The sequence below is a fragment of the Mobula hypostoma genome, chromosome 26 (genome assembly GCF_963921235.1).
Source record: "Mobula hypostoma chromosome 26, sMobHyp1.1, whole genome shotgun sequence".
Taxonomy (NCBI): domain Eukaryota; kingdom Metazoa; phylum Chordata; class Chondrichthyes; order Myliobatiformes; family Myliobatidae; genus Mobula; species Mobula hypostoma.
In genome coordinates this window covers 34,699,965-34,772,053 of record NC_086122.1, presented here as the reverse complement: position 1 = coordinate 34,772,053, position 72,089 = coordinate 34,699,965, and the positions used below count along the sequence as shown (strand labels likewise).

Below are 72,089 nucleotides of genomic sequence, written 5' to 3'. Positions count from 1 at the left end.
GGAGGGTCAGACACCCTGAGCCAATAGGCTGGTCCTGGACTTATTTTCCATCTGGCATAGTTTGTATTTTGGTGTTTGATTGTTGGGGTTTTTTGTATTGCTATATTTATACTCTATTCTTGGTTGGTGCGGCTGTAACGAAACCAAATTTCCCTCGGGATTAATGAAGTATATCTATCTATCTATGACCTGGGTGAGGAGGGTCCTTAATGATGGATGCCACTTTCTGAAATTGGGAAGGTGCTGGAATCCATTATTAAGGAGGTAAAACAATCAAGCGCTGGTTTTTATGAAAGGAAATTCACATTGCACCCATTTTATGGAGTTCTTCGAGGGTATGACAAGTAGATGGACGAAAGAGAACTAGCTGATGGGTTGTATTTGATTTTATAGAAGGTGTCTAACAGACTGCCGTGTAAAATGTTACTGCACTAGTTAAAAGGCCTTCAGAGGACCACAACCTTGTCGTAAAGTTTGGAGACTTGCGTGTCTCAGTAACTAGAGAGCTGTGTTGTCTAGAGTCAGGGCCTTGTGCTTAGGTTCTTGATAGGGTCACCCATCCCAAACAGGTCAACGGGTAGAGGCTCAAAGAGTGGTTCACCAGACATCCAGGTTTTGGGGGTTCAGCTCAGGGCCAACAACCCTGGCCGCCAGCTGAGCAATGAGCAGAAAGTAAGTAAGATGGATAAAAATGCTTGGAAATATTTTTTAATCTGCAGGTGCTGGAACTTTGAAATAAAAAAAAGCAAGAATATTCAGAAGGTCAGAAAGCATCTTTGGAAAGGGAAACAATTAAAGTTTCACTACTGGGAAACTTCATCAGACTGAGAAAGAGAGAAACATGTTAGCCCTGGTAGCAGGGAGGTGGGGGAGAGCAATGGTTCTAACAAGAGGAACCATTGATACTTCATGGATGTACAATCTCTCTATTCCTCATTCCACCCTCAGAAGGGTTTGAGACTTTCTTCATTATTTCGGACTTCAATTCCTGATATTTGTTGGCTGGATAAACTGAAGAACACAACTTCACTATTTTTGTCCTTGTAAATAAAATCACATCACAACCTGGAGGATAATGGGCACTACTCTCTTAACACTACATTTGTAGAATGCGAAAACTATTTAATCTTCACAAGTGTATTAAATGAGGATTCTCATCTGAGTACCAGTTGTCTGCATGTTACCCAAGTGTGGAAGCCCTGTGTCTTCTTAATCCTGAAGACATTCCAAGTGGTATCTTGGCAAGGCCACAGTAATTGAACACTTGACCTTGGTGACTAATGTGAATCAACAACCAGTGTTTGAGTAATTACCTTTTGTTCGTTCATTATGTGTTATGATCTGTGACATGGGCAATCATGGTCTTTCCATGACCATGAATGTTCTTGGCAAATTTTCCTACAGAAGTGGTTTTCCATTGCCTTCTCCTGCGCAGTGTCTTTACAAGATGGGTGACCCCAGCCATTATCAATACTCTTCAGAGACTGTCTACCGGGTGTCAGTGGTCGCATAACCAGGACTTGTGATGTGCACCAGCTGCTCAAATGACCATCAACCACCTGCTCCCATGGCTTCATGTGACCCTGATTGGGAGGCTAAGCAGGTTTAATATCTTGCTCAAGTGTGACCTTCAGGATAGTGGAGGGCAGGAGCACCTTAAACCTACTTTGGTAGAGACGTATCTCCACCCCACCACCCAAGTATTTTACTGATGAAGTCATCTCTATCACCTTCTGTTTTGATTGCTCAGAAACAGTAAGGAAATCCACTTGGATCTCTTGTAAGAACATTTCTTGGGCAGCACCGGGAGCCTGACTAGAGGAACAACAACAGCTGTAACTCATTCAGGGCTTGAAAGGAGGTGCTCAATGTCAAGACTTCATACATCTCGTTTTCCTGTAGTGTTGACAGCTACTAGAGCTCATTTGCCGTTGCTATCTTGTCTGCATTGATAGTATGAATGAGCTACTTAGTTGTCATGGGTCCAAGCCTAGTCATGCTTTCACTCAACATTCAGACATGGGCACCTGCCAATAAGGCTGCCAGTGCTGAGAATAAGCAGAAGCCAGCACTATTTTCCCTCTATGTAGGGTCCCACATTTGGTGAGTTGGTTGGGTGGGCCCTACTCAATTCTTTGCAGTGTCTGGATCACAGAAATACACGAATGAACAAAACCTTTGCCGGCCAGTGGTGCAGTGGCATCTGCACCGGGTTTCGAGGCGAGCGGTCGCAGGACCAAATCTGGCCAGCTCCTTGCGCGTTTTCCATCCGTGCTGGGTTGAGCGTCAAGCTGGCAACTTGGCCTCATTAAAAACACGGACAAATGCTAAAGAAACGGCAAGGTTGCCCCCCCAGTGCACCACGAGGCGCAGAAAGAAACTAACAAAAAACATTACAACAATCTCCGGTTCATCTCATTTTAGAGCAAAGGGGCAGTTCCATTTAAAGTATATCACACTCTTGTTTATGTACTTGTTTAGGTGTGTGGCAAAGGTTTGCAGACATTGACGCCATGCATTGACTAGCTGCTAGGCCAAAATAGTTAAAGGCAAGACCGAGACAGACAGACACTTGGCAGAGACGTAGAAAGTTATACTCATTTATAGAGTACTTTCCTCACCCCTTCCAAGACATTCCAAAGTTTGTAGCAAGCGATTAAGCATGGCTTAAATGTAGTGACTACTGTATTGTGAGAAACATGGTTCAAGGATCAAAGTACATTTACCATCTAAGTGTGTATACAGTATACAACCTTGAGATTCGTCTTCTTGGTGGCAGCCACAAAACAATGAAACACCATAGAACCTGTTTAAGGCAAAAGCCCCGCACATCAAGACCATCAAACACACTGAAAAAAAGAACAAATCATACAAAGTGAAGAAACAAAACACCAAACATTAAACATCAAACCGCAAAGCCCTGAAGAGTGTGTCCACAGCCACAAGCCAGTGAGGCGAGTGAAGCCGGTCGAGGAGCTGATGCCTGTGGCCACAGCCACCAAGGCAGCGCCGTGTCGATGGCTGCAGGCCACAGCGGCAAATCCATTTCCACGCCAAAGCACCACATTCAAATCGCACATCTTGCCATCTTGCTGGAACTAATTAGCACAAAGGAAGCTCCCACGAACATCAATGCAATAATGAGCAAGTAATTAGTTTTAATAATCTTGAGTGAGTGACGAATATTGGCCAGGATCCCATTGATAATTAATCCAATTTCTTCTGAAATAGTCCGCTTCAGAGAGGGACTCGGTTCACTGCCAGTACTGCACCTTGTGTATCAACTTGAATATGAAGTCAGGTCTCCTGGCAGAGGTTTAAACCACAGTTTGGTTTGGAGACAAGAACATTACGCTGAAGTTTTTTTTTAAACTGTAGGTGCTGGGAATCTCAAACAAGAATGCAGCAAGTGCTGGAAATATTCAGCAGGCCTTGTATACTATTCATACAGATCACATCATTATAGCGTGTATTGAGGTGGTTGTCCGGTCTGCTTCTGCTGACACCTCCCAGCCTGCACACGCAGGTACCTCCCAGTCTCCACTCAACTAATATGATTCGCCTGCCCCTTGTTCCATCACCTGCAGCCTATTTAACTCCACTTCTCATCCATAGTCCTCGTTTGAGTTCAGTTGAGAGGTAGACGCGAGACCTGGTCGGCTGGTTTGAAATGGGCACCCCGGAGGGTGTGATGCGTTGTTTAAAGTGAGTGGCAGAGACTGGGTGAATGACACGGGCTGTTGGCTAAAGCTGGCTTCCAACACATCAGGATATTCACTTGGAGTTTTAACCCTGCATTGTTTAACCTCTTCACTTGGATTCTCTTGATCCTGAGTTGCAGCAAATGACCCAGCCAGGAACTCGATCTTCCCTATTTCAGTGAGTCGTTTTGCCCTTATCAATGAATGCTGGAGTATTGTTGTCCCTCCGAGACTCCCCCACACCCACACTATTTTCTTCATCATGAAAAGGATTTGGAGTCCAGGTGCTAGCTAACTGGATGCCCCGTGATCCCCAAAGTAACTGCAGTTTGCACATGGGAGCGTGGTCCGTGAGTTCTAGAGGCTGGAGAGAAGGAGACAGCACTCCAGCCGTTGGTGTTCTCGGGCTGGCAAAGTTCTTGGAGCATTTAATGACACTGGATTCAATTTTATGTTTGGAAGATGCCATTAGGAAGGCTCAGTCCAGTTTGTGGGTAATGCATATGAGGAATGTTTGTCCGCTCTTGGACTGTATTCCTTGGAGTTTAGAAGAATGAGGGGAGACCTCATAGAAACATTTCGAATGTTAAAAGGCATGGACAGAGGGATGTGGCAAAGTTGTTTCCCATGATGGGGGAGTCTAGTACGAGAGGGCATGACTTAAGGATTGAAGGGCGCCCATTCAGAACAGAAATGCGAAGAAATTTTTTAGTCAGAGGGTGGTGAATCTATGGAATTTGTTGCCACGGGCAGCAGTGGAGGCCAAGTCATTGGGTGTATTTAAGGCAGAGATTGATAGGTATCTGAGTAGCCAGGGCATCAAAGGTTATGGTGAGAAGGCGGGGGAGTGGGACTAAATAGGAGAAAATGGATCAGCTCATGATAAAATGGCGGAGCAGACTCGATGGGCCGAATGGCCTACTTCTGCTCCTTTGTCTTATGGTCTTGTGGTCTAATGCACCTTTCAGTTGGACTGCCAACCGCCATCAACAGGCAGAAGAAGAACACTAATTGAGCCAGCTGCTCTCAACCAGTTGCTCCAAGCTTTTACTCTTCCTGCTTAAAGTTTACCTTGTTACCTGTTGTGATTAGTTTCTGTTCTCTCTTGCCCAGTGGCCCCTTGTGGCTTGTTACTTTGCGTTCGATTATTAAAGTTATCGTTTGCTGCTGAATCGTCTCCGCTGCTGTCCTTTTGGGTTGAGCCTGACAGTGGTACAAGGAAAAATAATAACAGAATGCAGAATAAAGTGTAACAGCTACAGAGAAAGTTGCAGCACAGTTACAGAGAAAGACGTGCGGTCATAACCGGGTAAATTGTGAGGTGAAGAGTCCATCTTATCATAATGGTGATTATCTGAAATAGCTGAATTTGATATTGGGTCTCAAAGGTTTCAATGTGCAAGATGGAAGTTAGGGTCTTGTTCTGTGAGCTTACACTGAGCTGCATCACCGTCTGGTAAAGTGGGGAGGGGGAGGCATTGCACAGGATTGAAATAAACTGCAGAAAGTTGTAAACTCAGCCAGCTCCAGCATGGGCACTTGCTCCCCAGCATCCCGGACACCTTCAAGGAACGATGCCTCAAAAAGGCAGCAACCATCATGAAGGACACCATCACCCAGGACGTGCCCTCTTCTCATCGCTACCATCAGGGAGGAGATACACACTCAGTGATTCAGGTACAGCTTCTTCCCCTCTGCCATCAGAACTTGGAATGGACATTGAACCCATGAACACTACATTCAGTACTTTTTTTTCTCTTTTTGCACTACTTATTTAATAAAATTAAAACATGCACACACACACGTGTGTGTGTGTGTGTATCTATTTACTGTAATTTACATTTTTTATTATTATGTATTGCTACAACAAAACAACAAATTTCATGACATGTGCCTGATATTAAACCTGATTCTGGAACATTATATGGCGGCATTTTATCGTAGTGTTTAGCACAATGCTTTACCGCACCAGCGACTGACCCGAGATCAATTCCCACCGCTGTCTGTAAGGAGTTTGCATGTTCTCCCCGTGACCGCGTTTGTTTCCGTCAGGTGCTGTGGTTTCCTACCGCGTTCCAAGGACGTACGGGTTAGTATGCTGTTTGGGCACATGGGTGTGAGTGGGCAGCGAAGGCTTGCTGGGCCAGAAGGCCCTGTTATACTTTACACTTTATTGTTGCCAAACAATTGATACTAGAACGTATAATCATCACAGCGATATTTGATTCTGCGCTTCCCGCTCCCTGGATTACAAATCGATAGTAAATATTAAAAATTTAAATTATAAATCATAAATAGAAAATAGAAAAATGGAAAGTAAGGTTGTGCAAAAAAACCAAGGGGCAGGTCCGGATATTTGGAGGGTACGGCCCGGATCCGGGTCAGGATCCGTTCAGCAGTCTTATCACAGTTGGAAAGAAGCTGTTCCCAAATCTGGCTGTACGAGTCTTCAAGCTCCTGAGCCTTCTCCCGGAGGGAAGAGGGACGGAAAGGTGGGTCGTGTCCTTGATTATCCTGGCAGCACTGCTCCGACAGCATGCGGTGTAAAGTGAGTCCAAGGATGGAAGATTGGTTTGTGTGATGTGCTGCGCCGCGTTCACGATCTTCTGCAGCTTCTTTTGGTCTTGGACAGGACTGTGTTACTGTGCTGAATTTCGAAATAACAAAAAGTCAAAGTACATTTTTAAAAAATGAGGCCAAAGACTGAGAGATCAGAGTGGGAGAGGTGTGGAGAATGGAGAATTGCAGGCGACCAACATCTCAGAGTTGCCCTTACGGACTGAACGGACGTGCATTTCACGGTGGTCACCCAATCTGTTTCCTTTGCTCCACTTACAGTAAATACAAGAAACACAATAGAATTAATGAAAGACTGCCCCCGACAGGATGGACAAACAACCAACATGCAAAGGACAACAAATCGTGCAGATACAAAAAGGAAAAGGTAGCATTAATAAATAACAAATAAAAATCGAGAATATGAGATGAGGAGCCCTTGAAAGTGAGATCATAGGCTGTGGGAATAGTTCAGTGAGTTTTGCCCATAAGTTAGAAAACTGAGAAAATCATTTGATATTATGACCATACTCCACCGTGTCATAACAAGTGGCATCAAAAACTCTTACAACTGATAAGAGGGAAAGAGAGAGAGAAGAAAAATCTAGTTCTGGTGTTCATATGGATAACCTTATGTAGATATAAGAGAATTTGAATTGAGTCTATTAGTCAGGTATTTGTAACCCACGGGGAGCCTGTAGTCTAGGCTGAAAATCAGAGGTTGTGCTAACTCACTGTTGAATATTAAGTATCACTTCCCTTCATTTGCAGCCTTAAGCATCAACTCAGTGAGCTCATTATTGGTTTTATTTAGAGATACAGTGTGGAATAGGTCCTTCCGAGCTTCTGAGCCCAGCAAACCCCAATCTAACTCTAACCTAATCACTGGACTATATACAATGACCAATTAACCTACTAACTGGTACACCTTTGGACTGTGGGAGGAAACTAGAGCACCCGGAGGAAACCCACGCATTCCACAGGGAGGACGTATCTGCTCCGAACTCCAATCCCTTGAGTTGTAATAGCTTTGCACTAACTACTACGCTACCGTGGCGCCCAAGTTAGTATCACGGCTCCCATGGCTCTATTTGAACAGAGTTCGCCCGGTAACTGAGGCAACTTTAGTCCCTAAACTGGTCAGAATCAGAATCAGGTTTAATCTCATTGGCGTATGTCGTGAAATTTGTTTTATTTTGGCAGCAGTACAATGCAATACATGATAATATAGGGGAAAATCTGTTAATTACAGTGTCTATATTTGTACATAAAATATTTAAATTGAATAAGTATTGCAAAAACATAAATAAGGAAGTAGTGAGGTAATGTTCATGGGTTCAATGTCCATTCGGGAATCTGATGACAGAGGGGAAGAAGCCGTTCCTGAATCACTGAGTGTGTGCCTTCAGGCTCCTGTACCTCCTTCCTGATGGTAGCAATGAGAAGAGGGCACATTCTGTGTGATGGGGGTCCTTAATGATGGACACCGTCTTTTTGAGGCAAAACTCCTTGAAGATGTCCTGGATACTACGGAGGCCAGTGCCCATGATGGAGCTGACTAAGTTTACAACTCTCTGCAGCTCACTTTGATCCTGTGCAGTAGCCCCCCACCCCCATACCAGACAGTGATGCAGCCCGTCTGAATGCTTTCCATAGTCCAAGGAGAAATTTTCGAATGCATTAGAAGTATAACCTCTGACTTGCCTTCTTTGTAGCTGTATCGATATGTTGGGACCAGGTTGGTTCCTCGGAGATATTGACACCCAGGAATTTGAAATTGATCACTCTCTCCTCTTCTACTCCCTCTATAAGGACTGGTGCATGTTCCCTCATCCTACCCTCTCAGTTTTGTCCTCTCTCACTCTTTTCCTGACATTTAGTGCAACATCGCTGTCCTCTTCAGGAAAATGCAATTGTCACTGAGGTAAAAATTAAATGGGGGCTCTCTCCATTTCCCACCTAACATTAACCAGAGATCTGTAACAATCATTTTTTCAGGGTGAATACGTCAAATAGCGTCACCAAAAACGAGGGAAAGTTTAAAGGATATTGACAAGGCATCTGTTTTTTTTTACAAGAGAGTGATATGTGGTGCCAGGGAAAGTTGCGGACGCAGTTACACAAGCAATGTTTTGGAGGCATTTCGACAGGTACATGAATACTTTGTGAATGAAGCTACACGGTCAATGAGCAGGCAGATGGGTCTCATTTAAATTTCCCTCATGGTCAGCACAGACATAGGGGGCTGAAAAACCCATCCTTGAGCTGTGAGACCATACGACACAGGAGCATAATTAGGCCACTCTATCCTGACTGACTTATTACCCCAGTCTTCTCCTCATAACCTTTGACACCTTGATCAATCAAGAACCTATCAACCTCTGCTTTACATATGCTCAATGATTTGGTCTCCACAACCGTCCGTGGCGAAAAATACTTCATATTCACTACCCTCCGGCTAACGAAATTCCGCCTCATCTCTGTTCTAAATGGACGCCTTCCTATTCTGAAACTGTGCCCTCTTGTCCTGAACTCACCCGCTATTGGAAACATCCTCCCCACATCCACTCTGTCCAGACTTTTCAATATTCGGTAGATTTCGATGGGAACTCATGCCCCTTATTCCTCTAAACTTCAGCAAGTACAGGCTCAGAGCGATCAAACGCTCCTCATACATTAACCCTTTCATTGTCGGAATCATTCTCATGAATCTTAGTCATAGTCATACTTTATTGATCCCGGGGGAAATTGATTTTCGTTACAGTTGCACCATAAATAATTAAATAGTAATAAAACCATAAATAGTTAAATAGTAGTATGTAAATTAGGCCAGGAAATAAGTCCAGGACCAGCCTATTGGCTCGGGGTGTCTGACCCTCCAAGGGAGGAGTTGTAAAGTTTGATGGCCACAGGCAGGAATGACTTCCTATGACGCTCTGTGTTGCATCTCGGTGGAATGAGTCTCTGGCTGAATGTACTCCTGTGCCCACCCAGTACATTATGTAGTGGATGGGAGACATTGTCCAAGATGGCATGCAACTTGGACAGCATCCTGTTTTCAGACACCACCGTCAGAGAGTCCAGTTCCATCCCCAAAACATCACTGGCCCTACGAATGAGTTTCTTGATTCTGTTGGTGTCTGCTACCCTCAGCCTGCAGCCCCAGCACACAACAGCAAACATGATAGCACTGGCCACCACAGACTCGTAGAACATCCTCAGCATCGTCCGGCAGATGTTAAAGGACCTCAGTCTCCTCAGGAAATAGAGATGGCTCTGACCCTTCTTGTAGACAGCCTCAGTGTTCTTTGACCAGTCCAGTTTATTGTCAATTCGTATCCCCAGGTATTTGTAATCCTCCACCATGTCCACACTGACCCCCTGGATGGAAACAGGGGTCACCGGTACCTTAGCTCTCCTCAGGTCTACCACCAGCTCCTTAGTCTTTTTCACATTAAGCTGCAGATAATTCTGCTCACACCATGTGACCCTGTACTCAGCCTCATCTCCCTTGCTGATGCATCCAACTATGGCAGAGTCATCAGAAAACTTCTGAAGATGGCAAGACTCTGTGCAGTAGTTGAAGTCCGAGGTGTAAATGGTGAAGAGAAAGGGAGACAAGACAGTCCCCTGTGGAGCCCCAGTGCTGCTGATCACTCTGTCGGACACACAGTGTTGCAAGCACACGTTTGGACTCTCTCCAATGCCAGCACATCTTTTCTCAGGTAAGGGGCCCAAAGCTGCTCACAATATTCCAAGAGCAGCCTGACCAATGCCTTATAAAGTCTCAGCATTACATCCTTGCTCTTATATTCTAATCCACTCAAAATGAATGCTAACATTGCATTTGTCTTCCTTACCACCGATTCAACCTGCAAGTTAGACTTTAGAGAATCCTGCAAAAGGACTGTTCTGTGTTTTATGTTTTCTGTAAGTAATGCATATTCAGAGGGAGAATGAGGAGAAGTATTCCAAAATAAACCAAACGGAGTCATATTAAAGGGGGTGATAAAATTGGTAAGTAGAACAGTGACAAGGATTGTATTTATCAAATGGTAGACAGGGAAAAGTTTAATATTCAGTAAATCATATTACCAGACAGCTAAGATGTGCTTGTGACTCCAAGTTACAAATGAGGGAAAATCTGCAGATGCTGCAAATCCAAGCAACACACACAAAATGCTGGAGGAACTCAACATTTTGTGTGTGTGTGTTACTTGTGACTCCAAGCAGCTGTTTGCATGTGACAGTGGCCACACCCTGGTCAATGCTTCGGCAGGTGAGTTAAACCAGGTGAGGGTAGCCAGTGGCTTCATACTCCAGTGAGGAAGGGATATACCTGTCCTAGTAGGTGAAGTCAGCTCTGGCAGACTGGGCGGATGGGATTAACAGTGAGATCCATTGGCCAGGAAGATGGCACTGCTACGCTTCATGGAGAGTGACGGGCATGACAAGGCACAGAAGGCATCATGGTCATTCACTGCAACCAAGGAAGACCCCAGTTTGTGCCGACTAATTGTAACACCTGACCCAGACTTCCGAGGTCAAAAGAGTGGAACCGCCTTAGTGCATCAGCTTTTCCACTTTAAAAATTCTCCAGCACTGATTTTCTCTTATTGTTTGAGACGGTGGACAATCAATCAAAGAGGGTCAATTACCCCTCGGAGGTTCTTGTGCACTGGGTTTTGATGCATTGACAAGCTGTCAAAAGAAGTAACTGTCCTATACTGGATTATTGCCTATTTATAGAGGTCCAGAATACAGAGTTAAAGCTTCATGGTGCAAAGCTTGGGGTCCAGCTAAATATTGGCCACCAAAATTTGAAAGAAAGTCAAAGTTTTATTGTTTGTTAATGCCCAAGTCTCCTTGGAAAGGGAGCATACGGTCACCATGGACACAGTGGAGTGTTCCTGGGAATGGTGACCCCCTCCCGGAGAACTGACTGTTTTATAGACAGTAAAAATCATATTTTAATTTGAATTTGTTCACTGTCTTGTAAATACTTGATGTTTGTATTCCATGTATTCTTGTGTGAATAAACATTTGTAGTATTGTAAAAGAAGTGTTATTGCTTATTTTTGTTGTGATTATCATTTTTCTTTTTAGTATTTGTGCAGTATGTTGTCTTTTGCACATTGCTTTTTGTCCGTCCTGTTGGATGCGGTCTTTCATGGATTCTATCGTGTTTCTTGGATTTATTGTGTGCCTGCAAGAAAAGGGATCTCAGGGTTGTTTCTGGTTGCAGATACGTAGTTTGATAATAAATTTACTTTGAACTTTGAAAGCCTTGGGTAAAATTTACCAAACTGGTGATGGGTGAGCAGTTTCTATTTATGTGGAGAGGTTGGTATAGAGAGGGGTCCTTTTGGGGGAGAAAATGTCAAGAAACTTGAGAAAGTCTGCAGATGCTGGAAATCCAAGGCACACATACAAAATACTGGAGGAACTCAGCAGGCCAGGCAGCATCTATGGAAATGAATGAACAGTCAATGTTTCAGGCTGAGAGCCTTCTTCAGGGCTGAAGAATGTTAAGAAAGATTTGATAAAGCTGTACCAACTTGTGAGCAGTTTTGTTTGGGAAAGGGATTAGTTATCAAAGGTTTTTCTTTTGCAAAGGAACCAGAGGGGAAATGAGGAGGTACATTTCCACACTGAGTTTTTTTTCCGAATCTGGAATGCACTGCCTGAAAGAGTAAAGGAAACAAATTCAACAGAATGCTTCAGAACAGAACCAGACAATCACTTTTCGGGAACAAATGTGAAGAGCAATGGGGAAAGTGTAAAGGAAATTTGAGCAGTTGTCTTGCCAGAACAGGCACAACAGATTAAACAACTCTTCCAGTATTTTGTACTGTATATGTCATTGAACCTAAATGCTATCATCAACGTTAATGCCACTTTTCTGTGTTGACAGCATTGGGAAAGCACATGAAGAAATGGATACCAATGAAGTGCAGATGCCTTTTCAAGTAACCGTGGACAGATAAAAAGAAAAGAGCATGAATGTCGACTCTGCCAATCTAGGCATTTCTTCCAAATAGGTCTTTCTGCCCACATTGCCAAGACTTTCTTGTGCTGACCAAAAGAAACATCTAACAACTTCAGAAGAGTGTGGATTAAAACACTTACTTCCAAGCATCATCTCCAGGTGAGTTGCTACCGCTCACTGAGGGGATTGTGCTCTGTCTGTTTTCGGGCAGTCTTCTGTGTAGGGCAAAGTTCAGTCTTGTTTTTACAGCTGCGTGGACGAACCATGGGTCTGAACAAGAAAATTTTACACTGCCTGAAAACTGTGCAGTACTCTTTAAAAAATATACCATGGCCCGGCAGTTTATTGACAATGAGCTACTGACTTCCATTCTGTGTTTATTGTTACAATTTGTAACAGTGATGTAACTTGAAACACTGACGATGTAATTACATTGAAGTGCTAAAATATTTCAAAGTGAAGTCTGTATAATATGTTTATTATTTAGAAAATTTATGGATTATATTCATTGTCACATCATTAATTACAGGATATTTCACAATTATATTAACATTATATAAAAGAAAATCCAGCTGCACGACAACCAAGGCTATGTGCGCGGGAGCATTTCAGTCACGGCGCAGCCACACAGCCATGTACCCGCGCAGCTTAGAAGGAACAGTGGTGGAGGGGACGGGGAACAAGTCTTTCCCATACATGCTTGTACTTAAGAAAAAGATTCTGGAAGCGGAAATTGGAGGTCATTGTAATCGGGAAATGGGTGTACCTGCTGAGAAAGGGTAGGACTGAAGTCTGAAGGAGGAAGTTGTACAATAGATTCTATGAGGGAAATGGAACATGGATAGTATAGAAACAGTTCAAATTTTTTTTATTTTAAGAACAAATGTATGCTCCTTAAAGCGCCTATAGGAAGAGGTACAGTCGATGTTTCGGGCCGAGACCCTTCGCCAGGTTTCAGTTAGTCCTGACAAAGGGTCTCGGCCCAAAACGTCGACTGTACCTCTTCCTAGAGATGCTGCCTGGCCTGCCACGTTCACCAGCAACTTTTAGGTGTGTTGCTTGAAATTCCAGCATCTGCAGATTTCTTCGTGTTTGCGTATGCTCCTTAAATCCTGGTTTCTACAGAGAACAATTTCAATAGCAGTGAGCACTCAGTTCTCCTATGGGTCACTCTTGCTCTCCCCCAGAAAGAGTAATCCCTTCCCTTTCCCTTGGAACAGGCACTAAAGTAGCATAGCGGTCAGCATGATGTTATCACAGCTCGGGGCATCAGAGTTCAGAGTTCAACAATAGCATTCTCTGTAAGGGAGTTTGTACATTCTTCTCTTGTGCACAAGGGCCCCCCGGATGCTCCGGGTTCCTCCCACAGTCCAAAGGCCTACTGGTTGATAGGTTAATTGGTGATAGTAAATTATCCTGTGATTAGGCTAGGTGGGCCAGAAGGGCCTGTTCTGTATCTCTAAATTAAAAATTAAAATTTATCTCCTGGAATTCTCTCCCTTCTGCTTGGAGGGTTTTGATGCAGGAGTAAAATCAGGTGAGAAGATAATTAACGTGTCCTTCAATAAACGTCCCTGCCAACATCTAGCTGGGTCAACATCCTGAATTACCTGACCTTGCTGCTCTGATTTCTTGTTCTGTTACCTTGCTTTTCTCCCTAATATATTGGAACAGTTGCTGCTATTATTAACCTGAAAAATAGCTCCTCTAATTTCGGTTACACATGCGATCAGTTCCATTCTTGACAGGAAAGGAGCAACCAGGATTGCTACTGAACAGACGACCCTGAATACAGCTCCCTTAATTTTAATTCAGAACTTGCACTGAGGCCTCAGCTTCAGAAATTCATAGTGCAATGGCAGATTTCTTCTTCGTCTTTTGCCGACAAACTGGTTTTTTGTGCATCTCTGATTACACTCTTACAGCTCAGGGAATCGGAATTCGGAGTGTAATTCAGGCGTCTGCAGTAGGGAGTCTGTACGTTATCCTCGTGGAATGCCTGGGTTTTCTCTGGGTGCTCCGGTTTCCCCCCACATTCCAAAGACGTACCAGGTAGGTTAATTGGTCATCGTAAATTGTCCCACAATTAAGTTAGGGCTAAATCGGGGTTGTCGGGCGTTGCTGGGGTGATGTGGCAGATGAACTTAATGGGTACTTTGTATCAGTCTTCACTGTGGAAGGCACTAGCAGTGCGCCAGAGATCTGTGAGTGTCAGGGAGCAGGAGTGAGTACCAGTGATACAACAAAGGAAAAAGTGCTAGGCAGACTTAAAGGTCTTAAGGAGAATAAGTCACCTGCACCGCATGGACTACATCCCAGAGTCCTGAGAGAGGTTGCTGCAAAGATAAACGGATGCATTGGTCATGATCCTTCAAGAATCACTTGATTCTGGCATGGTCCCGGAGGATTGGAAAATTGCAAATGTCACTCCACTCTTTAAGAAGGGAGGAAGGCAAAAGATAGGAAATTATGGTCAGTTAGCCTAACCTCTGTAGTCGGGAAGTGTTAGTGTCTATTATTAAGGATAAGATTTTGGGGTACTAGGAGAATAATGACAAAATAAGTCAAAGTCAGTATGGTTTCTGTAAAGGGAAACCTTGCCTGACAAATCTGTTAGAGTTCTTTGATGAAGTAAAAAGTGGGGTGGACAAAGGAGAGGCAGTGGATATCATTTACTTGGATTTTCAGAATGCATTTGATAAGGTGCCACACATGAGGCTGCTTAACAAGATAAAATCCAATGGCTTTACAGGAAAGATACTGGCATGGATAGAGGAATGGCTGACGGGCAGGAGGCAGCAGGTGGGAATAAAAGGGGCCCTTTCTGGTTGGCTGCCAGTGACTAGTGGTGTTTCTCAGGGGTCAGTATTGGGACCGCTACTTTTCACATTGTTTGTCAATGATTTAGATAATGGAATTGATAGCTTTGTGGTTGATACAAAGATAGGTGGAGGGGTAGGTAGAGCTGAGGAAGCAATGCGATTGCAGCAGGACTTAGACAAATTGGAAGAATGGGCAAAAAAGTGGCAGATGGAATACAGTGTTGGGAACTGTATGATAATGCATTTTGGTAAAAGGAACAATAGTGTGGACTATTATCCGAATGGAGAGAAGAGTCAAACATCAGTGATGCAAGGGGATTTAGGAGTCCTTGTGCAAGACTCCCAGAAGGTGAATTTACAGGTTGGGTCTGTGGTAAAGAAGGCAAATGCAATGTTGGCATTTATTTCAAGGTGAATAGAATATAAAAGCAAAGAGATAGTGCTGAGCCTTTATAAGACACTAGTCAGGCTGCACTTGGAGTATTGCCAACAGTTTTGACCCCCTATCTCAGAAAGGATGTGTTGTCATCGGAGAGAGTGCAGAGGAAGTTCTCGAGGATGACTCCGGTAATGAAGGGGTTAACATATGAGGAGTGTTTGGCAACTTTCGACCTGTACGCACTAAAATTTAGAAGAATGTGGGGCGATCTCATTGAAACCTGCCGAGTGTTGAAAGGACTAGATAGGGTAGGTTTCCTGTGGTGGGGGCACAGGCTCAAAATTGAGGGGTGACCTTTCAGAACAAGAGGTAAGGAGGAATTTTCTTTAGCTGCAGAGTCGTGAATCTGTGGAATGCTCTGCCACAGACTGCGGTGGAGGCCAGTCCATGGGTATATCTCAGGCGGAAGTTGATCATCTCCTAATCGGTCAGGGCACCAAAGGATATGGCGGGAAGGAAGGTGTATGGGGTTGGGTGGAATCCGGGATCAGACATGATGGAATGGTGGAGCAGACTTGATGGGCTGAATGGCCTAATTCTGCTCCTATGTCTTATGGTCTTGTGGCTTGAAGGGCCAGAAGGGCCTGCTCCACAGCGTATTTCTAAATACATAAAAAATAAATACAGTCAATTATTAACAGACAAGTTTCTGTCGACCTAATCTTAATTCTGAATCAGAATCAGAATCACGTTTATTATAATGGTATGTGTCGTGAACTTTGTTAACTTAGCAGCAGCAGTTCCATGCAATACATAATATAGAAGAAGAAGAAAAATAATATTAAATAAATAAATAAGTTACAGTATACATATATTGAATAGATTAAAAATCGTGCAAAAACAGAAATAGTATATATTTAAAAAGTGAGGTAGTGTTCATGGTTCAATGTCCATTTAGGAATCAGATGGCAGAGGGGAAGAAACTGTTCCTGAATCGCTGAGTGCGTGCCTACAGGCTTCTGTACCTCCTACCTGATGGTAACAGAGAGAAAAGGGCATGTCCTGGGTGCTGGAAGTCCTTAATAATGGACACTGTCTTTCTGAGACACCGCTCCCTAGATGTCCTGGGTACTTTGCAGGCTAGTGCCCAAGATGAAGCTGACTAGATTTACAACCCTCTGCAGCTTCTTTCAGTCCTGTGCGGTAGCCACCCACCCCCATATCGGACAGTGATGCAGCCTGTCAGAATGCTCTCCATGGTACATCTATAAAAGTTTTTGAGTGTTTTTGTTGACAAACCAAATCTCTTTAAACTCCGAATGAAGTATAGTCACTGTCTTGCCTTTATAGCTGTATCAATATGTTAGGACCAAGTTTGATCCTCAGAGATCTTGACACCCAGGAACTTGAAACTGCTCACTCTCTCCACTTCTGATCCCTCTGTGAGGATTGGTATGTGTTCCTTCATCTTACCCTTCCTGAAGTCCACAATCAGCTCTTCCGTCTTACTGACGTTGAGTGCCAGGTTGTTGCTGCGACACCACTCCACTATGTGGCTTATCTCACTCCTGTACGCCCCCTCGTCTCCATCTGAGACTCTACCAACGATGGTTGTATCATCTGCAAACTTATAGATGGTATTTGAGCTATACCTAGCCACACAGTCATGTGTATATAGAGAGTAGAGCAGTGGGCTGAGCACACACCCCTCAGGTGCACCAGCATTGATTGTCAGCGAGGAGGATATGTTATCACCATTCTGCACAGACTGGTCCTTCATAGTTCCTTAATTAAATTTCTCTTCCTTTCTACTTCCCTCTCCTCATTCAAGAACATCCTCAAAGCTAAGTCTTCGGTCAACTGTTCCAATAACCCATTAATTTAGTCATGTTAATTTTTCTTTGATAATATGCCTGTCAAGCTCTGTAAGACATTTTACTGTATGATTGACAGCTATTATTATTAGACTCTACATCTGGAATATTTTTCCCGTTGATCTCGTTTTTGAAAATTTCTGAATCCATTGATCCCTGCCCAAATAACCCATCCTGTGATGTCCTATTGTTAGCATCATTTCGCACTAGGAACGCACATGTGGCAGGACTCATCGTATGTTCGTCTAAAGATTTCTTTATTTTTCATACCTTTGTAGAAAGGAGGCCATTCATCCCATCTGAGACTATGCTGGCTATCAGAACAATCCCATAACCCTGCTTATTTCCCTGTAAATTATTATCTTACATATTCCCATTAATGGAATGGGAGCATAGCGGTTAGCACAGTTTCTTTACAGTTCCGGCTATCAGACTGGGGTGCAAATCCAGCTGCTGACTGTAAGGAGTTTTCACATTCTCCCTGTGACTGCAGGAATTTCCTCCAGGTGCTCTGGTTTCCTCCCAGATTCAAAAGGCGTACAGTTAGGGATAGTGGGCAAGTCTGGCGAATCTTGTGGGCAGCCCACCACAATCCTCACTGATTTGCTTCGATGCAAACAATGCATTTCACAGTATGTTTGATGTACATGTGACAAATACAGTTGGTCTTTAACACTTCCTTGATTCTCCTACCAGCCATCTCCGCTTGGATTAGTGGGTAAGAGCCAGTTTAACCTAACAACGAGCAAGTCTTTGTGATGTGAGAGAGAACTGGACCCACACAGTCACACAGAGAATGAGCAAACTATACAGGGACAGCATCAGGAGTCGGGATCATACCCAGGTCACTGAAGCTTTCTGACACCTGCTGCACCCCGTTGCCATAGTGCGATGCTCACTGTATTGGTCAAGAGTGGCAAAGGCAAGGTCAAAGAAAAGGTGAGAATGTAAAAGGTTTCAGTAAATACGAATATGTCTGGATGCCCTGTGGCCTCGCGGTCACATCCTTGTATCTGTCCGAAAATTCTGAGCTCATGGCACACTTCATGACATCAGTGTAGCAAAGACTGCACTGTTAGTGCTGGGGTCTTTCAAGTGAGAGATTATACTAAAGACCCAACTCGTTTCGACATATTGGTCCCTATGGCACTATCTCGAAGTTGAAGCTCAAGTTTAATTCTCATTAACCATACATGAGTACCCATGAATACAGCCAAAAAGCCAGCGTTCCTCCAGGGCAAAACACAGTACCAACAGTTATACACAGCATAAATATACAGTCACACAGGTAAGCATATAATATAGGCAAACTCCCAAAGCGACAACATGGATGGAGCATGAATGCTGTTGGCAGGAACAAGTCCTCAGCTGCCCGCAGACAAATGCGTGCATGCACGCAATCCAGCTTGTCTTCCGCCGAGCGAACACCAAAGGGCAGCCCCGAGGGAAGGCCGGCCCCCAATCCAGCATAGACGGTCACAACAAGTGACACCATGGGATGAGGCCGAGGCCACACAGCTCACCCGCAGTTGGTCTCGCCAATAAACCAGTGAACCGGGCTTGCAGAATTCTGTGTTACCAGTGTCCAACTGGGTCCTGCGATCCAAGACAATCACGCCTGTTACCCTGCACACCGCCTTCACACACCAACTCTGACGCCTCTCTGCAGCAGAGATCTTGAGAGGTTGTACACTAACGCAATGTGGTGACATTGACCAAAGGTTGGTAGAAGAACCTTTAAAGCCTACCTGTAAGTTTGGTTAACTCTTCTGATAAAGAAAAATAACTTGAGGGGAGAAAAAAGACAGGATAAGGAGGGAGAGAATGTGGTTTGAAGCTGATAATAGGTTTGTAATTCAGGATGTAGTTGCAGTTTGTGATGTAGCATTTAGACCTGATGGATATGAATTATCAAAAATAAATGAGGCCTCTTACATAAGATGCCTTTTTGCATTAATAATAATTTTATTTAAGAGTACCTTTCATACAGATGGTGTAGTTCAATGGGATAAAAGTACAAACATGAAAATAAAAGACAAAAAGATATTAGTTAAATGCAAGATTAAATAAATAGGTTTTGAGCTGGCATTAGAAGTGTCAACTGAGTCTGTATCCCTTATAGTTTTAGGTATTGAATTCCACAGTTCTGGAGACTTGCTGTCAACAAATACCCTGTCCACTGAAGTAGAATAAAGCTGTTCAAGGAACAGTATTGGAAATGGAGATGGATTTTACATCGACAGTAATCCTTTCTGACTGCTTACAAAGAAAAATCATTACAGTTACTGAAAGGTGTTGGGGGCAAATCTTCCATGCTGTTTCTTGGAATAAATGACAGGCTTGTGACGCAACCAAAGTGGTGCTTAGTAATAGCAATAGTTTCTTTCCATCAGTGTAGACTTCTGAAACATTTTCAAAAGAGAATGCAGCTTTAAGTATTGAAGCTGGCATTGTGTGAGGTTACAAAGTAAGAGGTAACACTGAGAGAACATAGACTAGAGCCTACTGCATCCACCTTGAATTCCCCGCAGGACTTGCTTGCTGATTGTTACAGCAACCTTGTTGATAACATCACGGAAAAATGGGATAAAATGAATAAACAGGGAAAAAAAATGAGTTATTATTAACACTCGTATTTAATTGCTTTATTTTTAGCTCCACAAGCTTCAAAAATGATGTTGACGTTCGCATGGTGGTGAGATTAGTTGAAGGTCTGATTACTGAAGCACATACACTCAGTGGTCAATTTATTAGGTACAGCGAATATCTGAGCAGCCAATCATATGGCAGCAACTCAATGCATAAAAGCATGCAGACATGGTCAAGAGGTTCAGTTGTTGTTCAGACCAAACATCAGAGTGAGGAGGAATTGTGATCTAAATGACTTTGACTGTGGAATGATTGTTGGTGCCAGAGAGGGTGATATGGATATCTCAGAAACTGCTGATCTTCTGGGATTTCCACACATAACAATTTCAAGAGTTCACAGAGAAGGGTGCATAAAGAAGCATCCAGTGAGGAGCAGTTCTGTGGGTAGAATGCCTTGTTAATGAGAGGGGTCAGAGAAGAATGGCAAGACTGGTTCAAGCTGACAGGAAGAAACTCAAATAACCATAAGTTACAACGGTGATGTGCAGAAGAGCATCTCTGAGTCAACAACACATCGTACCTTGAATGGATGGGATATGTAGCAGAAGACCATGAACGTACACACAGAGACCACTTCATTGGGTACTGGAGGTACCTAATTAGGACCGTAAGATATAGGAGCAGAATTAGGCCACTTGGCCCATTGTGTCTATTCTGCCATTTCATCGTGCCTGATCCATTTTTCCTCTCAGCCTCAATCTCCTGCCTTCCCCCATATCCCCTCATGCCCTGACTAATCAAGAATCTATCAACCTCTGCCTTAAATATACATAAAGACTTGGCTTCCACAGCTGCCTGTGGCAAAGAATTCCACAGATTCACCACCTTCTATCTAAAGAAATTCCTGCCCCTCCACCTATCTTTGTATCACCTGCAAACTTTGCAACAAAGCCATCAATTCCATCATCCAAATCATTGACATATAGCATAAAAAGAATCAATCCCAACACAGACCCATGTAGAACATTACTAGTCACTGGCCCCCAACCAAAAAAGGCTCCCTTTATTCCCACTCTTTGCCTCCTGCCAATCAACCACTGTTTTATCCAAGTGAGAATCTTTTCTGTAATACCACTGGTTCACAGCTTGTTAAGCAGCCTCGTGTGGCACCTTATCAAAGGCCTTCTGAAAATCCAAGTACGCAACATCAACTGATTCTCCTTCGTCTATCCTGCTTGTTATTTTTTCAAAGAATTCCAACAGATGTGTCAGGCAAGATTTTCCCATTAGGAAACCATGCTGACTGCAGCCTATTTTATCATGTGCCTCTAAGTACCCAAAACCACATCCCTAACAATTGACTCCAATATCTTCCCAACCACTGAGGTCCAACTAACTGGCCAATAATTTCCTTTCTTTTGCCTCTTTCCCTTCCTGAAGAGTGGAGTGACATTTGTAATTTTCCAGTCCTCTGGAACCAATCCAGAATCTAACGATTCTTGAAAGATCATTACTAACACCTCCAGAATATATTGATTGTAATCTGGCCCTAACATCAACCTCTCCGCACTTGGACTCTCACTACACATTGTCTTTCTTTGTAAACCAACTAGCTCATCTTCAGCACTATCACTCCAGTTCCCATCTCCATGCCAGATTATTTTAAACCCACTCGAACATCGCTAGCCAACCTGTCTGTAGGGATACTGGACCCTCTCGGGTTCAGATGTAACCCGTCCCTTTTGTACAGGTCATACCTGCCTCCAAAGAGACTTACATGATCTATGTATCTGAACCCCTGCCCACTGCACCAGATCCTCAGCCACACATTCACCTGCCAAATCATCCTATTCTTACCCTCATTGGCACGTGGCACAGGCAGAAATCCATAAATTACTGCCCTGGAAGTCCTGTTTCTCAGCTTTCTATCTAGCTCCCTAAAATCTCTCTTCAGTACCACCTCATCTGTCTCCCTATGTCATTGGTGTCACTATGTACCAAGACTTCTGGCTGCTTGAGAATGCATGGACGCGATTCGAGACGCCCCTGATCCTGGCACCAGAGATGCAACATACCATCTGGGTATCTCTATCGCACCCACAGAACCTTGTCTCTGCACATCTGACGAAGGAATCTCTTATCAACACTGCAGTCCTCTTCACCTCCCTGCTTTTCTGAGCCACAGCACCAGACTCAGTGCCAGAGACCCCGTTACTGTGGCTCCCCACTGGTAGATCGTCCCCCTCAATAGTACCTAAAGTTATATTCTTATTATTGAGGGGAATGGCCACAGGTATGCTCTTCACTGGCTGTGCATTTCCCCTCCTTCTCCTGATATTCACCCAGTTACGTGTCTCCTGCAGTTGAATTATCCTTATTGGCCCTTTCTAATGCATCCCTCTAGCTGATCGGTCGCTCCTCAACTCAGAGAAACTGATGCAAAGCTCTGCCTTCAAAATCTTGATTGGCACCCTGATTAAAGAGTAGCTCTTTTTATGCACCTCTGGTGTGAATTGCCCACTGGTAAGTGGCCAATGAGTGCATAGCAGCATGGATCCAATAGACTTAATATTTTATCCTGGGTCAACACACTCTGCTGCAAACATTCTCTTCTAGTGGCAACCTCTCTGATGATGGAGAAGTTACCATAATGGTAAATTCTGCTTTGACCCAAGTTTTAGAGTCATAGAATTACTGCTGAAGAAAGCTATTTAGGTAATTAAGACTATGCTGACACCTATTTTATTTCAGCTATTTTTTAATACATATATAGAACATAGAATAATACAGCACTGTACAGGCCCTTTGGCCCACATTGTTGTGCCAACCCTCAAACACTGCCTCCCATATAACCCCCCACCTTAAATTCCTCCATATACCTGTCTAGTAGTCTCTTAAACTTCACTAGTGTATCTGCCTCTACCACTGACTCAGGCAGTGCATTCCACGCACGAACCACTCTCTGAGTAAAAAACCTTCCTCTAATATCCCCCTTGAACTTCCCACCCCTTACCTTAAAGCCATGCCCCCTTGTATTGAGCAGTGGTGCCCTGGGGAAGAAGTGCTGGCTATCCACTCTATCTATTCCTCTTAATATCTTGTATACCTCTATCATGTCTCCTCTCATCCTCCTTCTCTCCAAAGAGTAAAGCCCTAGCTCCCTTAATATCTGATCATAATCCATACTCTCTAAACCAGGCAGCATCCTAGTAAATCTCCTCTGTACTCTTTCCAATGCTTCCACATCCTTCCTATAGTGAGGCGACCAGAACTGGACACAATACTCCAAGTGTGGCCTAACCAGAGTTTTATAGAGCTGCATCATTACCTCGCGACTCTTAAACTCTATCCCTCGACGTATGAAAGCTAACACCCCATAAGCTTTCTTAACTACCCTATCCGCCTGTGAGGCAACTTTCAGGGATCTGTGGATATGTACCCCCAGATCCCTCTGCTCCTCCACACTATCAAGTATCCTATTTAATCAACATTGATCATAAAGTTAAAAAAGACAATGACATTAATCTCCTTAGCAGCTCAGGGATTTTATTGAATCACAGATACAAGTTTTTGAATGGCACTCAAGAGTTAGCAGGGAATCATTTGGAACTGGTTGCTTCCAGACCAAAACAAGAAATGTCCATGACATGGTAGCATAGCGATTAACATGGCACGATTACATCTTGGAGTTTGGAGATCAACTCCAACGTCATCCATAAGGAGTCTGTACGTCCTCCCCGTGGAATGTGTGTGCTTCCTCCAGGTGCTCCGGTTTTCTCCCACAGTCGAAAGATGTACCGGTTCGTAGGTTAGTTTGTCGTAAATTGTCCTGTGACATGGCTAGGGTTACATCAGGGGTTGCTGAGCAGTGTGGCTCGAAGGGGTGGAAGGCAAAAATTTCTGCACGTCCCATATAAAATGGTACTGAAAAACTAACAGTATCTGTGAACCAGAAGGTATAGTGGAGCCATTTCCAAATAAGATTGGCAGGTCACAGTTTTAACTTGAGGTTAAAATTGGCTTTTTACAGTGGTGCTGAATAAACTCAGTGCAAGTTGCTAACCTGTGCAAACCATTCAAACTTCCTGGTGCACGGGGGCAGCCGACTAGCCACGAGCCTGTTTTACACTGCTGCTCTGGGTGTATTGTGTTCAGCTCAGTACTGTCTAACAAACAGCTGTGAATCAGTGAGAGCACACCTTGATTTAAGTCAACCGGATTACAGAACTCATCCCATTCTGAAGACATGGACATATACTGGATTGACACTCCTGAGTGGAACTGGGGTGGGGGAATACTCTAATCTGGATGTACCGGTGCCACAGTACTGTAGTGGTTAGTGCCATGATATTACCACTCGGGGCGTCCCAAAGTTCAATTCTGACGTCATGTATAAGGAGTCTGGACCTCCTCCCTGTGAATATGTGGGTTTTCTCCGGCTGCTCCATTCTCTTCCCACAGTCCAATGATGTACCGGTTGGTAGATTATTTGGTCATTGTACATTGTCCTGTGATCAGGCTAGGGTTAAATCGTGGGTTGCTGGGCCACGTGGCTCGAAGGGCTGGAAAGGCATATTTTGCACTGTATTTCTAAATAAAATAAAATAAGATTCATTTCTGGGTTAATTGCTCATTGTATATTAGACCATAAGACATAGGAACAGAATTAGGCCATTTCACCCATCGAGTCTGCTTCACCATTCAATCTTGGCTGATCCTTTTCTCCCCTTCTCAGCCCCACTCCTGGGCCTTCTCCCTCTAACCTTTGATGACGTGTCCAACCTCCAAGATGCGTGTGGTAATAAATGTCACCACCCTCTGGGTAAAGAAATTTCTCTGGCTCTCTGTTAAGTGGATGCCCCTCTATCCTGAGCTGTACCCTCTTGTCCTAGACTCCCCCATTCTGGGAAACAATCTTTCCACATCTACTCTCTCTAGGCCTTTCAACATTCCAAAGGTTTCAATGAGATCCTCCATCTTCCTTCTAAATTACAGCGAATACAGACCCAGAGCTATCAAATGTTCCTCATATGATAACCCTTTCATTCCCAGAATCATCCTTGTGAACCTCCTCTGAACCGTCTCCAATGTCAACACATCTGTTCTGAGATGAGGAGCCTAAAACTGTTCACAATACTCAAGGTGAGGCCTCAGCATCACATCCCTGCTCTTGTATTCCAGACCTCTTGAAATGAATGCTAACATTGCATTTGCCTTCCTCACCACCAACTCAACCTGCAAGCTAACCTTTAGAGCGTTCTGCACAAGGACACCCAAGTCTCTTTGCTTCTCAGATTGTTGGATTTTCTCCCTGTTTAGAAAATAGTCTGCACATTTATTTCTACTACCAAAGTGCAGGACCATGCATTTTCCAACATTGTATTTCATTTGCCAGTCTCCTACCCATTATCCTAATATGGAGAATGGGTAAGAGAGCCCTTCTGCAGTCTACCTGCTTCCTCAACACTATCTGCCCCTCCACCAATCTTCGTATCATCTGCAAACTTGGCAGCAGAGCGATATAATGCATCATCTCTATCATTCATATACAGCTTAAAAAGAAATGGTCCCAACACCAATCCCTGTGGAACACCACTAGTCACTGGCAGCCAAACAGAAAAAGATCCTTTTATTCCCACTTGCTCCCTCCTTCCAATCAGCCAATGCTCTAACCATGTCAATAATTTCCCCGTAATACCATGGGCTCTTAACTTGGTAAGCAGCCTCATGTGTGGCACCTTGTCAAAGGCCTTATGAAATTCCAAATATACAACATCCACTGCATCTCCTTTATCAATCCTACTTGTAATCCCCTCAAATAATTCAAACAGGTTTGTCAAGAAAGATTTTCCCTTAAGGAAACCATGCTAACTTTGTCCTATCTTGTCCTGTGTCACCAAGTACTCCATAACTTCATCCTTAACAATTGACTCCAAGATCTTCCCAACCACTGAGATCAGGCCAACAGGCCTATAATTTCCTTTCTACTGATTTTTCAATCGACCTGCATGTTGAAATCTCCCATGACTGTCATATCATTGACCTTTTGACACAACCTTTCTATTTCCTGTTATAACCTGTGGTCCACATCCCAGCTACTGCTGGGAGGCCTGCATATTACTGCCATCAGGGTCCTTTTACCCTTACAGTTTCTTAACTCAGCCCACAAGGATTCAACATCTTCCGATCCTATGTCACATTAAGAGGATAAGACATGAGAGAATAGGACCAATCAAGTGTGACAGTGGAAAATTTTGTATGGGACTGGAGGCGATAGCAGAGTTACTTAATGAATACTTTACTTCAGTATTTATTCACTACGGAAAAGGATCTTGACGATTGTAGGGATGACTTGGCAAAGAGTGGTTGTAGACGGGTCATATTCTGCATGGAGGACGGTGACCAGTGGTGTGCCTCAGTGATCTCTTCTGGGACCCCTTCTCTTCGTGATTTTTTATAAAGGACCTGTATGAAGAAGTGGAGGGATGGGTTAGTAAATTATCTTATGACACAAAGGTTGGAGGTGTTTGGATCATGTGGAGGGCTGTTAGAGGTTAAAGTCAGACATTGATAGGATGCAAAACTGGGCTAAGAAGTTGCAGATGGAGTTCAACCCAGATAAGTGAGAGGTGGTTCGTTTTGGTAGGTCAAATATTATGGCAGAATATAGTATTAATGGTAAGACTCATGGCAGTGCGGAGGATCAGAGGGATCTTAGGGTCCGAGTCCATAGGACACTCAAAGCTGCTGCGCAGGTTGACTCTGTGGTTAAAAAGGCATATGGTGCATGGGATTGAGTTTAAGAGCTGAGAGGTAATTTTACAGCTATATAGGACCCTGGTCAGAGCCCACTTGGAGTACTGTGCTCAGTTCTGGTCACCTCACTACAGGAAGGATGTGTAAACTATAGAAAGGGTGCAGAGGAGACTTACAAGGCTGTTGCCTGGATTGGTAACCATGCCTTATGAGAATAGGTTGAGTGAACTCGGCCTTTTCTCTTTGGAGCGACGGAGGATGAGAGGTGACCTGATAGAGGTGTATAAGATGATGAGAGGCATGGATCGTGTAGATAGTCAGAGGCTTTTACCCAGGGCTGAAATGGCTAGCATGAGAGGGCACAGTTTTAAGGTGTTTGGAAGAAGGTACAGAGGAGAATTCAAGGTAAGTTTTTTTACACAGAGAGTGGTGAGTGCGTGGAATGGGCTGCCAGCGATGGTGGTGGAGGCGGATACGATAGGGTCTTTTAAGAGACTCCTGGATAGGTACATGGAGCTTAGAAAAATAGAGGGCTATGGGTAACCCTTGGTAACTTCTAAGGTAAGGACATGTTCAGCACAGCTTTGTGGGCCGAAGGGCCTGTATTGTGCTGTAGGTTTTCTATGTTTCTATTTTTCTACTGATTTGATGCCATTCTTTACTTGCAGAGCCACACCACCCCCTCTGCCTACCTTCCTGTCCCTCCGATACAACATGTAACCTTGGACATTCAGCTCCCAACTACAACCATCCTTCAGCCATGATTCATACCTGACAATCTGTAGTAGTGCAACAGGATCATCCACCTTATTTGTTATACTCCTAGCGTTGTGATATAACACTTTGAGTACTGTATTTGCTACCCTTTCTGATTTTGCATCCCTAATGCACTGCTACTCGCCCTGCTGGCTGCAATTTTGTCCTGTCATCTGCCTGCCCTTGCTGACAGGCTGCCTGCAGGCTATCTTTGCTTTTTTACCAACCGTCCCATCCTGAGTCCCTTCACTCCGGTTCCCACCCCACCGCCCCGCCAAATTAATTTAAATGCTCTCCAAAAGCTCTAACAAACCTGCCCATGACAATATTGGTCTCACTTAGGCTCAGGTCCCGTTATTAGGCCAGGGTTAAATCAGGAGCCGCTGGACAGTGCGACTTTAAGGGTCTAATCCATACAGTATCTCAGTAACTAAAGTAAGTCAAACCAGACTGTCTGCCATCTCAGATGGATGTATATATTCATCCCAGTTAATTATCAGTAATAAGTAAACTGATTACCTGTGGGCAACTTGGCTTCTGGGTACTGGCTATACTGTGTTTAAACCTGAGATTAGCTTTCATTTTGAGAGGATTTAAATAAAGAGCCTATGATCTGCACGTTTTTGTCTGCTCTGCTTTGGTGTACCTGAACACTCTTATTGGGCATTAGCTGAATTCACTGAAGGGGCAGCATAGGCTTATGGGTCTTTGGTGCTGAGGCTTTCAACGAAATCAAAATGTAATGCTGGACAACTACCTTGCACAGTACAGTGACATTAACTGTTGTCATGGTAAACCATTGTCATGGCAACTGTTGTCTTGGACAACTTACCCAGCACAGTACAGTGACATTATCCGTTGCCATAGTAAATTTTAAGGATTTGTCGTGACCTTCATTAGACATTGAATAATATAAAAAGCATCAAAACTGCTGTCCTTGAATGTGATCTTCAAAACAGCATCAAAACAACCGTCTTTGGAAAACATAGTTCTATTCAGTTTTTATCCTCACTCATTTTTTTTTTCTCTGGTGTCCCTGTTTTGCTTACAGATGGTCAGAAACAAATACAACATTCAACTCATCAAGGTGAGCCTTGCACTGAACAAAACTGTACAGAAATAACATCACTTACCTCCGCACCACAACAAAACTCTCCGCTGAAGAGCCATTCTGGTCACAATATACCAAAGAAGAGAATTGAATCCTGCTGATAAAAAGAAAACTAGAATTAGGGAGAAAATTTAGGAAAGCTGATCTTCATGTTGTTTTGTAACTTCAAAACACTCCAGAACCTGAGATTGTTTTCACTGCACAAGCGGCTCCTACAAAGCAGTGTGACTCCCCTTGTCAGGAAAGACATTATCCCATAAGAATAAGAAAGCCTACAAGGTGATTAAATCTGACTGGGACAATTTAAAATTTACTATGCTGTGGATGTCTGTATGTAATAGTTACATTATATGACATACTGTGTATGTAATTGAGAAGCATTCTCTATTGAGTTAGACTTTATAGCTAAGCAGGGAGGAGTGTTGTGTATTTAATACTTAAATAATATTTGAGTATTCTTGTATATTCTGTATATTGGTTGATTAAGCATTCTTGATCAGCAATGTTACGTTTTGTGACTTCAAAACATTAAACTAATTCAAAGGAAGACACAGGAGTCCGAAGTGTGAGACTATTTTTGTGCTTAGCTGCATGTATCATGTGTTAGTGTGATGACGTATGCAATTCACATACTTCTACATATAACTCATATGAGTTATTCAGACAAGCAAGACTGCTTAGTCAACCAATATATATACAAAATTACTCAAATATTAAATATTAAATGAACAACGAAGAATAAGTGTTTAAGTACAGTTAATCAGATTAATGAATTCAGTCATCCAATTTTCTTGGAAGACTAATTGTACTCTGAAGGAGTCAGAAACTGCAATACGAACAGGATGTCAATTCCAGTGTCCTGATGCCAGCAAATCCATACCAGATTGGGAAATCACTTCCGATATGGAAGGCAGTGATATCGCTGTTATGGTGACTGGGGATTCATCTCAGTTATATCACAGTGTATAACCCAACCAAATGGACGATGGATATACTGGTAATAATAGCCCAGGGCATAACTTGTACAGAACCAGAGAATGGGAAACCTCTTCCTGTACTGGAAATGGATGTCATCACCAAGGCTGCAGATCAGGATCTCACTGCACTTGCTGGATAGGTTCGTATCAATGGAAATGGGATGACATCCTTTTCAGAAATGGACAGTGAGATCGGTCCATTCTTGGATAATGGAAAACTTCCAGTACTGGACAATGGAAAATCTCCTTAGTACTGGAGCATGTGAAATCTCCTGCATTTCTGCACTGTGGGAAACCTTACCCTCAGTATTGGACAAGGAAATCTCCTTTAGTGATGGACAAAGGGAAAACTTCAGTAATGGACAAAGGAGAACTTCATGGATGTAATGAACATCTCCAAGAGTACTTGAATGGAAATATAAACTGCAGAAAGCAATGGAGATTGACAGAGAATGTATCGCCGGAACATTCACTTTGCAGTAAGGTAAGATTTTCAGAAACTGGATCATCAGATGAAGTAATTTGCCACTTTTACAACCAGTCATGAATCAATAATACACCGTGTCAAGTTTGCTTTCCACTGCCTCTACTCCATCCATGAGTGGATCATCTATTTCAGTGTAACAGAGGCTGGAGAATGTGACACTCCTGACAGCTACAAACAACAAAGAGAAAGTTCTGTTCGAAGAAGAGTATCCACTTTGTCCTCATAAAACTGGCATACTGTTCTTGCCAATTCGGCATGACATCTAAATGCGCAGTGGAGTGTTTATTGACTGGTTGCATCATGGCCAAGTATGGAAACACCAATGCTTGAACGGAAAATCCTACAGAAGTAGTGGATTCGGCCCAGTACATCACGAGTGAAATCCTCCCAACCACTGGGCACATCTGCATGATGTAGGAAAGCAGTATCCATTCACCAGAGGCCCCCATTATCCAGTCCATGCTCTTTTTTTGTTTGCCGCCATCAGGAGCCTCAGGACTCACACCACCAGATTCAGGAACAGTTACTACCCCTCAACCATCAGGCTCTTGAACAAGAGGAGATAACTACACTCACTTGCCCATCCATTGAGATGTTCCACAACCAGTGGTCTCACTTTAAGGACTCTTTATCTTGTAATCTCGTGTTCTCATTACTTATTGCTATTTATTTATGTTTGCATTTGCACAGCTTGCTGTCTTCTGCACTCTGGTGGATCTTTCATTGACCCTGTTATAGTTACTGTTCTATAGATTTAATCTATAGACCGAAGAGGAGCATAGGAGAGACGATGGCGCCTAACGGCGGCACCTTTGCTTACATCTTCAGAAACAGCTTTATTTCTGTCTTTCATATTTCTATTATTTCCTTTCAGCCTTCTTTTGACCTGGAGTTTCACGCTGACTTCGGTTCTTTGTGAGAATAGGACCCGCTCTTGGGATTTCACGACTGGCCGTTCTTCAATATGCCAAGGATGGGCCGAGGAGATTAGCTCGCCTTCGGTGTTCTGGGATCTCGTGGCTCTGGAGATGGGCGGACTGAAGGTCAGTGTCTCAGCAGGAATTTGGTGCATCGGGGGAGACGGAAGATCGAAAGCAGCAAGCTGTCTGCTGGCTGGGTGCCCAGAGACCCAAGTTCTTCGGGCACAGAGCTCAGAAAAAGCGACACAACGGACTTTTAACATCGTAAATCGGTGAGTTGTTTGTTATGCCTCCCTACATGCTGTGAAATGGAGACGCCTCTTTTTCCATTTTTAGGGAGAGAGAGAGCCTGTGGTATGTCGAATACTGGGTGAATGAGTAGTCTTTGGTGTACTGCAAGTCTGTGTCTTTGCTGATGCTTTCTGCACGTTTGAGTGCTTGGTGGAAGGCACCAAAGCCTTTTTTTGCTGGTAGGGGAGGGGGGATCATTGCTTTGCCTCCACTTACGCTTGGAAGAGGGGAGCTGGGAGGGCTTTGGGGTTCTAACATTTAACTGTCATTCATTCTTTGGGGGCATTCCTCTGTTTTTGTGGATGGTTGCGAAGAAAAAGTATTTCAGGATGTATATTGTATACATTTCTCTGACATTAAATGTACATTTTAAACCTAATCTATGCCCACAAGGAAATGAATCTCAGGGTTGTATGTGGTGACATATATGTACTTAGATGGTAAAATTCACTTCGAACTTTGAACATGCATAAACAACTGTTAGCACTATGATCAAATAGGCAAATTAACATTGGTTAAAAAAGTGTGTCCTTGATTTATGTCTCTTGTAAAATGGTTTTCTGGCAACAGTATTTATTATCGGCACTTAGCAGCATCATTGACATTATCCAGATCTATCACAAAAACATCCCTGACCTATTACAAAGTTGATCAATGTAGCGTCTAGTTCATAACAACGCTGCCTGACAGAACCAAGCTGCAATTTCCCTAAAAAGATACACAGTATGAAGCGGGGAGGGATGAAACTGTGGTGCTTCTGCAAAGTTTCAGTGCACGTTTGAGCACATTTCCAAAACTAGTCAACCAGGTTGACCGATTATGACACTTTGTTCAAAGTTCAAGGTAAGTTTTATTATCAAAGTAGGTATTTGTCACCATATACAACCCTGAGATTCATTTTCTTGAGGGCATAATCAATAAATCTATAGAATAATAACCATAACAGAATCCATGAAAGACTGCCCTACTAGGGTGTTCAAACTGTGCAAGTACAAAAAGAAGAAATAATAAATAAATAATAAGCAATAAGTATTCAGAACAGGAGATGAAGAGTCCTTGAAAGTGAGTCCATTGTTGTGGGAACATTTCAGTGATGAGGCGTGAAGTTGAGTGTCTAACCCCACTAGTTCAAGAGCCTGATAGTTGAGGGGTAGTAACTGTCTGCATTCAAATACAATACCTTCAGTCCTGTATTCACCCTTTTCCATCCGCCCTTTACATTGCAGCTCATCCTGCTGACTGCAATTTTGCCTCTCAACAGCCTCTCCTCACTACGCATTGCCTGTTTGTAACCCAGCTACAGTATCTCATCTTCGGCACTATCATCCGCCTTTCCTATGATACCTCTTATATGCAGCTCAGGACATTAGTCGCTCCATTTGGAACCTTTTGACTATATCTGGGGTCTTATCAATATCTGCCTCCACAGCCTCTCCACTAACTGTTCTGACACTCTGGTTCCCAACCCCCTGCAACTCTAGTTTAAACCCCACTGTGCAGCATTGACAAACCTTCCTGCTAGGATATTCGATCCCCTCCAGTTCAGGTGCAAACCGTCCCTTCTGTGCAGGTCCCACCTTCCATGGAAGAGAGTCCGAAGATCCAGAAATCTTATGCCCTCCTTTCTACACCAACTCATTAGCCACGTATTAAACTGTATAATCTTCCTAGTTCTAGCCTCACTAGCGTGTGGCACGGGTAGTAATCCTGAGATTACAACCCTGGAGGCCCTGTCCTTTAACTTAGCAGCTAACTCCCTATGCAGAACCTCATCACTCGTCCAACCCATGTCATTGGTACCTACATAGACCACGACTTCTGGCTGTTCACCCTCCCATTTAAGAATGCTGAGGACTCGATCCGAGATAACCCAGACCCTGGCACCCAGGAGGCAACGTACCATCTGGGAATGTCATTCTCGCCCACAGAACCTCCTGTCCATTCCCCTCACTAATGAATCCCCTATCACACAGCATGCCTCTTCTCCCCCCTTCCCTTCGGAGTCGTAGAGGCAGACTCAGTGTCAGGGGCTTGACCACTGTGACTTTCCTCTGGGACCCCCTCCCGCACCCCGACCATATCCGAAGTGATATACCTGCTGTTGAGGGAGTTGGCCACAGTGGTACTCTGCACTGGCTCCTTTTCCTCTTCCAGACTGTCACCCAGTTTCCTGTGTGCTGCATTTTGGTGTAACTGCCTCTCTATATGTCCTACCTATCGCTCCCTCATCCTCCAGAATGACCTGGAGTTCATCCAGTTCCCGCTCCAGCTCCTTCCTGCAGTTTGTTAGAAGCTACAGCTGAAAGTGCTTCTCACAGTTGCAGTTGCCAGGGACACTGGAGGTCCCCCTACCTTCTCACATCCTGCAAGAGGAGCATTCCACTACCTTACCTGTCATCCCTACCTGTCCTAGCTGACCAGATATAAAGAAGAGAACAAAAAAAAACTTGAACTTTTCTTTACTTTGCTTTCCCTGACTGAAGCCTGAAAGAGGTGAAGCCTCAAGATCACCACGCTCACTATGTCCACCCAGACAGCGGTCTCTGCGCCTGTCCCTGCCTTTCTTTAATTAGCTCTTCCTAATCAATCCCAAATGCCGATTGGCTGCTGGTCGAAGTTCTTTCTCGCTCTACTGACCCACTGCTGCCTTTTGTCCTCGGGCAGTGGACCTGGTTGAAGTCCCCTCCTCTCAAAACTTCCAATGTCCGATGTCTGGATTCACCGCTAGTCAAAGCAATGAGTGAATATTTGATGACTCTGGGCCTGTACTCACTGGACTTTAGGAGAATGAGGGGGCGAATCTCATTGAAAAACCTATCAAATATTGAAAGGCCTAGATTGACTGGACATGAAGAGGCTGGTTCCCACAGTGGGAGAGTCTAGGACCAGAGGGCATAGCCTTAGAATAGAGGAACATCCCTTTAGGACGGAGTTGAGGAGGAATTTCCTTAGCTGGGAAGTGGTTAATCTGTGGAATTCATTGACACATGTTGCTGTGGAGGCCAGGTCATTGGGTATATTTAAAGTGGAGGTTGATAGGTTCTTGATTAGTCAGGGTGTCAAAGGTTATGGGGAGAAGTCAGGAGAATGGGGTTGAGGTGGTTAATAAATCAGCCATGATGCAACGGTGGAGCAGATTCAATGAGCCAAATGCTAATTCTGCTCCTATAGCTTATGGTCTATGGTGCTTTAAACAAGAGCAGAAATAGAAAAACACCCATTTTGAAAGTCTCAGAAAAATCCTTGGTTACTTCAGATCAACACATTACATCAGAGTAATGCGAGAGAGAACCATCATGCAATCAAACAATGAACAAAACTCAATGTAACTTTATTATCAAGTACATATATGTCACCATATACAATCCTGTGGGCAAATGCAGTAAATCATTTAATAATAATAATAACCATAATAGAATAAATGAAAGACCGCATCAACCAGTGTACAAATGACAACAAACTCTGCAAATATAAAAAGAAATAAATAATGATAGAAACATAAAAAACCTACAGCACAATACAGGCCCTTCGGCCCACAATGCTGTGCCGAACATGTACTTACTTTAGAAATTACCTAGGGTTACCCATAGCCCTCTTTTTTTCTAAGCTCCATGTACCTGTCCAGGATCATCTTAAAAGACCCCGTTGTACCCGCCTCCACCACCATCGCCAGCAGACCATTCTACACACTCTGCGTAAAAAAATTGCCCCAGACATCTCCCCTGTATCTACTTCCAAGCACGTTAAAACTGTGCCCTCTCGTGTTAGCCATTTCAGCCCTGGGAAAAAGCCTCTGATTGTAGAAAGCATTAATCGTGTAGAAAAATGCTTTCCATCATCTTATACACCTCTATCAGGTCACCCCCATCCTCCGCTCCACGCTCCACTAGACTTATTATTATTTATATAATAAATAAATAAAGAATAAATATTGAGAACATGAGATGGGGTGTCCCACTATCGGAAAGATCCTCTCCAAGACTATTCTATCTAGATTTTTCAATATTCAATAGATTTCAATGAGATTCCTCCTCCCCCCACATTCTTCTAAACTCCAGTGAGTACAGGCACAGAGCCATCAAACACTCCACATACATTAACCCTTTCATTCCCAGGATCATTCTCGTGAACGTGTTCTGGGTCAATTCCAAGGCCAGCACATCCTTTTGGGAGTTCTAGTGCAGCCCCTAAAGCAGGGGTTGCCAAACTAAAGTCCATGGACCCCTTGCTTAATGACATTGGTCCATGGCATGAAAAAGGTTGGGAACCCCTGCCCTAAAGATTAACTTCCAGGTTGAGTGGGTAGCAAGGAGGGCAAATGCAATGTTAGCATTTATTCTGAGAGGATTAGAATATAAGAGCAAGGATGGTAATGCTGAAGCTTTATAAGGCACTTGTCTGACCGTACTTGAAATATTGTGAGCAGTTCACAAGAATATTGCTGCACAAAGAATTGCTTTGGAATCAGCACACAGATTTCAGCACAGTTCCACCAGCTCATCTTCCCCGAGTTTCCCCTGTTCCTCATCTGCACTTCCCTTTACAGTCCACGTTTTCCATTCCCACTGACCACTCCACCTTTTCCCTCCCCCCCCTGCTCATTTTCTGCCCTTATTCCCTTCCCCCTTCTGACACGCAGCTTAACCTAACTTTGTGCAGCTAAGACAGAATCTAGTGTCAAAGGGATGGAATATGCAAAGTGACTGAAAGTTCTGCAGTCTCCAGGATGTGGTTTTTGTTTTGAAGAATGGAAAATATGACTGGTAAGCAAATGAAGTGAAGGGAGGATATTACTTACTTTAAGGCTGGTCAGTACAGGAAGAGCAACTGATATAAATGGAAATGAGTTTAAAGTGGCTAGTCTGTCCTCCTGAGCTTCCTTAACCAGCACATTCATCATGTAACAGTCACAGGCATGGCCAAGCACGGGCAGCTGAACCTTTAAAGATTTCATTAGCCTGAGGAGAATTGAGAAAGGGCAACCCTGATAAACTGGCCCTTTTGACTTATCTCACCTCTGGCCTTTGAACTGATGATCCCGCGAATCCCGCTGCACTGTTTATAGAGGCAGGCAGAGAGATGAACTTTGACCTGTGTGTGTGTGTGTGTGTGTGTGTGTGTGTGGTAACAAATGCAGTCAGGGAGGGAGGAGGGACAGGCACGAGTGCAACCTTGGTACCTAGGAGTTACTGAGGTACGGAAAGTAAAAGGGCTTTCATAGTCAGGGTGCACTGTCAGGATAATGGAATCATTACAGCACAGGAAGAGGACATTCGTCCTCTCCTGTCTCAGGATCAAGATGGTTTGATGTCATTTCCGCTACACAAGTGTAAGAAGAATGAAATAATTGTTACTCTGGATTTGCTGAAGCACAAAAAAACACAAAAGATAAAGAAAACAATAATGATAAAAACACACAATAAATAAAAATACATAAAATTATTTTTTATATATATATGTGTGAGTGAGTGAGTGAGAGAGAGAGAGAGATAGAGATATAGAGGTATAGAGATATATTGAGATATTGAGATTGTATATGTCCATAAAGTGACACTGGGCTGCACATGAGGTGTCTGACGGGAAAATAATAAAGTAGTGCTGGAGTTAGTGGGTGGAGGTGTTGATCAGCCTTACTGCTTGGGGAAAGTGCTGTCTGAAAGTGCTATGTAGTTTGACCCCATTTTTCTATGCTTTCCATTAAGCTCTGTAGACTTTCCCCACAGGAAACATTTATTCTATTTCCATATTCACTCAGAGGGAGGAGAAGATGGCGGCGCGACGCAGCTTGCAGCGGCCACTCTGGTGGTGATGTCTGTTATTTGTCAGGTAGGGTGCCGTGCACAATCCTGATTTGATGGAGATGGACGTGAGAGCACGGAGGAACATCTGGTGAAACTTCTGAAATGCCTGCTTTGCTGCTGCTGCTACTGTGTGATCCAGAATCTCCGGAGGGGAAGGCCCTGAGACCTCAGCTTTACTTGTTGCTCGGCGGCCGGGGCGGGGTTGAAGCGTTTGGCAGGGGATGGTGCTGGGAGAGGCTGGTCAGAGGCTTGAAGTTTTCGGACGGACTTAGAGTCTACTGCGGTCAGGTGCTTCCAATGGTGCTGCATCGGCAAGTTGGCGGCATTTGGAGGTTCATGGCAGGGAGAGTTCCTCTCTTCTGCCGCCTGCATGAGATGATGAGGCTATCGGGACTTTGAGACTTTTTTTTACCGTGCCCATGGTCTGCTCTTTATCAAATTATGGTATTGCTTTGCGCTGTTATAACTATATGTTATAATTATGTAGTTTTGTAAGTTTTAGTCTTGGTTTGTCCCGTGTTTTTCTTGTGATATCGTTCTGGAGGAACGTTGTATCATTTTTTAATGCATGCATTTCTAAATGACAATAAACGAGGACCGAGTGTCCTCATAATCTAACCTAATTGAATTTAGCTGAGTTACCCAAGTGAGTTACACATAATAACAACACATACACTCAGTAACAACTTTATTAGATACCTCCTGTAACTATTAAAGTGGCTACTGAGTGTAGGCTACACTATCAAACTCATTCACGACTCTGAATACCTTTGTTAAATCTCCAGCTGCTCCACAGCAAATGATCCCATTTTCACTACCCCCCCCCCCCCACACTGTCAGGCCTCCACAAGCGGGCATCTCCCAGTCTCCACTCAGCTAACAGGAGTCAACTGCCACTCATTTCCAACTCCTCACCTGCAGCCTATTTAAACCCAGGTCTCAGCCACAGTCCTTGCTCACCCATTACTTCAGCCAGCCTCAGCCCGTTTCCCCTAGCCTTCATTTACCTTCTTGCCTTGTTGTGTTAAGCATCTGTACCCCTATCTCATTTTGTGGCCTCTCGTGGCTTGATATTTTGCAGTTTATTATTAAAATGATCACTTGTTGCTAAATCATCCCTGCTGCGGTTGGGTCAAGCTGCCTCCACGTTTCCTGAAACGAACTCTGTCACTTAAGGTTCATTATTTACTTCTCATGTTCTTCTCTATGACTCTGTTTACATAAATCTCTTCTAGTCTATCATTGAATCTCCTTTATTAAACTGTTTCCTCTCGTTATTCCTGTACGTTCAGTATAATTCAGTGTGAGAAATGAGCTTCAGAGAGAAGTTAACTTAATTTGTCACAAGAACATTGAAACCATTGAAACATAGTAAAGCATTACGCTAACCAGGCTGATATATTTAGTGATCCTTCTAACAGGTGAAAGTTCAACCACGAGAATGTTTAAGAAGTGAACCTGTGAAAATCTCCGCAATGTTAGGATTCTGTTATCATGACTTGGAGCACGTAATGTTCACCATGCAGCCTCTGTGCACCAAAATTTAGCACCCACTCACCACGAGTGAGTAGATGTGACAGAGAGGAACATTCTGCAGGTAGTCTTTTCAAAAGTGAAACGAGATGGGGGACAGGCTATGGTGGAATGATAGGAGAAATAGGAAATAGGGGGCTTGAACAATCAGCTGAAGTGGGCTGAGGCTCCTGTGTTCATGCCGGCTGAGAGGAGGAAGCTTCATAGACTCGCTGATTTGACTCTGGCACCTTTGGAGGGATGAGTGAATAGGGGGAAGATGATGGAGGGTGAATGGTAGGCAGGGTTGGGACACAGAATCGGAATCAGGTTTATTATCACCGGCATGTGACGTGAGATTTGTTAACTTAGCAGCAGCAGTTCAATGCAATACATAATCTAGCAGAGAGAGAGAAAAAAAAACATAATAAATAAACAAGTAAATCGATTATGTATAATGAATAGATTATTAAAAAAATGTGCAAAAACAGAAATACTGTATATTTTTAAAAACTGAGGTCATGTCCAAAGCTTCAAAGTCCATTCAGGAATCGAATGGCAGAGGGCAAGAAGCTGTTCCTGAATCGCTGAGTGTGTGCCTTCAGGCTCCTGTATCTCCTCCCTGATGGTAATATCCCTCCCAAAGCTTTCAAAGTTCAGTGTACATTTATTATCAAAGTACGTCACAGTAGGCAGCAATCGATCCCAGGGGATCATGGATTTGCACCTCTGGTGGACTGTGTCCTCTCCGGGGCGCAAGCTTGGCTGGGAAGATTTGAAGAACCGGCTGTTGTCCATGCAGCAGGTTCCCCCTCTCCACGTCACTGATGTAGTCCCAGGGAAGGGCAAGTGCCGATACAGATTGGCATCAGTGTCATCGCAGAGGCTGCCAGAGTGAAGTTGTAAACAGCATCAAACTGCCATAGGGACCCCGGTTCAGGGATTACTCCCAAAGCCTCTCCCATAGGTGGGTATGGCCACAAGGCAGCAGAGGTTTAAAATCAGAGTTTTTCTTCTCCACAATGTATGCATACTATATACAATACAAGAATTAATCTCCTTACAGGCAGCCACAAAACAAAGAAACCCAATAGAACCCATTAAAAAAAAGAGGAGACTGTCAAACATCCAATGTGCAGGAAAATAAAGACAAATCCTGCAAACAATAAAAGTAAGCAAAAGACATTCAGAACTGAAGTTCTCGAAAGTGGGTCCACAGCCATGAAGCCAGTCACACCTACAGCTGATCCAATAGTTGCAGGCCGCAGCCTCAGTTCAGTACAAAGCCGAGTAAACCTCGTGGAGCAGCAAGTTGAACTGGCCCATCCCTCACGTCCGGCCCTGACACCTGACCTTTTCAATCTGGCCCGGCGGTTAAACTGTCCAAACTGCAGGTCGTTTCCTGCTCTTGGACTCAGGCTCCACCATCTCGGTTTGGCCTATACTCAACCTTCTGAATTTGGCCCGTTGCTTAAATTGATCAAACCTTGGGGCTTGCCTTGCTCTCGGGCCCAGACCCAGGCCCTGACTCTGACCCACCTTGGTTCTGCCGCTTCAAAATGGCTCCAAGTCCGCTCCGGCAATGGCGAAACATTGACTCGTTCCCCGTTCTCGGGCCCAGGTCCCACTGCCTTGGCTCACCTCCCCTCAGATCTGCCGCATCGAATCGGCTCCAAGTCTGCCCCAGCTCGTTCCTCACTCTCGGGCTTGGTCCCGTGCCCCATGGCCTTGGTTCTCCCGCAGCCATCCTGTACCTTCGAGACTTCAGTTCACACTGCAAAAACGCCAGGTCGTACAGGCTGTTCAAAAGCTCAGCTCCGAAAGGGAAGTTACAGCCTATTGTTCGCAGTGATCATCTCCAAGTGTGATTAATACAGTAATTGTTTGTTTTGTTTGCCACCAGCAAGTCATCCCTATGCTTCACCAGCGCCATCTTAAACCGGGAAAAACACACACACACACACACACAAGCTACAAGAATATTTTGGAATATAATTGGTGAATTACAATGCAATCAAGGCTTGAGTGATAATATGAGAGCTTTGGAACATCTAGGTCAAAAGTTCCAAACCTGGGCTCCACAGACCCCTTGTTTCATGGTATTGGTCCACGGAATGAAAAAGCTTGGGAACTCCTGATCTAAGTGTTTCTTCCGGGCTCCCCACATTGCTGTGTACTGTTCTGCCCCTCTAACTTTACTTCATATACAGCAGATCTGGAAATGCTTCCAAGTGTCCACTCCTCATTCATGATCCTGGACAAAGAGTAACTAAGGGAAAACCATTCGGAGGAAATCACTGTGTTTGGCCATTTGGCCCCACTGGTTGTGGCTAGTGTTTAGGCTTCAAGTACACTTCCTGCCTCTGAATGTCCTCAAAACCTACCACGTCATCCTTCTGGTTACCCCTCCCCTCTCTTTAACTCATTTCTCCTTAAATACGTGTGTACTATAAAGCCTTAAACATTCTTCGTGGCAGAAATGTCCTTATTTTCGCGTCCTCTGAATGCAGAAATTTCTCCCAAATTTCTTAGCAGATGTGCTAGTGAAAAAATTAGCCTTTATGCCTCATACTGCTAGTGGTCCTTACACCAAGCAGATATCATCCACTTCACACACCGAGTGTCATCCGACACACAGGGCTGTTGGAGACCGTCACAAGCATGACTGAGTATTAGATTCCACAAAGAAATGGATTGCAGGTAGATAAAGCACAAAACCATTGTTACGCACTTGGGCTTTGACCGAAGAAAAGATGCCTGGAGTCACTTAGCATTTTCATACAAGGGTGTTTATTAGGTCCATCAAAAAATCAAACATACAAAAATTAGTGAAAAGGAAACTGCCAATATTTACAACAAGACATCTATCAAAAAGCACATTAACAGCTCCATACTTTGTCCGGTGTGAACTCCTGGCAGCTCGATCTCTCTTCCTGCAAACTGCTCATTAATTTTTAGGCACCTGAACGTACTATTTTTAATTAACCACACAAAGTTAAACTGAAGTCTTAAGAGGGGGAGGAGCTAAAATGGCGCCAGAGGGCGACTCCTTTGAGCTCATCTGCGAAACAGCTTAAATTCCTCTCTTTAATGTCTCTTTTTTTCCTTTCCAAGGTGGCTGGGGCCCTGTTGGAGTCCGTGATCCACAGCTGCACACAAACTGCAGTTCTTCATGACGGTGGGTTCCTGTTGTTGGAGCTCGCCGACCGGCCATTTCCCAATATTTCCAGGAGTGGCCTGGAAGACATGCAGCCTCAGGAGGCCCCAGTGGAACCAGTTCCTTGCTGGTGTCACCAAATGAAGCATCGCGGGAGATCGGAACACCGAGGCAGTGGGTGTTAGCTGTCAGAAGCCTCTGCACTCTAGTGATTGCAGTCTCTCTCTCGATGAGCGTGTGGCGAGAGTCCGCTGGTTCTCAAGTGGGGTGAGCTTGAATAAGCGTTGCTTTAGATGGTAACGTCAAAATGGCCATCTGTTGACACTGTGGAAGGAGTGACACCTCTCTCTCCCTTGAGACAGAGAGTGAGCGAGAGTGAGTGAGGGAGAGAGAGAGACACACACACACATTGTGGCATGTCGAACTGTTGGGTGAACTGTTTTTTTTGATGGATTGTAGGTGATGATCTCTTCTTGGGGGCTTTGCTGTTGCTTGGATGGTAGGTGGTGGGTGCTGATGCTTCACTTTTGAACAACTGGCGGGGAGGAGAGGGAGGAGGGTTGATGCTTTGCCATTGCATGTGCGTGGGAGGGGGGAAGGCGGGCTTTGGGGTTTCTAACATTTTTCAGTCATTCATTCTTTGAGGTTTTCTGTTTCATGGATGCCTGTGAAGATTAAGAATTTCAGGTTGTATTCTGTGTACGTTCTCTGATATTCGTGGATGTCTGTGAAGAGTAAGAATTTCAGGTTGTGTACTGTATACATTCTCTGATATTAAATGGAACCCATTGAACCATTAAAGACTACACATGAATTAGAATATGATGCAGTGCTCAATTACTTGCAATCATATTACAAAATAAACAGAACTATCTACCTTAAATACAGTATACAAACAATATACACACATCTACACATCCCCATCACTAAAGAAATGGAGTATTTCACTGTGTATGATGGGAAAGGCACCATGAAACCACCCCATTATAAGTTTATAACAGGGAAAGACATTGAAATGCACAAACTCAGGAAATGGGGAGTGAGTGAGTGTGAGTGAGTGAGTGAGTGTGAGTGAGTGTGTGAGTGTGTGTGTGTGTGTGAGTGAGTGTGTGTGTGTGTGTGTGTGTGTGTGTGTGTATATATACTGAGAGATCTCTGTCACAACTATAGAAGGTCACCAACTCATTCATCAACACGAGAGATTCTGCAGATGCTGGAAAACTTGAGCAACATACACAAAGTGCTGGAGGAACTGAACAAGTCAGGCAGCGTCTATGGAGGGGAATGAGTGGCTGACATTTCAAACCAAGGCCCTTCATCAGCACCAGGAAGGCAGAGGGAAGAAGCCAGAATAAGAAAGTGGGGGTAGGGGAAAGAGTACAACCTGGCATGTGATAGGTGAAACCAGGTGAGGGAGAAGGTGAGCTGGTGGAGGAGGGGGTATGGAATGAGAACTTGGGAGGTGATAAGTCGAAGAAGGAATCTGGCAGTGGACTGTAGAAGGAAGGGAAGGAGGAAGGGCACGAGAGAGAGGTGATGGGCAGGAGAGGAGAGGAGAAGGGCTGAGAGGGGAACCAGATTGAGGAATGGAAAATAAGAGGAGGAGGGAGGGATGGAAATTATTGCAAGATATGAGAAATTGCTGTTCATGCCACCAGACTGGAGGTTACCCAAACAGAGTATGAGGTGTTACATGCCAGGAGCTTGGAGGTTACACCTCCATCCTGAGTGTGGTCACATTGTGGCAGCAGAGGAGGTCGTGAAGTGACATGTCAGAATGGGAATGGAAAAGGTCATAACCACTGCTCCTTAATCAGTTCACGAACAGCCTGGGAAACTATCCTACCAACTACATTTCCTCCGGAGACCAATTTTGACATTTGAGGTCTATACATGTCTGAAGGACATGAAATCTCGGGAAGTTTTCTGTCAATGAAGTCACAATTGACTTATTGCAAGCTCTACCTTCAATCAATCCAATTTATTGACCGTATACTGGCTTACTGCCTGTTACACCGCTGGTGTTTAAGGCAGCAATGAAGGTCCTCCCTCTTTGCCTGTCCATAACAACGCACACAGATGTACAAAGGTTCTTCATTGCTGTTTCCATAGCAGTTTTGTTTGACCAGTCAGGGTTGTTAGCCCCGAGCTGAACCCCAAAATCTGGAGGACCGGTGGACTACTTTTTGTCTTGTCTCTACCCTTTGACCTGTTTGGCATGGGTGACCCTGCCAAGAGACAAAGCATAAAGCCCTGACTCCGGCCAACATGGGTCTCTGGGTCACTGAGGCACAGAAGCCTCCCGACCATGACAAGGTTGTGGCCCTCTCTAGAACAGAATGTATAATGTGCTCTAATTTGCATGGATGTTACCCTACTCAACTAATTTCCTTCCACAGTGAAACATATATTACCTTACCCTGACTCCATGTGTATTTAAGTTACTCATATCCATTAATGTAAGTGAGAAAAAAATCTTACCTTCAGCTTCATTCAAGTCCTGTTAGTTAAACTGTTGGTCATAATGTACTGAAGGAAAGATTACATTAGTATTGTCAGGGTGTGGTTGGTGTCATGGGCATGAAATGGCCACTCTTTCACTAAGAAATGTTTAGCTCTTGTTTACCTGTTACTCATTGTTCAGTCCCACTCCTCCCCTTATGGAGTGCAAAATCTGGCCCAAATGCAGCCTCGGACAGGGCAAGAAAACTGCAAAAGATTTATTTTTGCACTCTGTGTGGAATCTTCTCACTTAATCCTCCTTGCCCCACCCAGCTTGTCTCACCTATCACCTCCCTCTCTCACCTTGTCTCACCTGTCACCTCCCTCCCTCACCTCGTCTCACCTATCACCTCCCTCTCTCACCTTGTCTCACCTATCACTTGCCAGCTTGTACTCCTACCCCTTCCCTCCATCTTCTGATTCTAGATACTCCCCCTTCCTTTCCAGTCCTGATGAAGGGTCTCGGCCCAAATTGTCAACTGTTTAAAAGGCAGTGCCTCTAAAAAAGTGGCATCCATGAATAAGGAATCCCATCACTGAGAATATGCCCTCTTCAGGTACAGGAGCCTGAAGACAACCACACAGCATTTTTAAGAACAGTTTCTTCCACTCCTCCATTTGATTTCTGAACGGACAATAACCACAAGTACACGATCTCAGTATTATTTATTCATTTTTGCTCTCCTTTTGCACTGCTCATTTAATTTAATTATACAATGCTATGCAAAAGTCTTAGGCACAAATATATAGCTAGGATCCTTAAGAGATTTGCACAGGGCTGTATCTACTAGACGGTTACCAATGTTAACAAAAACTTAAGAGTCACAGTTTCAAGGGCAAATAAAGAGAGAATGAAGATGGATATCTTTCCACCATATGCTTCAAACCAAATCAGAATTAACTAACGCAGGAAATTATATAAGAAAAAACAGCTTAGGCACCTTAGCTATATCTCTGAATGGACAGTGAACCCACGTACACCACCTCAACATTTTTTCTACTCTTTTGCACTACTTACTTAATTTATTTAAAAATTATATTTCTTATTGTAATTTATACTTCTTTTTATTATTATGTATTACCTTGTACTGCTGCAAATTTCATGACATATGCCCGTGATATAAAATCTGATTGTGATTCTGATCTACAATGGTATATTGTGCATTGAAATAATGAAGGACATAGAGTCACAGAATCATAGAGAGGTACAGCTCAGAAACAGGCCATTCGGCCCACCTAGTCTGTACTGAGCCACTTAAGCTGTCTGCACCCATCTGTCTGCACCTGGACCATAGCCTTTCATATGCCTACCATCTATGAACCTGTCCAAATATCTCTCGAGCGTTGAAATCAAGCTCACATGCACCAGTTGTGCTGACAGCTCATTCCAAACTCTCATGACCCTCTGAGTGAAGAAGTTTCCCCTCTTGTTCCCTTAAACTTTTCACCTTTCACCCTTAACCCATGTCCTCTAGTTGTAGTCCCACCATATCTCAGTGGGAAAAGCCTGCTTGTATTTACCCTATCTATAGCCTTCATAATTTTGTATACCTCTATCAAATCTCCTCAGAATCTTCTACATTCCAAGGAATAAAGTCCTAACCTATTCAATATTTCCTTATAACTCAGGTCCTCTAGACCCAGCAATATCGTAGCCATAACTCCACATAATACTCCAAATTAGGCCTCACTAATAACTTCAACATAACATCCCATCGCCTGTACTCAATACTTTGATTCAGGAAGGCAAATTTGCCCAAAGCTTTCTCTATAACCCTATCAACCTGTGACACTGCTTCCAATGAATTATGGACCTGTTTTCCCAGATCCCTGTGGTCTACTGCATTCCTCAGTGCCCTACCATTCACTGTGTAAGACCTTTCTTGGTTGACCCTACCAGAGGACAACACCTCACACATGTCTGCATTAAACTCCATCTGCCATTTCTCAGCCCATTTTTCCTCCTGGCCCAGATCCCGCTGCGAGCAATAATAGTCTTCCGTTGTCCACGACATCCCATATTTTGGTGTCATCCACAAATTTATTGATCCAGTTAACCACATTATCATCCAGATCTTTGATATAGATGACAAACAACAACAGACCCATCACTAATCCCTACAGCATTCCACTAGTTACAGGCCTCCAGTCAGGAAGGCAACCATCTACTACCACTCTCTGGCCTCTGTCACAAAACCAATCTAATAACTACCTCATCTTGAATGCTGAGTGACTGAACCTTCTTGACCAGCCTCCCTTGCGGAACCTTGTATCTGGGAACAGGAAATATTCACACAACATAAATGTATGCTCGATTTGTGACAACCAATATAAATCACTAACCCGGCCTCCAGTGAATACTAATGATTTTACTACTGGTTACTAGTGTCGTGTCATATGACATGGTTGATTGTGGTCTTTCCATGACCATGATTGTTCTTAGCAAATTTTTCTACAGGAGTGGTTTGGGGCAGGTTCCTCTGGGCAGTGCCTTCACAAGATGAGCAACCACCAGCCATTATTAATACTCTTCAGAGATTGTCTGCCTGGCGTCAGTGGTCGCATGACCAGGACTTGAGATAAGTTTGATGTTATCCTTGCCAGCTCCAGTCCATGATTTTAAGACTATTGATCACCATTTGTGGCATTTCCAAATCTCTCCTGAGAGCAGTCTAACATTTTATATGCTGTTGTTATAAAAATAATTATCTAACTGCTGTTAATATTCCCTGTTCATCACTCCCATTGACCCCCCTCCCCTTCACTGATATTGGCCATTGACCATTCTCACCAAGCAGTGACTAAACTTCTGGACATTCTCCATTGACTCTCCCTTCTGACCAGTCCCCGAGACCAATTTTAACTCAACTCTTTGCACTAATCAGCCTCACTGGCCGCTCCACATCGACCAGTCTGTTCACTACAGGCCATTGGTTGCGACCTGCTGACCTCTCCCATTTGACGTCTACTTTCTGACGCTCCTGACTGGCATCTCAGTTGACTCCTCCCTGCTGACCCAATGTGATTGACCTCAGTCTACCAACCAGTGCCGCTGATCACTCACCTTTGACCTGACCCGCTCTGAGCATGCCCACTGACTGCTAACCAATGTCTTCTCTCCACTCTTGCCACCCATTGGTTAGAATGGTCACTGATCCCTCCTCCTGACTTCTACAGGGACAACCAAAGCTGAAGGTAAGCAACGATAATCGAGGAACATTTTATGCTTGGTAATCACAGTTCTCAAAGATGAGAGATAAAAATTGGCTTTATTTATCACATGTACATCGAAACATACAGTGAAATGCATCATTTGCATCAAATCAAATCAGTGAGGATTGTGCCGGGTAAATGTCTCCATGCTTCCAGCACCAATGTAGCATGCCCACAACTCACAAACTCTAACCCATATGCAACATTTACTCTTAATTTTTTTTACAGCTGCACAGACCAACTATTCCCCCGAGAGGACCATAACCTTGTCATAGTTGGAAGGCTTCTATGTATCAATGACCTGGAGAGATATGTTTGCTTGGGTCAGGGTTTTATGCGTTGGCTTTTGGTAGGGTCACCTTTGCCGAACAGGTCAAAGGGTAGAGGCTACATTAAGAGTGGTCCACCATTCCTCCAGATTTGGGTGCTCAGTTCAAGGCTAACAACCTTAATTGGTCAAACAAAACTGTTACAGAAACAGCAATGAAATATCCTTCTACATCCGAGTGCGGCAGTACTCCTGAGTCTCCACCCAGAACTTACATAAATGACAGTAGTGAAAACCGATCTACTGACACGGTGACGGAAGCCCTGAACACCGCCAGAGTTGGAAGACCTTCACTGCTGCCCTAAACGCTAACGGCCTGAAAACTGCGCCACATTTTAATAAAACGCTATATGAAAGAAAATTCCAGCTGCGTGGCAACATAAGGCTATGTGTGAGGGAGCAGTTCAGTTACAGCGTGGCCGCGCTCCCATGCAGCTTAGAAGGAACCGTGCCCATACTCTGCGCCTTTGGAATGTGGGAGGAAACCAGAGCACTAGGCGGAAACCCATATGGTCACAGAGAGAACAATAGCATGAAATAGACCCTTCTGGTCCTTCAGGTTGTGCCACCCAGCAATCCCTGATTTAATCACAGGACAACTTACAATGACCAATTAGTCTACCAACCGGTACGTCTTTGGACTGTGGGAGGAAACCGGAGCACTTGGAGGAAACCCATGCATCCCAGGCAACGGCGGGAGTTGAACCCTAATTTTACAGATACTGTGAAGTGTTGCACTAATGCTAGCCCCCTCCTCTTGGATCATCCTCTGATTACCAGATTGCCTCATGAACCTGAGAAGAGTATCCCACTGACCCTTAGCAGTGCACTGCTTCCTTTCCTCGTAATCAAATGCTAATTGATTAGGCATTGTCACAAGTCCCAAGATTATGTGAAAATCATTTGTTTGCATGCCGTCGAAACAGAAGTACATTGAAGTAGAAACAAAGGGGGAGAAACAGAATGCAGAATATAGTATAACACTTATAGAGAAAGTGTGGTGCAGGCAGACAAATAAGGCGCACAGGCCCCAGTGACCTAAGTTCAGAGGTCAAGAGTTCATTTTAAATAAAAAATGACATTTTACGGTGACTAGGCTTTTGCTAATTTTCCATTTCTTAGCATGTTTATAGGAATGGATAATTTTGAATTAAAAGATGAAATTGTTACTTATTCTGACCTAAACTATAATTTTCTTCCCAGTGACACTGTCACTCAACCCAGTCGCTATCCATTTTAATCCCCACTCTTTGCCCAATCCATCCATTCAGGACTGCAGTCGATGGCCAGACCTATCCTGACATCCATCAATTTCCACTCAGTAACTGATAACAAATGAGAAAGGGGTAGCTGTGAACAAGGAACGCTGATTACCACAAGTGACTGTGACAGCACAACACAGCTGCTGTGAGTTTACTCTCGTCTGCCCCTCACAGCCCCCTTACTAACAGAGAATCAAATCTCCCATTTGATTCCAGAGAACCAACAGCCAGAAAATAAATAGATTGAGAAAGGTTTTCCTTACTGCTGGTGCTATCAGCATCGGCGGCCGGAGGTGAGACTCTGAGGAATAATCAATATGGCTGTCCACAGCCAGTAATAACATCACACTCGCTTGGAATAACGCAGAGACGTTCAGATTTATCCCAAAGTACCTTGCTGGTGTGTGTGTGTGTGTGTGTGTGTGTGTGTGTGTGTGTGATTACTAGTTGAAAGACTGGCTGCGCATTGTGTACTGAGGATTGTGACTCTTAGTGTTCTACAGTGTCAGTGTGCTGAGGTTTTTGGATCATATGTGCTCGATATGAAATTCTGAAGAGCATGTGAGCAAGTTTTGTTTTATTTTTTAGCAAGAAGCTGCTGGGGAAAAATATCTCCAAACCCATGCAGTTAAGCCTTAGTACAGATTACGGTGTCTTCCATTGGTACTGGTCAGTTTGAGCTGAGGGTAACTGACCTCTCGCAAGCAGCTCTGTGGTTGTGTTATGGGTATGATAAGCGTCATTGATTGATAGATGGAAGGGGGATGGGATTGGGTAACGCACACAGGGAAGTGGCAAGCCGCAGATTCCTCTACCATGGTGCAAGTGCTTTAAAGGAGCAACATTAAGTTTTAATGCAAAATTCTTCCTGGGATGCATCATTAAAAACCATGTTAATTATAAGCGATCACACTTACACAAGTTGATGCTAAACTCCTTCCATAGCATGAACGAGGCACCTAAACCAGGAATTCGTGTCAGTCATCATCATCGTTATGTGCTGTGTCGTATGACGTGGGTGATCGTAGTCTTGACTGACTGTTCTTGGCAAGTTTTTCTACAGAAGTGGTTTGCCATTGCCTTCTTCTGGGCAGTGTCTTTACAAGACGGGCGACCCCAGCCATTATCAATACTCTTCAGAGATTGTCTGCCTGGCGTCAGTGGTCGCATAACCAGGACTTGTGATCTGCACCAGCTGCTCAAACAACCATCCACCACCTCCTCCCATGGCTTCACAAGACCCTGATTGGGGATGGATGGGGGAGGGGGTACTAAGCAGGTGCTAGATCTTGCCCAAAGGTGACCTGCAGGCCAGCAGAAGGAAAGATTGCCTTACACCTCCCTTGGTAGAGATGAATCTCCACTCCTCCAACCAAGAGAATACTTGGATAGGATTGAAGCTGTGGAGCATTGATGGGACCAGGGGATCACTGTAGGAAGTACTGGGGAGTAACATGGCCAGAGGGGTGCACAGGTCAGTGACTGGAATGGAAGGATTCTGTGGTACTGGAGAGACAGTATAATTCAGTTCCAAGGAGGTGTGCAAGGCAAGTTTTATTTTATATAGAGAGAGGTATGTGGCTTGTTCGTGCTTCCAGGAGGAGTGGTGGAAGTGGTAACATTTAGAATCAGAATAATTATCATGTTTAATATCACTGGCATGTGTCATCAAATTTGCTGTCTTTGTAACAGCAGTATAATGCAATACGCAAAAGTAGAGAAGGCAGTGAAATACAGTAAATATATATATATATATCTCAATCAAATGGTTAGATTAAATAAGTAGTGCAAATAACAGAAATAAAATAATGTAGTTCATGAGTTCAATATCCATTCAGGAATCTGTTGGCGGAGGGGAAGAAGCTATTCCTGAACAAGGCCTCTGTACCCGCTTCCTGATGTTAACAATGCAAAGAGGGGCATGACCTGGGTGATGGGGTCCTTAAAGATGGATGCCGCCTTTTCGAGGCATCGCTCCTTGAAGATGTGCTGGATGCTGGGGAGGCTAGTGACCATGATGGAGCTGATTAATGTTACCCTCTCACTGGGGCTCGTACACAGACTTGACTCGTTATCTAACTCTGCTAACAGCCACGTGACTCAATGGTGAGAAGGCCACTTTTCATAAACAATATACCCCCAGGGTCGGTATGATTTGGGGTTCAACCAAACGGGAGCATTGTGATGTTCCGATTAAAGGAACCTGGATTTGAGTGAATTACTGCCCATACACAATTATCGGTAGCCCAGAAATGACAGATCGTATACTGCATAAAATTATGAAGCAAGTGTATTTACCAAATTTTCAACTTTAACCAACAGTTAACAGGAAAAGAAAATAAAAGAGCTCATTACAGTTAAACCAGTCCAATGTACACATAACCGCTGGAGCTCATTCTGGGACAGTCAAAGGTGTATCGCATACTCACCTGCTGGACCCACAGTCTACGTGAAAGCACCCGCCACATTCCCAACTCCCCTCAAAGTCCATCTCAAAAGAACTGGCTCTCTCAGGAGCATTGGCCCTTCCTCCTTGGAGCCATTCATCTACACAAAGCACTTCTTGCAACAGGGACTCTCCTTCCAGCGGCATTCTGCAGCTTCTTCCCTTGAGCCCCGCTCCGCAGCTCCCACCATAAGACCCCAAACCAGACCTCCGCCCTTCAGAAAACTTCCCCACAGCTCTCTCACATCCCACAATCCTGACTGGCTGACACACCTGATAGAGGTGTATAAAATGATGAGAGGCATTAATCGTGTGGATAGCCAGAGGCTTTGTCCCAGGGCTAAAACAGCTAGCATGAGGGGGCATCGTTTTAAGGTGCTTGGAAATAGGTACTGAGGGGATGTCAGGGGTAAGTTTTTCACACAGAGAGTGGTGAGTGCATGGAATGTACTGCCAGCAATGGTGGTGGAAGCAGATACAACAGGGTCTTTTAAGAGCCTCTTGGATTGGTACATGGAGCTTAGAAAAATAGCGGGCTATGCGGTAGGGAAATTCTAGGCAGTTTCTACAGTAGACTACGTGGTCGGCACAACATTGTGGGCCAAAGGGCTTGTAATGTGTTGTAGATTTCGATGTTTCTATTCCTAAATTGGACAACATGACTCCTCATCTTAGCCGAACCCAAAAACACACTTTCCAGAATGGCAGACTAAAACTACCTCACAGCATAGCAGCAGAAATCTTAACCAAGACAGCACACTAAGTTTACAACTTTCAGCAGCTGATTTCAATCCTGTGCAGCAGCACCCCTCCCCTACCACCATACCAGACGGTGATGCTGCTAGTTAGAATGGTACATCAGTAGACATTTGCAAATATTTACCAAATCTCCTCAAACCCTTTATGAAATATTGCTACTCCCGTGGCTTAAATGTAACATTTAACAGAGATTATGTAGTTCTATTCTATGTTCTGTCAGTGTTAGCAGAGGATGAATTTAAAAGTTAGTAACACATAAACGGTTGACAGTTCGGAATGGGATCCTTCATCCACTCCCTCCCCCCACCTTTTTATTCTAGCTTCCCCTGTTTTTTCTTTCCAGTCCTGAAGAAGGGTCTTGGCCAGAAATATTGACTGTTTATTTCTCTCCATAGATGCTGCCTGACCCGCTGAGTTCCTCCAGTATTTTGTGTGTGTTGCTCTAGAAATCCAGTAATTCTTGTGTATCTATGAGTTAGTGTTGGGATTGGTAAATTCATTGTTATCTCCTTTCCTTCTGGATCTACCATCATTGGGTAGCCAGTTTCTCCTCGTTCCCTACAACACAATCATCGTCCATTCCCTTGCTCCTTAACAAAGCTCCACTGTAGGGCAGAGCCTGGCTCACAGCTCCTGGGCAGGTGGCTGTGGTTTTGGGATGGGAGCACCCCTCCTCTCTCAGTGGAAGAGTTCCATCCCTGTACATGGTCGTAATACCCATTTGGCATCATGGATAGGGAAGTATCCCTGTGCCAAATCTCACACACCATCTGTCCAAGTATATGTAACACCCTAAAGGTAAGTTCTGAAGAAATAACCTTGAGGACTTACCTCAAGGATGTTACAAATATCAGAATCAGGTTTAATATCACTGGCGTAAGTCATGAAATTTGTTGTTATGCAGCAGCGGTACATCGCAATACACAATAATAAAAAACTGTAAATTAAAGTTAGTATATATTTAAAAAGTTAAATAGTGCAAAAAAGAGACTAAAATGTAGGGAGGTAGTGTTCATGGGTTCAATGTCCATTCAGAAATCGGATGGCAGAGGGGAAGAAGCTGTTCCTGAATCGCTGAGTGTGTGCTTTCAGGCTTCTGTACCTCCTACCTGTGGTAGCAATGAGAAGAGGGTGTGGCTTGGCTCATGGAGGTCTTTAATGATGGATGCCGCCTTTTTGAGACATCACACTTGAAGGATGTCCTGGAAGCTGGGGAGGCTGATGCCTGTGATGGAGCTGGCTGAGTTCACAACTTTCGGTAGCTTATTTTGATCCTGTGCTGTAGCCACACGCTCACCTCATACCAGACGGTGATGCAGCCAGTTAGGATACTCTCCACGGTACACCCGCAGAAATTTGCGAGCGTCTTTGGTGACATACCAAATCTCATCAAACTCCTGATGAAATATAGATGTTGTGATAACTTCCTTGTAACTGCGTTGATATGTTGGGCCCAGGATAGATCCCCAGAGAAGTTGACACCAAGGAACTTGAAATTGCTCACCTTTTCCACAAATGATCCCTCAATGAGGACTGGTGTGTGTTCCCTCATCTTACCCTTTCTGAAGTCCGCAATCAATTCTTCAGTCTTACTGACGTTGAGTGTAAGGTTATTGCTGCAACTCCACTCAACCAGCTGATATATCTCACTCCTGTACGCCCTCTCGTCACCATCTGAGATTCTGCCAAGAAACTGTGCAAATACAAAAAAAACAAAATAATAATAATAAATAAATAAGCAATAAATATCTAGGATGTGAGATGAAGATTACTTGAAAGTGAGCCTGTAGGTTGTGGGAACATTTCAATGATGGGTCACGTGAAGTTGAGTGGTTATCCCCTTCAGCTCAAGAGCCTGCTGGTTGAGGGGTAATAATTGTCCCTGAACCTGGTAGTGTGAGTCCTGAGGCTCCTGTACCTTCTTCCTGATGGCAGCAGCATGTCTTGGGGTCCCTGATGAGAGATGCTGCTTTTCTGCAACAGCATTTCATGTAGATGGTGGGGAGGGCTTTATCGGTGATGTACTGGGCCACATCCATCATTTTCTGTTCAAGGGCTTTGATGTTTCATATCAGGCTGTGATGCAACCAGTCAGTATGCTCTCCACCGCACATCTATAGAAGTTTGTCAAAGTTTTAGATGACATGCCGAACTTTTGCAAACTCCTAAGGAAGGAGAGGTGCCTCCATAGTTTCTTTGTAATTACACTTATGTACTGGGCCCAGGACAGGTGTTCTGAAGTGATAACACTTTGGAATTTAAAGTTGCTGACCCTCTCTACCTCTGATCCTCTGATAAGGACTGGCTCATGGACCTCTGGTTTCCCCCTCCGGAACTCAATAATCAGCTCCTTGGTCTTGCTGACATTGAGTAAGGAGTTGTTGTTAATGGCACCACTCAGCCAATGTTTCAATCTCCCTCCTATATGCTGACACTTCAGCACCCTTGATTCTGCCTACGACACTGGCATTGTCAGCAAACTTGAATATGGCATTGAAGCTGTGCTTAGCCACACCATCATCAGTATAAAGCGAGTAGAGCAGGGAGCTAGGCACACTACTCTGTGGTCAGAGTGCGGGGAATCTGTGGAATCCATTGCCACAGACAGCCGTGGAGGCCGGGTCCTCGGGGCTATTTAAAGGGGAGGTTGATAGGTTCTTGATTACTCAGGGTGTCCAGAGTTATGGAGAGAAGGCAGGAGTACGGGGATGAGAGGGGTAATAAGTCAGCCATGATGGAATGGCAGAACAGACTCGACGGGCCAAGTGGCCTAATTCTGCTCCTATCTAAACAATACAAGCACTGCGGCCAGCTCTGTAGTGAGAAAGTGAACTTGGGACCTGCTGCTGAGGAAGTTTTGAGAATTTATTATTGTGTAACAGTCCACAAACAACATAAAGACTTTACATTTATAAAATACAATTTATAACCTTGAGGAGTCAAAAGCTCTTTATAGTCAAAAGGAAGTATAGAACTGTTACAATGTAGCAAGCAGTACACACCCCAAACATTCTCAGCACTGGGAGCCAGGGTACTCATCTTTAAATATTTCTTCATTTCTCATCTGGTTATTTATTCTAGATTCAGAAGGCTTTTAAATCCACTCATCGTATAAAAAACTGAGCCTTTGTATGGCAGAAGGCTCCATCTCCCCTTCCCCCCGTCCCAACTGGGGGATAAAGATCTCGTTAATTTAAAGACTCGAAAGGTATCACTGGTAATAATACTCATGGGAGATGGTGTGCTGAGAATGTAATCAGTGAGGTATCTATTGATAATTTTATTGATTTTTCTGTGAATAGCTCGTTGCTCATCTGGCGGAGCAGGTATTGATGCATGATTAGCGATTGATTTTTACAATTGTGGTATAATGACTTTCTTTTTCTTCAGCCTTTATATAATTCCTTACATTTGAATTTTAAGTCATCAATAATTGATGGCAGGTTTCACTCTTCCAAACAGTCCATCCCGACGCTGAAAGTTCAAACCCATCTGTACCAAAATGAGTAATTAGATATGAGGATGCTGTAAGTTCAGAGCGACACACTCACAAAATGCTGGAGGAACACAGCAGGTCAGGCAGCAGCCATGGAAAGGAGTAAGCAGTCGGCGTTTTGGGCTGAGACCCTTCTTGAGGACTGGAAAGGGAGTGGATAGATGCCCCAATGGAAAGATGGGGAGAGAGGAAGGAGAGGAGCTGGAAGGTGACAGGTGAAGCCAGGTGGGTGGGAAAGGTAAAGGGCTGGAGAGGAAGGAATCTGACAGGAGAGGAGAGTGGATCAGAGGAGAATGGGAAGGAGGAAGGGATCCAGGAGGAGGTGATAGGCTGGTGACAGAGAGGGGAATAGAAGATGAGGAGAGAGGGAGGGGTATTTTTTTCTAACCAGAGGGAGAAATCAATTTTCATGCCATTAGGTGGAGACTACCCAGATGGAATACAAGGTGTTGCTCCTCCACCCTGAGGGTGGCCTCATGTTGGCACAAGAGGAGGCCATGGACCAACATGTTGGAATGGGAATGGGAATCGGAATTAAAATATATGGCCACCGGGAAGTTCTGCTTTTGGCGGATGGAGTTGAGGTACTCAACGAAGCGGTCCCCCAGTTTACGACGGGTCTTACCAATGCGGAGGAGGCCGCATCGGGAGCACCGGACACAGTAGACAACCCCAGCAGATTCACAGGTAAAGGGCCCAATTTACAATGGGTCCCAAATTAGATGCCTGACCCTAAGGCATGTTACTCCAGCCTACAGTCTGTAATCAAATGACTTGCTAGGTGCTCTGGTGGGAGGTTTAACGATCAAAATGATAGCCCAGAATTGTTGTGGTTTAATGGTGATGGTGTCCTCCATGTAGTTATTACCTTTGTCTAACTAGATGGTGGAAGCTTTGGTGAATTTCTGTACAAATTGCGGAAAGCCTGGAATCCTAGGCCCTTGTTTCCAGGGTAACCATCTATCCCTGTTTCCAAAGACAGAGTCTCCTAGTTCTGCAGAGGTGGTGCAGTGGATAAGTTATCAGGCTGGTATTCCAGAGCCTTGGACTAACAATTCTGAGTTTAAATATCTCTACAACAGCTGGAGAAAAATTCACTAATAATCTGGAATTTGGATGAGAAAATGCCAACCACTCTCAGCAATGAGAATCAGGATAAGTTACTGTTTCGTTAATAAAAAATATTAAGAGGAATAGATAGAGTGGATAGCCAGCGCCTCTTCCCCAGGGCACCACTGCTCAATACAAGAGGACATGGCTTTAAGGTAAGGGGTGGGAAGTTCAAGGGGGATATTAGAGGAAGGTTTTTTACTCAGAGAGTGGTTGGTGCGTGGAATGCACTGCCTGAGTCAGTGGTGGAGGCAGATACACTGGTGAAGTTTAAGAGACTACTAGACAGGTATATGGAGGAATTTAAGGTGGGGGATTATATAGGAGGCAGGGTTTGAGGGTCAGCACAACATTGTGGGCCGAAGGGCCTGTACTGTGCTGTACTATTCTATGTTCTATGTTCGTTGTAAAATCCCCATGTGGTTCAGTAAAGTTCTCTGGCTTCCTTCCCAATCTGGATGATTTGTGACTCCACGTGGTTGACTTCTAAATGCCCTCCATAGAGGCCTAACACCTACTCAGGTATATTGTTACCACTGCATTTAAACAGAGAATGGATAAAACTGGATAGTTCAACATAGGGTCCAAATTCAGGGATGTTTTTGCTGCCAGCCCAACGAGCTGTGATGTTGAGTGCTCGGTAAACACATTCCATACACATACGCACTTACACACACAAAACCACACAAACTTTGCCTTGTCATTCTGCGCCGTCGTGCTGAGCGTGCGCACTTCAATGTCTTCCCCCAGTACATTCTCATAATGGGTCCTAGAACAAGCTGTTGCACTCGGCTTGGCTTTCTGGTGCCTTTCCCACCATACGCGGTGAATATTCCATTCCTTTAGTGATGGGGATGTGTAGATGTGTTTATATAGTTTGTATACTGTGCTTAATATAAATGCTTCTGTTTATGATTGTAACTACATTGTGGGGTGGATCATATTCTAATTCATGTGTAGTCTTAAGTTAACTTTGTTTGTAATTAAAGATGGTGGTGCCTAAAAAAATGGGAGAGAGGGAGATCTCGACTGCCAGAGTTCACACTGGACAAAACAGTACAGAGCTAATTATTGCGTTTTTTTGGTAGCTATCTTAATGTAAATATTGGCAGTTTTTCTTCATTATTTTTGCATTGACTCACTGAATAAACATCCTTGTTTATTGTGGCAAAGTTGTTTCCCATGATGGGGGAGTCTAGTACGAGAGGGCATGACTTCAGGATTGAAGGGCGCCCTTTCAGAACAGAAATGCGAAAAAATTTTTTTAGTCAGAGGGTGGTGAATCTATGGAATTTGTTGCCACGGGCAGCAGTGGAGGCCAAGTCATTGGGTGTCTTTAAGGCAGAGATTGATAGGTATCTGAGTAGCCAGGGCATCAAAGGTTATGGTGAGAAGGCGGGGCAGTGGGACTAAATAGGATAAAATGGATCAGCTCATGATAAAATGGTGGAGCAGACTCGATGGGCCAAACGGCCTACTTCTGCTCCTTTGTCTTATGGTCTTGCATGAGCATGCTAAGCGACTCTAACCATCTTTTCTTCAGTCAAAACCCATGTATCGTAAGACAATTCTCACACAGAGTCCTCTTCACAAACATATGGAGACTGGTTTCTACATTGGAAGTCTACAAGCATCTAGATGTTGGTCTCCACATCAGATGGTCTAAATCAGACTGATAAAACAACACATTGAACCAGACAGTAGAGACAACCTGCAGTGCTAGGCTCCTCCATCATAATCCTTCTCATTCCTTCATCCTATTAGACCCTCAAGAGGTGATAACTCACAGGGAGTTAGGTGAAAGGAGAGTCATTTTCCATAGTTAAAGGCAAGGTACTATAGTGGCCTAATTCTCCAGCCTACAGATACCCTCCTATCACTGGAGCTGTGTTGTAACCATCCACACGAGGCACTCTTAACAGTGAGTTCATCTACAAGGAGCCTGCCACAGGAAAGCAGCATCCATCATCAAGGACCCCCACCATCCAAGCCATGCTCTCTACTCACTGCTGCCATCAGGATGGAGGTTCAGGAGTCTCAGGCCCCACACCACCAGGCTCAGGAACAGTTATTACCCTTCAACCATCAGGCTCCTGAAACAGATAACTTCACTCACTTCATCACTGAACTGTTCCCACAATCTGTGGACTCACTTTTAAGGACTCTTAATTTCATGTTCGTGATATTTATTATTTATATATTTATTATTATTATTTCTTTTCATTTGTATTTGCACAGTTTACTGTTTTTTGCACAGTGCTTGTTTGTCTAGTCCTGTTGGGTGTGGTCTTTCATTGATTCTATTGCGTTTCTTGTATTCACTGTGATTGCCCAAAAATTGTATCTTTGGTTACATATGGTGACATATTTTTTTTTAAAATAAGGAGTTTATTTACAAGGGGAGAAGAGCTTGGGGACAACACAAGCGGCTACAATATTCGCACAAACGCGCTTAGAATAGACGAGCCTGGGAAAAGTCGGGTCGGCAGTACAATACACGAGAAAACGATGTGGGGACAGAGTACAGGTACGGTGGCATATATGTATTTTGAACTTTGCATCATGATGCCAACAAAATGATTCTAGTTCTTCCTATCAACGTACACAAACCACGGAGGAACTTGAAGAGTCAGGCAGCATCTATGGAGGGAAATGAACAGTCAACATTTCAGGCAAAACCCTTCCTTGAGACAAATGTCTATTTCTGTGTATAGATGCTGCCTGACTTACTGAGTTCTTCCAACGCTTTAAAGTTGCTGGTGAACGCAGCAGGCCAGGCAGCATCTCTAGAAAGAGGTACAGTCGACGTTTTGGGCCGAGACCCTTCGTCAGGACTGGACTGGCAGGCCAGGACTGACGAAGGGTTTCGGCCCAAAACGTCGACTGTACCTCTTCCTAGAGATGCTGCCTGGCCTACTGCGTTCACCAGCAACTTTTATGTGTGTTGCTTGAAATTCCAGCAACTGCAGATTTCCTCGTGTCTGCGTCTTCCAGCATTTTGTATGCTTTGATCATGATTTCCAGCATCTGCAGAATATCTTGTGTCTATCAGGGGTGCCCACCCTGGATTTCGTCCATAGCCTAAAAAAAGTTTGAGAACTACATTGTCACTTATTTTCCACTAGGTGGAGCCAAATGCTCACATAGTGGACTCAATCGCTCTGCTAGAATCAGAATGAGGATCATTTCATTGCCAATATGTGAAAGGTATCCTAGAAATGCTGCCTGGCCTACTGCGTTCACCAGCAACTTTGATGTGTGTTGCTAGAATTTGATTGTGGTTCGGTGCCAAACATAAAACACAGGACAATACTATAACAGACAACACAAAAGCAACTAACAGTTTACAAGACAATACTGCAAACAGCCATGAACAATTAGCAATTGTTGAGCAATTAACATGAACAATTAGCAATTTGCAGAACATGCTGTGTGTCAGGAAGAGAGTTAAATCTGCCATGGCAATGGAACATTGGGATCTGTCTGTGGGGAAACTAACCTACTTGGCTGATATCTGAGTTAAGATCTGAGAACAGAGGAGGTGAAGGGAGAATCCACTCTGTTGGCAATACCTTGGGACCGAGAAGGACTTGCATCTACTCTACTGATTGTGAATTGCGTGACAAGGCCAGTGTGGGAACTACAGACTCTCTCACAATGGGATGGAACAGGGTGGGTGGGTGGTGTCTGGGGCTTGCCCTCTCTGCAGCTAACATGGGATCTCGATCTCAACTTTTCCATGAGCCATGAGTCACTGGGGACATTTTGGAGGAGGCTTTGAGAACATCCTGTGGAACAACACACACACACACACAAAGTGCTGAAGTAAGTCAGCGGATCAGGCACCATCAATGGGGAGGAATAACTGGTTGCGTCATGGCCTGGTATGGAAACACCAATGCCCTTAAAATGGATGTGCCTCCAGGAAGTAGTGGATAGAGCCCGTCCATGGCAGGTAAAGCTATTCCCAATATTGAGCACATCTACATGGGGCACTGTTGCAAGAAAGCAGCATCCATCATCAAGAACCCTCCCCCCCACCCCCACCACACCCAGGACACCCAGGACATGCTCTCTTCTTGCAGGTTCAAGGCCAGCTTCTACCCCACTGTTATCAGACCGTTGACCAGACCTCTTGTACAATAAGATGAACGCTTGACCTCACAATCTGCCTCTTGCACTTCATCATCTACCTAGACTGCACTCTTTTGGTAGCTTTGACACTTCATTCTGCACTGTTATTGCCACCACCTCGCACTCTGCAGCGGGGTCCGCATGACCGTGCAAAGGGGCTGCAGAACAGGGTCGGCAATTAGAACTGCAAGCATCCGCGTCCCAGCTAATGACTGTTTCATTCTGGTGGTATTTAACTCCCTTCTTTTCATTGTTGGCTTGTTGAGACTTGACCAAAAGCACAGCAACGTTTTGCTGGCCAGTGATGTAGCCACATCAGCACTGGACTTCAAAGCGAAAGGTCCCGGGTTCAAATCCAACCGGCCCTTTGCACGCTTTCCATCCATGCTGGATTGGGTGTTGAGCTAGCACCCCAGCCTCATAAAAAAAGTCAAATGCTAAGGAAACAGCAAAAAAATGCCACCCAGTGCACTTCAAGGCATGAAAACGAACAACAACAGAAACACTTACGCTTCCTCGTCCTTGTCCGGGAAAGGGGATGACTGTTTCGACTGACACTGTCAAGGAGCGGTATTCATTTAGTATCTAGTTATTGCTCGCAGCCGCAGTGTTGCGTTTAATTTTCAGTGTGAGTGTTTTAGTTAATGGTTCTGTTGGCCTAGCCTTTATTGGTCTTTTCCCTGTGAGTTCAGCAACAGTCCTCATTAAAGTCAACGAGATGTTGACCCACTTCCTTGTCTCCTCTGTCTCCGCACTTGGGCCAGATCCAAATGTTATTGTTTTACCTTATTCTATCTGACAGGAGCTGAAAGTCGATCTTGGCAAGCGATTAAAGTTCCCTGACTTCATCACATCATCATCCCTGAGGCCCGACATGGTCATTCTGTCAGAAACCTTGAAGCAGGTGATCATGGTAGAACTGACATGTTCTTGGGAAGACCAGATAGAGGAGGTGTTAGAGCATCAGAAAGCTAAATACCAGGAGCTGGTTCAGCAGTGCCAGAGACCAAGGTGGAGGGCATGAGGCGAGCCTATAGAGGTGGGGAGGCTGCATGCCCTACAGAATCTGCTCTCTCCTTGACATTACAGGGGCTACGAAGAAAGAAGCCATCAGGACGGTCACAGAGGCTGCTGAGCAAGCTTCCAAATGCCACGGATCAAGAGGTGTGAGTCATGGACACAAGCCGGGGCCTGATCAACCCTGGCTTGGTCACCTGGGCAAGAGTGTCTGATGTTGAAAGACCCAAAACACCCCATGACCACAGGTTACATCACTGATGATGTGTCCCAGCGCATCCTAGGATGTATCTCAGCATCATAGCTCAATGCAGTGTCTATTGATTTGATCTGTATGCATAGTACGCAAGACATGTTTTTCACTCTTAATCCTTAGTACACGTGACAATAATAAACCAATACTAATAGTATGTTGCAAAAAACACAAGGTTGACTAGTAGGCAGTTTTAACTTTCCCACATATTGACTGGGAATCCCACACTGTGTAAAGACGAGATGGGACAGAGTTTGTCAAATGTGTCTAGGAAAATTTCCTTCATCGAGTTGGAACAAATGAGGTGTTTATAGAGTAAAAAAAACATAATAGAACACTAAAAAAAGAAATCAGGAGGACTAAAAGAAGGCGTGAAGTTGCTCTAGCAGACAAGGTGAAGGAGAATCCCAAGGGATTCTGCAGATATGTTAAGAACAAAAGGATTGCAAGGGGCAAAATTGGTCCCCTGGAAGAACAGAATGGTTATCCATGTGTGGAGCCAAAACAGATGGGGGAGATCTTAAATGAATTTTTGGATCTCAGGAGACAGATATGGAGCCCATAGAAATGAAGTAAAGTGACATCAACTTCATGGACCCTGTACAGATTACAGAGGAGGAAGTGGTTGCTACCCCAAGCCAAATCAGGGTGGATAATTCCCCAGGGTCTGAACTTCTGCCCCATTAATTTGTGTGCATTGAGTGTTTGTGTGTGTGTGTGAGAGCGAGAGAGAGATTATATATTAATTAATCAATTGTTATTATTTTATTTGCAAAGTTTGTCTTTTGCTGATTGGTTGTGTGTGTAGTTTTTCATTGACTCTTGTATTTCTTTGTTCTGTTGTAAACACAGGATGGTGGGGTGGACATACGTCTCTACCAAAGGAGGTGTAAGATGCTCCTTCCCTCCGCTAGCCTGTAGGTCACCCTTGGGCAAGGTGTAGCACCTGCTTAGCCCCCTGATCAGGGTCACATGATTCCATGGGAGCAGGTTGTGGATGGTTGTATGAGCAGCTGGTGCATGTCACAAGTCCTGGTTATGCGACCACTGACGCCAGGCAGACAATCTATTAATAGTATTGATAGTGGCTGAGGTCACCCATCTTATAAACACTCTGCCCAGAAGGCGGCAAAGGCAAACCACTTCCGTATAAAAAAATTGCCAAGAGCAATCATGGTCATGTGGCCATGACGGCACACGGCAAATAATGATGATGTCATATGACACGGCACGTAATGATGATGTCTGTGAATGCTTGCAAGTCAAGTCAAGTCAAGTCAAGTCAAGTTTATCGTTATTTAACTATATACCTGTATACCGCCAAATGAGACAGCATTTCTCTGGACTAGGGTGTAAAGCACAGTAGTACACATAACACACAATAATGTAGGAAAGTAAGAATCAAATCTACAAATGAATTACCAACAGATAAACAAAATAAAGTGCATAAATTAATCAGAATCAGAATCAGGTTTATTATCACCAGCATGTGATGTGAAATTTGTTAACTTAGCAGCAGCAGTTCAAAGCAATACATAATCTGCAGAGAAAAAAAAATAATGATAAATAAAATTTAATAATAATAATAAACAATTACATATATTGAATAGGTTTTTTTAAAACATGCAAAAACAGAAATACTGTATATTAAAAAAAAAGTGAGGTAGTGTTCACGGGTTCAGGGGAAGAAGCTGTTCCTGAATCGCTGACTGTGTGCCTTCAGGCTTCTGTACCTCCTACCTGATGGTAACAGTGAGAAAAAGGAATGCCCTGGGTACTGGAAGTCCTTAATAATGGACGCTGCCTTTCTGAGACACCGCTCCCTGAAGATGTCCTGGGTACTTTGTAGGCTGGTGCCCAAGATGGAGCTGACTAGATTTACAACCTTCTGCAGCTTCTTTCTGTCCTGTGCAGTAGCCCCTCCATACCAGACAGTGATGCAGCCTGTCAGAATGCTCTCCACTGTACAACTATAGAAGTTTTTGAGTGTATTTGTTGACATGCCAAATCTCTTTAAACTCCAAATAAAGTATAGCCGCTGTCTTGCCTTCTTTATAACTACATCGATATGTTGGAACCAGGTTAGATCGTCAGAGATCTTGACACCCAGGAACTTGAAGCTGCTCACTCTCTCCACTTCTGATCCCTCTATAAGGATTGGTATGTGTTCCTTTGTCTTACCCTTCCTGAAGTCCACAATCAGCCCTTTCATCTTACTGACATTGAGTGCCAGGTTGTTGCTGTGGCACCTCTCGACTAGTTGGCATATCTCACTCCTGTATGCCCTCGCGTCACCACCTGAGATTCTACCAACAATGGTTGTATCATCAGAAAATTTATAGATGGTATTTGAGCTATGCCTAGCCACACAGTCCTGTGTATATAGAGAGTAGAGCAGTGGGCTAAGCACACACCTCTGAGGTGCGCCAATGTTGATCGTCAGTGAGGAGGATATGTTATCACCAATCTGCATAGATTGTGGTCTTCTGGTTAGGAAGTCGAGGATCCAATTGCAGAGGGAGCTACAGAGGCCCAGGTTCTGCAACTTCCCAATCAGGATTGTGGCAATGATGGTATTAAATGCTGAGCTATAGTCAATGAACAGCATCCTGACGGCCAGGCAGCATCTCTAGGAAGAGGTACAGTCGATGTTTCAGGCCGAGACCCTTCGTCAGGACAAAGGATCTCGGCCTGAAACGTCGACTGTACCTCTTCCTAGAGATGCTGCCTGGCCTGCTGCATTCACCAGAAACTTTGATGTGTGTTGCTTGAATTTCCAGCATCTGCAGAATTCCTGTTGTTAGCAACCTGACGTATGTGTTTGTATTGTCCAGGTGGTCCAAAATGAGATTGTGTCTGCTGTTGACCTATTGCGGCGATAAGCAAATTGCAATGGGTCCAGGTCCTTGCTGAGGCAGGAGTTCGGTCTAGTCATGACCAATCTCTCAAAGCATTTCATCACTGTAGATGTGAGTGCTACCGGGCGATAGTCATTAAGGCAGTCCTTTGCAGTGAGAGGTTGAAAATGTCCTTGAATACTCCCGCTGGTTGGTTGGCACAGGTTTTCAGAGCCTTAGCAGATTAAAAGCAGTCTAACATCGGTCTCTGAGACAGAAATCACAGGATCATCAGGTGCAGTGGGGGTCTTCATGCTTGAAGGGTACAGTACAAATCATCTGGAGGCATTTCGGATGCGATGCGGCAGGGGGTTCAGAAGCCTAATGGCCTGAGGGAAGAAGCTGTTTCTCATCCTGACTATTCCTGCCTTTATACATCAGAGTCTCCTGCCTGATGGTGGAAAGTCAAAGAGGATGCTGGATGGATGGGTGGGATAATAATACTAAGGGCCCTGCGAACACAGCGCTCCTGATAAATGTCCCTAATGGAAGGTAGGGAGGTTCCCATGTTCCTCTTGGCTCAGGGTGACATACACGTACTCTGATAACAAATTTACTTTGAACTTTAATAGGGAGACAGAGGGAAAGAAAGAGGACATTGCTGATGTTGAATGATCAACGGCACAGTGATAAGCTGCAAATGGAGGCAGGCATTAAATGGTTCACGTCACATTGCTTAATTGAGTGTTCATTTGTTGACAGTCCGTATTGTTTGCCTGGTCCTATTTAAAACGGCAATGTGTTTAGGAGCCTGGGCTGAAGTTTGCTGTTGGAGGGTGAACAGGGCAACTGGCAAACCCCAAGCACCAGGGACCCAGTAAATGCATAGGGCATTAGCCCCAAATGCGGGGAATGTGTGAGAGTGAGGTGTAAAGTGAGTCACTGTTGAAAATGACACATCACAGCGTGTGCCAGTGTAAACAGGGGCAGACAAAATAAACAGAGACAGAGCTGTCGAAAACGCAAGAACCTTGACAGAAGCTGTAAACCCTGAGTAACACATGCAAGATGCTGGAGGAATTCAGCAAGCCGGGCAGCATCTATGGAAAGGAATAAAGAGTCGACATTTCATGTAGACACTTCATCAGGACTCAGAGCTATCGAGAAAGTTAGAGAGAGTATGAACAGCCAGGTAGAAAGACAGACAGAAGCAGAGAGCTAGAGAGGAACAGCAAGGACGACTTCCAGATCGACAAAGAGACAGATTAAGCCACTCAGATGGTCTGTTAAGAACCTGAATGAAATGACTGGCAGTAAATTAGTCCTTGTGCAAGTGAGTAAATTAGAGAAATAGATGGCGATAGATATGGTAGAATGTCTGACACATTGTAAAACCCATATCAGATAGTCATAGTCATACTTTATTGATCCCGGGGGAAATTGGTTTTCGTTACAGTTGCACCATAAATAATAAATAGTAATAGAACCATAAATAGTTAAATAATAATATGTAAATTATGGAATAAGTGCAGGACCAGCCTATTGGCTCAGGGTGTCTGACCCTCCAAGGGAGGAGTTGTGAAGTTTGATGGCCACAGGCAGGAATGACTTCCTATGACGCTCTGTGTTGCATCTCGGTGGAATGAGTCTCTGGCTGAATGTACTCCTGTGCCGAACCAGTACATTATGTAGTGGATGGGAGACATTGTCCAAGATGGCATGCAACTTAGACAGCATCCTCTTTTCAGACACCACCGTCAGAGAGTCCAGTTCCATCCCCACAACATCACTGGCCTTACGAATGAGTTTGTTGATTCTGTTGGTGTCTGCTACCCTCAGCCTGCTGCCCCAGCACACAACAGCAAACAACAGCAAACATGATAGGAGTAGTAAATGAAGGCAACTGGATTTGTTGTGTTGTCCAGAAGACGTTTCGCCACTCCTCCGAGAGGCTTCTTCAGTTCTGATCCACAGTGGGTAGTTTTCCGGCTTGTAAGCTCTGTGAGTTGTTTAAAGGTATACCTCTCGGGCGAGTGGCAAAACGCCTTCTAGACAACACAGCATGTCCAGTTGCCTTGATTTACTACTGCCTGACACACAATGACTTGGATGACTGAGAACCTTCATAGACTTATTCTGAGAAAGTGCGACAGTATAAAGTGGAAGATTTGCTCAGAGGCGGAACAGAAGGAAAAAAGAATTAGACACCAGAGAGAAAGAGTCAGAGCAGAAGGCGGTGCCTCAGAAAGGTGGTATCCATCATTAAGGACCCCCATCACCCTCTTCTCATCGCTGCCATCACGGAGGAGGTACAGGAGCCTAGGGCACACTCAACAATTCAGGAACAATTTCTTCCCCTCCGCCACCAGATTTCTGAATGGACAAGGAACCCATGAACACTACCTCACTATTTTTCCTCTCTTTTTGCACTAATTTAATTTTTTGAATATATACTTGTAATTTTTTCATTATTGTGTTGCAATGTACTGCTGTCACAAATTTCACGATATGTGCCAGTGATATTAAACCACATTCTGATTCAGATCCTGATACTGTCAGAGTAAATAAGACCGAAAGTGCGAGAAAGAGGTAGCGAGATAGAGAGGCTGTCAGACACGGTGAAAGGAGAGGAGAGGTTAAGAAGGAGGTGGTCAGATAAAGAAAAACTATGTTAGAGACCATGAGAAAGACAGAGTGGAAAGTACGTAGATGGAATTGGGCAGGGGATGGTGAAAGTCAGATTCAGACAGAGGAAGTTGTACCCAGAGTAATCGGGAGGAAAACAAGGAGGGGTGAGAGAGTACCTGACAGTTGGACAGGTGGGCTGGAGTGCAGCTGGTGATGGTCATCCTGTATTTCTGTTCAGACAGGGTAGGTCTCACACAGTGGATGGTAGGGATACAACAAAGGGATCTGGGAATAGGGGTACATCGTTCATTGAAAATGGTGTCACAGGATCGTAAAGAAAGCTTTTGTCACACTGGCCTTCATAAATCAATGCAATGAGTACAGGAGATGGGATGTTATGTTGAAGTTGTACAAGATGTTATTGAGACCTAATTTGGAGTATTATATGCAGTTTTGGTCACCCACCTACAGGAAAGATGAAAACAAGTTTGAAAGAGTACAGAGAAAGTTTACAAGGATGTTGCCTGGTCTGGACAAACTGAATTATCAGGAAAGATTGAACAGGTTTTGACTGCATTCCTTAGAACATAGAAGATTGAGAGGAGATTTGACAGAGGTTTACAAAATTATGGGGGGTATAGAAAGGCAAGCAGTCTTTTTCCACTGAGGTTGGGTGGGACTACAATTAAAGGTCAAGGGTTAAGGGGAACATCAGGCAAAACTTCTCCACTCAGAGGGTCATGAGAGTGTGGAACGAGTTGCCAGCACAAGTGGTGCATGCAAGCTTGACTTCAATGTTCAAGAGAAGTTTGGACAGGTAGGGATGTGGAGGGCTGTGGTCCCAGTGCAGGTCGATGGGAGCTGGCAGTCATGAACTAGATGGGCCAAAGGACCCATTTCTCTGCTGTACTTTTCTATGACTCGAAGTATGGAGTCGGTTTTTATGGCTTATTTGCATGGTCGGATGACAGACTGATTCATGAACTGCCCCGCCTGTTGGCTTTACCATATTTAAAGCCCAATCCACTCGGGAGCTGTGACTGGAGGTTGCTTTAGTTAATTGTCAAGACAACTATGTATGCCAGCAATGAAGGATAGAGACAGACAATGAAGACAATGATCTCAGCTGACAAAGTCACAACATCGGTACTAATGGTGGCTCTGTTAATCATCTTCCCTCGGCTGGGTCAAGATCATATCCCTGGGATTATGGCAGGCTGTCTGTGACAGCATGTATCACTCTGTCCCTGTGTGTGAGAGCATGTATCACTCTCTCTGTCCCTGTGTGTGAGAGCATGTATCACCCTCTCTGTCCCTGTGTGTGAGAGCATGTATCACTCTCTCTGTCCCTGTGTGTGAGAGCATGTATCACTCTCTCTGTCCCTGCGTGTGAGAGCATGTATCACTCTCTCTGTCCCTGTCTGTGAGAGCATGTATCACTCTCTCTGTCCCTGTGTCTGAGAGCATGTATCACTCTGTCCGTCCCTGTGTTTGAGAGCATGTATCACTCTCTCTGTCCCTGTGTTTGAGAGCATGTATCACTCTCTCTGTCCCTGTCTGTGAGAGCATGTATCACTCTCTCTGTCCCTGTGTCTGAGAGCATGTATCACTCTCTCTGTCCCTGTGTGTGAGAGCATGTATCACTCTGTCCCTGTGTGTGAGAGCATGTATCACTCTCTCTGTCCCTGTCTGTGAGAGCATGTATCACTCTCTCTGTCCCTGTGTCTGAGAGCATGTATCACTCTCTCTGTCCCTGTGTGTGAGAGCATGTATCACTCTGTCCCTGTGTGTGAGAGCATGTATCACTCTCTCTGTCCCTGTGTGTGAGAGCATGTATCACTCTGTCCCTGCGTGTGAGAGCATGTATCACTCTCTCGGTCCCTGTGTGTGAGTGTGTGAATTCCTCATGTTTATCCCTTTGACAGGGACAGAAGACCATTCCCTTACTTATTTCTGTTCTCTCTTACCTGTCCATCAAATTCTACTACACCCGCCAATGCCTGGGGTGATTCACAGTCAGCAATTAATCCAACAGCACTCCTATAGGACGTGGGAGAAACTGAAGCCCCCCACACAGCCATACGTTCACAGAGGGAGTGTACAGACTCTGAGGTCAGGACGGAAACGGGGCCCATGGAGCCGTCGGACAGCCGTACTACCTGCTGCCCAGGTGTGTCCATCTCCCCGCCTCTGTGAACACCTCATTGTGAGGGTGACTGTTCTTGTCTAAACTCTGCACAAGTGCATGGTTAGTGCTGTGGGTGTGTGTGTGTGTGTGTGTGTGTGCCTGTGTGTGTGGCTGTCTGTGTATCTGCATGCATGTGTGTGTGCGCACGCACACCCATCTGTTGTCTGTGTGTCTATGTTAATATGTCGGTGTGTTATTAATGTCTGTCTTCAGACCATATGACATAGGAGCAGAATCAAGCCCTTTGGACCATTGAGACTGCTCTACCATTTCATCATTGCTGATCCATTTCCCTCCCAATCCCTTCTCCTGCCTTCTCCCCAAAACCTTTTGTGCCCTTACTGATCACAAACCTATCAACCTCCTCTTTAAATACCCCAAATGACTGTAATAATACTAACGGTCCTGCGTACCCAGCACGGTTGACAAATGTCCCCGATGGATGGTAGGGAGACCCCTAGGATCCTCTCAGCTGGTCTCACAGTCCTTGGTAGGGACTTCCAGTCCGATGCTTGGTTGCTCCCATACTAGATGGAGATGCAACTTGTCAAGGCACCCTCAATGGTGCTCCTGTGAAGATGGGCGGGTGGAGGTGGTGGGAGACTCGCTTGCCGTAGTCATCTCATGAAGTGGAGGCGTTGCTGTGCCGCCTTGTTCAGGGAGGTGACATTAAGGGACCAGATGAGGTCACCTGTGACGTGAACTCCCAGCAACTTAGTGTATTTAACTCTGTCTATCAAGGAGCCACGTATTCGCAGAGGGGGGTGGTTCATCTGCACCTTCCTGAAGTCCACAGTGATTTCCTTTGTCTTCTCCATGTTCAGATATAGTTTGTTGTTCTACGCCTTCTATGCCCACTTCAAAAGGGAGAACACAACTACAGCTGTGATGATCCCTGCTGCACCTGGTGACCCTGTGATCTCTGTCTCAGAGGCCGATGTTCGGCTGTTTTTAAAGAGAGTGAACCCTGGCAAGGTGGAAGTTCCCAATGAGTACCTGGTAAGGCTCTGAAAACCTGTGCTAACCAACTAGTAGGAGTATTCAAGGACATTTTCAACCTCTCACTGCTACAGGTGGAAATTCCCACTTGCTTCAAAAAGGTAACAATTATACCAGTGCCTAAGAACAATAATGTGGGCTGCCTTAATGACTATCGCCCGGTAGCACTCACATCAACAGTGATGAAAGCTTTGAAAGGTTGGTCATGACAAGTCTGTACTCCTGCCTCAGCAACGACCTGAACCCATTGCAATTTGCCTATCGCCACAGTACGTTAATGGTGGACGCAATCTCAATGGCTCTCCACACGGCTTTAGACCACCTGGACAACACAAACCCCTATGTCAGCATGCTGTTTATCAACCATAGCTCAGCATTTAATACCATCATTCCCACAATCCTGATTGAGAAGTTACAGAACCTGGGCCTCTGTACCTCCCTCTGCAATTGGACCCTTGACTTCCTAACCAGAAGACCACAGTCTGAGCGGGTTGGTAATAAAATACCCTCCTCACTGGCCATCAACACTGGCGTACCTCAGGTGTGTGTGCTTAGCCAACTGCTCTACTCTCTCTATACCCATGACTGTGTGGCTAGGCATAGCTCAAATACCATCTGTAAATTGCTGATGATGCAACCATTGTTGGTAGAATCTCAGGTGGTGACAAGGGGGCGTACAGGAGTGAGATATGCCAACTAGTGGAGTGGTGCCACAGCAACAACCTGGCACTCAACGTCAGTAAGACGAAAGAGCTGATTGTGGACTTCAGGAAGGGTAAGACGAAGGAACACATACCAATCCTCATAAAGGGATCACAAGTGGAGAGAGTGAGCAATTTCTAGTTCCTGGGTGTCAAGATCTCTGAGAATTTAACCTGGTCCCAACATATCGATGTAGTTATAAAGAAGGCAAGACAGCAGCTATACTTCATTAGGAATTTGAAGAGATTTGGCATGTCAACAAATACACTCAAAAACTTCTATAGATGTACAGTGGAGAGCATTCTGACAGGCTGCATCACTGTCTGGTATGGGGGCGGGTTGTCTACTGCACAGGACCGAAAGAAACTGAAGAGGGTTGTAAATCTAGTCAGCTCCATCTTGGGCACTAGCCTACAAAGTACCCAGGACATCTTCAGGGAGCAGTGTCTCAGAAAGGCAGTGTCCATTATTAAGGACCTCCAGCACCCAGGGCATGCCCTTTTCTCACTGTTACCATCAGGAAGGAGGTACAGAAGC

The 72,089-nt window shown here is 44.4% G+C and overlaps 1 long non-coding RNA gene across 1 annotated transcript; it reads right to left on the bottom strand.

The window, feature by feature from the left end:
• Window positions 1-23,447: 23,447 nt before the first annotated feature.
• Window positions 23,448-28,692, bottom strand: LOC134338215 (uncharacterized). The gene is made up of 3 exons (XR_010016170.1): window positions 28,556-28,692; window positions 26,213-26,375; window positions 23,448-24,500 (listed from the first exon to the last, which is right to left on the bottom strand). It is a non-coding gene; the product is annotated as an uncharacterized LOC134338215 (long non-coding RNA).
• Between the last annotated feature and the right edge of the window lie 43,397 nt (window positions 28,693-72,089).